At 43.6% G+C, this 71,172-nt stretch overlaps 5 protein-coding genes across 8 annotated transcripts in view; 1 reads left to right on the plus strand and 4 right to left on the minus strand.

The window, feature by feature from the left end:
• LOC118387113 (syntaxin-binding protein 6-like) overlaps positions 1 to 5,393 on the minus strand; it is a 6,978-nt gene extending 1,585 nt beyond the window's left edge. Inside the window, exons 1-7 of one of the 2 annotated variants that reach the window (XM_035775273.2) lie at positions 5,215 to 5,393; positions 4,408 to 4,567; positions 2,822 to 2,952; positions 2,136 to 2,460; positions 1,741 to 1,839; positions 955 to 1,124; positions 1 to 405 (exon numbers count right to left, since the gene is read on the minus strand). The exon at positions 1 to 405 is cut by the window's left edge and continues 1,585 nt beyond it. In XM_035775273.2, coding sequence (XP_035631166.1) covers positions 382 to 405; positions 955 to 1,124; positions 1,741 to 1,839; positions 2,136 to 2,460; positions 2,822 to 2,952; positions 4,408 to 4,561 — 903 coding nt within the window. In that variant the 5' untranslated portion in view covers positions 4,562 to 4,567; positions 5,215 to 5,393 and the 3' untranslated portion in view covers positions 1 to 381. Of the gene's footprint in view, positions 406 to 954; positions 1,128 to 1,740; positions 1,840 to 2,135; positions 2,461 to 2,821; positions 2,953 to 4,407; positions 4,568 to 5,214 lie in introns of both variants that reach the window. The other variant, XM_035775272.2, reaches the window with a different exon arrangement.
• A 2,454-nt stretch (positions 5,394 to 7,847) lies between these two features.
• LOC118387114 (phospholipase DDHD1-like) lies at positions 7,848 to 22,248 on the minus strand. 3 transcript variants are annotated; one of them, XM_052524059.1, is made up of 13 exons: positions 21,137 to 22,248; positions 20,736 to 20,939; positions 19,904 to 20,032; positions 19,156 to 19,303; positions 18,443 to 18,552; positions 17,627 to 17,733; positions 17,232 to 17,491; positions 16,991 to 17,069; positions 16,731 to 16,880; positions 16,402 to 16,466; positions 15,886 to 16,067; positions 11,261 to 11,503; positions 7,848 to 9,784 (listed from the first exon to the last, which is right to left on the minus strand). In XM_052524059.1, the coding sequence occupies exons 1-13, from the start codon at positions 21,927 to 21,929 to the stop codon at positions 9,600 to 9,602; spliced, it is 2,655 nt and encodes an 884-aa protein (XP_052380019.1). In that variant the 5' UTR covers positions 21,930 to 22,248; the 3' UTR covers positions 7,848 to 9,599. The 3 variants fall into 3 exon arrangements, with proteins under 3 accessions (XP_052380019.1, XP_052380020.1, XP_052380018.1); XM_052524060.1 differs by having other exon boundaries at positions 11,261 to 11,509; positions 20,757 to 20,939; positions 21,137 to 22,246; XM_052524058.1 differs by having other exon boundaries at positions 11,261 to 11,509; positions 21,137 to 22,246.
• A 24-nt stretch (positions 22,249 to 22,272) lies between these two features.
• LOC118387112 (cell growth regulator with RING finger domain protein 1-like) lies at positions 22,273 to 26,302 on the plus strand. Its single transcript, XM_035775271.2, has 6 exons — positions 22,273 to 22,513; positions 23,200 to 23,339; positions 24,342 to 24,522; positions 24,838 to 24,985; positions 25,210 to 25,317; positions 25,613 to 26,302. The coding sequence occupies exons 1-6, from the start codon at positions 22,284 to 22,286 to the stop codon at positions 25,940 to 25,942; spliced, it is 1,137 nt and encodes a 378-aa protein (XP_035631164.2). The 5' UTR covers positions 22,273 to 22,283; the 3' UTR covers positions 25,943 to 26,302.
• A 100-nt stretch (positions 26,303 to 26,402) lies between these two features.
• LOC118387110 (26S proteasome regulatory subunit 10B-like) lies at positions 26,403 to 30,744 on the minus strand. The gene is made up of 14 exons (XM_035775270.2): positions 30,578 to 30,744; positions 30,052 to 30,131; positions 29,899 to 29,938; positions 29,727 to 29,779; positions 29,542 to 29,609; positions 29,263 to 29,377; positions 29,066 to 29,153; positions 28,708 to 28,769; positions 28,487 to 28,610; positions 28,207 to 28,268; positions 27,770 to 27,890; positions 27,178 to 27,258; positions 27,004 to 27,075; positions 26,403 to 26,891 (listed from the first exon to the last, which is right to left on the minus strand). The coding sequence occupies exons 1-14, from the start codon at positions 30,660 to 30,662 to the stop codon at positions 26,773 to 26,775; spliced, it is 1,170 nt and encodes a 389-aa protein (XP_035631163.1). The 5' UTR covers positions 30,663 to 30,744; the 3' UTR covers positions 26,403 to 26,772.
• Positions 30,745 to 45,134: 14,390 nt separating this feature from the next.
• LOC118387115 (prostaglandin E2 receptor EP2 subtype-like) lies at positions 45,135 to 47,408 on the minus strand. The gene is made up of 2 exons (XM_035775277.2): positions 46,376 to 47,408; positions 45,135 to 45,869 (listed from the first exon to the last, which is right to left on the minus strand). The coding sequence occupies exons 1-2, from the start codon at positions 47,162 to 47,164 to the stop codon at positions 45,576 to 45,578; spliced, it is 1,083 nt and encodes a 360-aa protein (XP_035631170.1). The 5' UTR covers positions 47,165 to 47,408; the 3' UTR covers positions 45,135 to 45,575.
• Between the last annotated feature and the right edge of the window lie 23,764 nt (positions 47,409 to 71,172).

Genomic DNA, 71,172 nt, shown 5'->3' on the forward strand with positions numbered 1-71,172 from the left:
AGACAAGTTCACTCAAGCAGTGGGAGCATTGTGACAACGTGGCCATCCAGTAAACCAGCTAGCTATGCCATGAAACGACACCGTCATGTGATCCACAGGTCCCATTCTGGAGGTTAAAGGTCATTCTTAAACTCAGGAGGTCCATAACTGGGCCGTCCCTCCACTGCCCATCTGTAAAGGTTTCCATGTCCTTTTGAGCAAGTACCACAACCCTCCACTCCTCTCAGAACATAGGATTCTTCACAGAGGAATTGCAGCGTCCACTGGGTTTCAACTAAACTATGCCTACGCACAACATTAGTATAGAAGTTACTATCCATAGAATCAACAGGTGAAATGGGGCCACGGACTCCAGGAGCGGACCCACAGGAAGAGATGCCTCTAGTTTGAATACTTCAGCGCCAGCTAGAGGAGAAAGAAAGTCTCATTTTCACATTCTAGCTCATTTCCCCTGAAATAAAAAAGGTATTTTCTCTTTGATGGGCCACTTTAAAGCATTCTAGGGCCTAATAGTTTTAGATGACCAATGTCATCCAATTACATAAACATTGAATGAGTTAATTACCTGTGTATGTTCTCATCAATGAGAGTGTTACGCTGGTATACTTATAATGCCTCCTCTCCAAATGAAGAGTTTATTATGAGGATTGATTGGCTCACAATTACTGTAAAACCTAATGGTATGGGGGTGTTGGTAGCCCTCTGGCTCTCTCATTGGGTAGGTATTCTAGACAAGGTCAACTACACAGCATAGTGTGGAATGATACACACTTCATAATTATAATACATGTTAAGTTGCTCATACGTCACGAGCATGGCTGGACCAAACGCAGAGGCTGAAATCAAACTTTCGCCCAACTGTGTGTGGTGTGTTGCGTGTGTGTGGTGTGTTGCGTGTGTCTGTGGTGTGTTAGCGTGTCTGTGGTGTTGATATTTAACAGCGCAACGTCTCACCTTGTGGGCAGTGTCTGCAAACTGCTGGGCTTTGTGCATCAGGTCTACTGTCTTGTCCTCGGCACGGCCCAGTCTCTCCCCACGCTCCTGCAGGGCCTGGCTTGCCCTCTTGACTACACTAGCCATACTGTCCCCTGGGGGGCGCTGCCCACTGGGACTTGCTCTGTGACCTGCTGCACAACACACAGAGAAACAGAGAGACAGACAAAAACTGGTCATGACCACACACACCAAAGATAGGATACCTAGATAGGATACCTAGATGGGATACCAAACAGGTATAACATTATGTTACAACATCCAAGAGACAGAATCAAAATGTCGATCTAGCCATCTTTGCTTTCTTTTATTCTAAACTAATGTTTGTCGAGAGAGAGGTAACAATCTGTAGGGGGGGGCTGGATCATGCCACCCGGACAGGTATACTTAGGAGAGAGACAGCCCTACATTTTCTGTTGATCTGCATCTCTATTCCCTGCTACTGCCTGGCACCTCTCTCTGTGCCACACACACACACACACCACACACGTCAGTTGGTTCCATGAGGAGCCGCGTTTCTTCTCAGTCTCCCTACCCCGCAGACTCAAGGCTCGCCTTTGTTATTTTAGCAGGAGGTTCGGACACAAAGTCGCCAGTCAGCTAGCCGCAACCTCATAGAAGAGCCATTCTCTACTGTAGCGGAGAGAGGTGTTACAGAGGACAATTGACAAAACCATCCATCGCCTGAGAGAGGATTATAAAGGAGAATATAAAGGATAGAGCCATAGGCCTACCACTACACCTTACCTCCAGCCTGAGGACTGCTTTGTTTTGAAACCATCCCCTTCTTCATGCGGTTGAAGAAGACCTTGCAACGGTAGATGACCAGATTCACAGTGCAGGCATCTGTTAGAATGACACCCAATGAGACTGATAAAAGCTGTATCATAACCATGATCAATAGGGCAAATAGACAGTACAGAATCAAACAGGAAATTGGAGTCCATGCCATATCATGAGGATAAACCACTCCTACAGTCTCAGAATAATGCAAACTGATAGCTGGTCAATATTGCACCCTAACACTTCCCCTAGGTCAATGCACGTCGATCTGCAAACATGGAAGGGTTAGGACCAAGGGGAAGGGAGTGAATTGGGACTGACTTTTGACAGACTACGCTTTTCCTTTCACACCCCTTTACCTCCTGTGAGTTTGGACTGACAGTTGACAAATTCAGTCTGGCGGGGCCTGGGACCCACTGTGCTCTTCCGTCTAGCCTGGGCCCCTGGAACTCCTCTTTGGCCCCCTTGGGATCCTGGGCTAACCTGGGCCCCTGGACTAGCTCTCTGGTCCTTCTGCTGGTCTCCAGCTGGACTACCCAGGCCACCAGGGACCCGCTCCTTGCCCTCCCAGTAAGTCTGACAGGCGTGGTACATGATCTGGATGAAGATGCACTTCTCTGCCGCTGAGCTGGCCACCCATTGGTCAAAGGCATTGTCGAACACCAGGTCAAACTCTGGGCAGTCCTGTGGGAGATTACAGAAGGGTATACAGATGAGGGATACGATAGAGAAGTCACAAGACAGTAGAGGAGAATAGTGGACCAAACCAATCACCCAGAAACACATGGGTCAGAATCCTGGTGCTCCAATCCCAATTCAACCCTTTATCCATCAAGACCTGATTGGCTCTACTAGTCTAATTAGCCCCCAAACCGCACTGATTCTCATCCATTCTGCTTTGGGAAACTGAACATGGCAGAGGGGGCTAAGGAGAGAGGAATGAAATGGATGTGTTTGGGATACAGGGCTTCCAGAGAATCTAGGCAGTACAGGCTAAGATACACAGAAGAATATCACATCTATACCATCTCTATGATGACGTCACCTTGTTGGGGTCGATGCCATCGACCTGGCGGAGCTGCTCCACGCTCCACTGTGACCTCCTGGTGAAGGAGGCAGAGCCTCCAAACTGCTTGACCTTGGTGATGAGGAGCTGGGCTGGTCTCTTATTGGTCACTGGGGGATTAGGAGGGGTCATCGGTTAGAAATATGAAACCACAGTCATATAATGTAAAAAATATCAAAGTAAATCTACACAGTACTACAATGAAGACAGGATATAAAGAGATTTAGGATTCACTTTCCACTAATAAACGTGTTTGATTTTTTACAAACATTGGACACACACAGGACCAGTCACCATCACAGTTCAACAATTAGACCGCCAATGCCCATTCTTCTTCAGTGGATTCTCTTGTTCAAACGATATGAGGGGTTGTAATGGGGGAGACTGGCAGTGCCAGCTGAGGACACTAGTCACTCTTCCGTCAGTGGTGTAATTGGGACGGTGTGAAGAGTCCCTCGAGGGACACTGGGGCAGTGAATGCCCATGACTCTGGGTGACTTCATCACAGTAACAATAGCTACTATGGATGGAGAGTGAGTGACACTGAACATCTAAATAATATGCAAGTGATCCTGCTCAATTATAGGATCCATGTCCTCTGACAACGTCAGACTCAGTGGTATTAGATAGCCAGCATCACAATGTCCTGACTGCAACACAATGAATACCTCTGCATCGTTCCAGTCAGATAATTCCACCATGAGATGGTTAAACAACGTAGCCTTTTAATCCTGAACAAGAGAGTTGTTTATATACACAGCAGATCAACAAGTCCTGGATTTAAAATTAAAGTCATTATGGTCCCAGCTGAGAGAAATATGTTACAGGAGCCTACCTGACAGATGTATGTCATAGAGAAATATGTTACAGGAGCCTACCTGACAGATGTATGTCATAGAGAAATATGTTACAGGAGCCTACCTGACAGATGTATGTCATAGAGAAATATGTTACAGGAGCCTACCTGACAGATGTATGTCATAGAGAAATATGTTACAGGAGAGCCATAGAGAAATATGTTACAGGAGCCTACCTGACAGATGTATGTCATAGAGAAATATGTTACAGGAGCCTACCTGACAGATGTATGTCATAGAGAAATATGTTACAGGAGCCTACCTGACAGATGTATGTCATAGAGAAATATGTTACAGGAGCCTACCTGACAGATGTATGTCACAGAGAAATATGTTACAGGAGCCTAGCTGACAGATGTATGTCACAGAGAAATATGTTACAGGAGCCTACCTGACAGATGTATGTGATAGAGAAATATATTACAGGAGCCTACCTGACATATGTATGTCATAAAGAAATATGTTACAGGAGCCTACCTGACAGATGTATGTCACAGAGAAATATGTTACAGGAGCCTGCCTACCTGACAGATGTATGTCATAGAGAAATATGTTACAGGAGCCTACCTGACAGACAGATGTATGTCATAGAGAAATATGTTACAGGAGCCTACCTGACAGACAGATGTATGTCATAGAGAAATATGTTACAGGAGCCTACCTGACAGACATATGTATGTCATAGAGAAATATGTTACAGGAGCCTACCTGACAGACAGATGTATGTCATATATTCTCCCTTGCCTCCAGTGGGAAGAAAGGGAACCTTTTTCCTTTTTCTCCTCTTAACCTCCACAGCCACTAGTATCCTCTCATCCCGGGGGGCAAACACTTCCCTGTTGATAACTGACTGGATATTCATAGTGATCTGGGAGTAGGATAGCCAATAGACAAAACAGATTGATGAAGGAAAATATTGAGTATTTTACTCGTGAGTCACATGCTTAGTGTATAGTCTTCCAAATGAATAACATCGTATGTGAAAGGTTAGCTACAGATTGGTTAAATCACATTAGCTGGTGTAACAAAGATTTGTTTGTATTCAATTACTGGGAGTTACAGGGTACGTAGTGTTTAGTGTAGCGCAGAGATTTCTTCATGGAGCAAAACAAGAATTTATTAAAATAACATTTTCTACATTCAAAACCGACACCTGCAATGGGCCACTTACGAGACCCGTGTTTCCATAAATGAAGGACAAAGACAGTGTCGCCAAAGTGTTACACCAAGCAGTACCGATCCTGTATCTCCCAGTAATGGATACCAAAACTCTTCGGCTAAAACACATTATCTGGTGAAACAATCTGTATTGTAGCTAGTGAAAGGTAAACTGCACACCTGTTAAGAGTGGGAGACGCATTAAACTGATTAAAATGAATGTGTCATGGGTCCTCTTTATTCGTTTAAATTTGATTACATTTATCATCATCAACATCCCCAAATGCTTTATCGATTATTATTTAGTAACCCTCGACATACAACCAAGAGAGAATAAAGTTGTATGGTATACAATACCTTTTTTGTTGTTTTACTCCACCAAGATGCAGAAACAGCTAGGCTGATTACCAAACGACTCGATTGGCTTGTATAACTGTCAGGCTGCCACCTCTAATCAACCGCCACAAGGTTTACAATCCGAGTTAAATTTCTACTCTCGAGCATTGCGGAGAAGTTGACTCTGTCTGGAGACCATCCCATTTGAACAAGTTAGAAGTCACGTGGGGAAAATGATTCATTGGGTTGAATCTCATACAATAATTATTTTAATCTTGGTTTACCATCAGTTTTCATAGGCTTACTCTTTGCAGGTTGCTTTCTCAGGAATACATTAAACAGGAAATCAGCAGCAAAAACAATAGCAACGGCACCCTCACTCCTGGTTTGGTAAAAATATGATTGTGCTGGATAAATGTATTCACTCTCCAATCCATAGACAGCTATGCATGTAAGGATCCATCAAAAGTGTTGTTTTAACCATGTTTTGAGGCCTTATAGTGTTTGTTTCCATTTTTGGTTTCCAAACATTGGAGTAACACAAGCTTATATTTTAGTGTGACAGTTGAACTAAGCTCATGAGACATGTATAAGTTATATTCTTCAAGAATCCGTGGGTACATACCATTCCTTTAAAAGTCTAAAAAAGGATGTAGTTACCGCTGATTGCCTCTTTAAAAAGTTTAATTTGCCACGACACTATTTCCAAAGCTAACTGATATGGCTCGTCTTTATTTATTCAAAAGTAGGCCTAATGTTGAATGCACGGAGACCACAGACAGACAGCTGTAGAGATATAGTTTAATGTAAAACAAATGGTTTCCCAAAGTTAAGCACCACGTCATTCATTTGAAGAGGGAACGGGGAAAAAATGGTTTCCACTAGTTACCACAGCCCAAAAGTAGAAATTGGCTATCGTAAAAATGTATGAAAACAAAAATGTGCTTAATTTAAGGTTAGGTTTGGGCATAAGTTTAGCAGGGTGGTTAAGGTTCGGTTTTGAATCACATTTTAAGAAGATACATTTTTAGAAAAATGCGTTTTTTAAAACTTTGTGGCTGTGGTAACAAGTGGCGACCGTTAAAAAGAGTGAGCATGAGTGGATCAGACAGTGAGTGGAGAAGAGACATGACAGAAAAATAGTGTCCTCTGGTGGAAGGCAAAAGGGAATATGGCTGAAGGGTGGACGACCCACAACACAATCACAATTACATTTCCTTAGCACAGGAGGTTGGTGGCACCTTAATTGGGGAGGACGGGCTCGTGGTAATGGATGAAGGGGGACGGGCTCGTGGTAATGGATGAAGGGGGACGGGCTCGTGGTAATGGGTGAAGGGGGACGGGCTCCTGGTAATGGATGAAGGGGGACGGGCTCGTGGTAATGGGTGAAGGGGACGGGCGTGGTAATGGATGAAGGGGGACGGGCCGTGGTAATGGTGAAGGGGGATGGTAATGGATGAAGGGGACGGGCTCGTGGTAATGGTAAGGGGGACGGGCTCGTGGTAATGGATGAAGGGGACGGGCTCGTGGTAATGGATGAAGGGGACGGGCTCGTGGTAATGGATGAATATGGGGAGGGGGACGGGCTCGTGGTAATGGATGAAGGGGGACGGGCTCGTGGTAATGGGTGAAGGGGGACGGGCTCGTGGTAATGGATGAAGGGGGACGGGCTCGTGGTAATGGGTGAAGGGGACGGGCTCGTGGGGGACGGGCTCGTGGTAAATGGGTGTAATGGATGAAGGGGGACGGGCTCGTGGTAATGGGTGAAGGGGGACGGGCTCGTGGTAATGGGTGAAGGGGGACGGGCTCGTGGTAATGGGTGAAGGGGGACGGGCTCGTGGTAATGGGTGAAGGGGGACGGGCTCGTGGTAATGGGTGAAGGGGGATGGGCTCATGGTAATGGCTGTAGCAGAATTGGTGGAATGGTATCAAATGGTTTCCATGTATTAAGCCATTCCATTTGCTCCGTGCCATCCTTTATAAGCCGTCCCCTCAGCAGCCGCCACTGTTCCCTAGGTTACAGTACTTCATTTTGTCTTCAATTACAACTCTATGCGAAATTAAGAGAAGACATCGATGTCACTTACACGTTATGGCACATGAATGGGTCAATTGTATCCTAAGGACGATGAACCTATCATCTCTATGAGTGTAACAGTGACAACATCCCACTGGGCACACACTGGTTGAATCAATGTTATTTCAAAGAAATTACGTTGAACCAACGTGGAATAGACGTTGAATTGACGTCTGTGCCCAGTGGGACGACATGTAAACAAGGATATGCCGAATCAAGGAGAGAACCATGGGTAAGACTCACTAAGAGGTTTCTTAATACCCTTTCATACTACAGAACCAAACTATGCTGTGTTGTACTGGCCTGGTCTGGTTATGCATCCGCCATAGCTGTTAGAACCATGCTAGAAAGGACAATGTGAAAATAAAATATCTGTGCCAGCACAGTTTGATTTGGATCAGCCCTATAGTGGGAACCAGGTGTTAGAGCAAAGGCATGGGGATGACAGAGTAGAATACCAAGGAATCTGACAGTCTGATCTAACAAGGAAGGCCTTCAAACACATCTGAGGAGAAATGAAATAGCTAACATTCACAAGACAGTAAAAAGTCATCCTAACAGATACTGTGTTTTAAAAAAAAAACTCTGCTGAGTTTACACAAATCATATTAAAAAAAAACTCTGCTGAGTTTACACAAATCATATAAAAAAAAACTCCTGATGGCAAGCTTTATTCTGGCAGAGATCTGATGTAAGTGATGTCATTCGATGTTAGTGTAACTACTTTGCTAAAAGCTTTTAACAAATGAGCCTGCATGCTGTAATCCCTCACTAACAGCAATATATTTTTTTAAACCTTTATTTAACTAGGCAAGTCAGTTAATTAAGAACAAATTCTTATTTTCAATGACGGCCAAACTTGGACAAAGCTGGGCCAATTGTGCGGCACCCTATGGGACTCCCAATCACGGCCGGATGTGATTCAGCCTGGATTCAAACCAGGGACTGTAGTAGCCCAAGCAAAGCATATTTCTCCCTGTCTATGTACATACTGCATGCTGTTTTCATTTTTACCCACATCATTATTGATTCTAATAAAGTATATTGTATTAGTACAGTTTATTATCCTGTACTCTCCAATGCAACTCTCTTTAGTTACTTGGATGTAAATAAAACATGTTGCATGGGTCCTTCATGCCTGTGTTCCTCTTGTTTTACTGATATGCTGTCTGTTTGTTGCCTGACTAGAAAGTTACTGCGTTATGTGCAACATGTCAGCGTTAGTAATACAAACGGATATAGTAGTGCTCTGTTGGATCAAGACAATTCGCAGCAGAACTAAAACAATTCTGTGGTCTTCTGATGGATGGATCAGCCAAGAGACCGAACCTGCCATTAGGTTATGAGACATAAGCAAATAACTGTATTTGGCAACTTTGCTCAAGTTGTCTACTCAACATTAGCATCTTTCCATCATCCCTTATAGAAATGTTCAGTTAGTTAGTTATTGTAAACATGATACCTCAACATATCATCATCATAGCAGTACAGGTAGTCTATAGAGCTACATTCTATTTACTCTACCACATGCTCAGGTCCAATGACCTCATCCAAGCAGCATTAACCCTAGCCTGGTCAAACCAGACTGAACGGAAAAAACTATGTTTAACCAGGCTACTTCAAACATTCTGCAACAATCCACTTTGATCCACCTAACGGGTTGAAATCAAATGATGAAACCAAATGGGTTTCAATGTTCTGAGGGATGGATTTGGATGTAACACTCTCAACAGGCTAAACATCTAAATGAGTGTTGATGCTGGGAGTTGTGAGAGGAGAGGTTGGGCTAGAGGCATGGCTACAGTTTCAGGAGTCACACACACCCACTCAAAGCTGTGTCCGACACCAACACAGTCAATGTCAAGTCCAAGATAATGAACACTGACAGATGCTTGGTCCTAGAGGCATCATTTAGTCACAGGAAAGAGGAACAGTCTTCTTTGAGTTTGGTGTGTGCCTGGGGGGTAAAGTCTTCAATAAACCCACAGGGTGGGTATATGAGGAACAGTCACTATTAGGACCATAGGGTAAAGGGTACAGTCTTTGACGGGATGACCACAGGCTGTGAAGTGGTCTCTAATACACAGTTATGTCTCATCGGTCTGGTCGCAAATTTTTGTGTGTACACTGGGATACTATTATATGTGTTGAGGGAAAGGGAAAAATAGTGTGTGTGTCTCCGTCTGTGTGTGTGTGTGTGTGTGTGTGTGTGTGTGTGTGTGTGTGTGTGTGTGTGTGTGTGTGTGTGTGTGTGTGTGTGTGTGTGTGTGTGTGTGTGTGTGTGTGTGTGTGTGTGTGTGTGTGTGTGTGTGTGTGTTTTGGCTGTGGGTTAGGATAACTCTGGGTTATCCTCAGAGAGCTGAGTGGGATACCCCTGTCTATACATGAAGGTGAGAAGAAACAGTGCCACGTCGTGTGAACACCAATAGGCTGTGTGCGAGGTCACAGCCGACCAATAGCGGCTCTCCACCATGCCTTCTCGCAGCTCAAAGTCAATGCGCCTCTCCAACTCCACTGTAACACAAAGAAAGACAGAGTTAAAACAAACACTTGTAATACTAGCCATAGATACTGTAACCAAACAGAATTAGAAAAGAGAATAGGAAAAGGACATAGTTCATAGTAAAGTTCACTGCTGGTTTAAACACTTTATATACTAACACTTGATTTAGCTTGAGTTTGTTTGTACTTTTGGTTATGTTACAGGGCAGAGTTTCTACATTTCCTCATTATGATACAGGTTCGGTTATGTTACAGGGCAGAGTTTCTACATTTCCTCATTATGATACAGGTTTGGTTATGTTACAGGGCAGAGTTTCTACATTTCCTCATTATGATACAGGTTTGGTTATGTTACAGGGCAGAGTTTCTACATTTCCTCATTATGATACAGGTTTGGTTATGTTACAGGGCAGAGTTTCTACATTTCCTCATTATGATACAGGTTTGGTTATGTTACAGGGCAGAGTTTCTACATTTCCTCATTATGATACAGGTTTGGTTATGTTACAGGGCAGAGTTTCTACATTTCCTCATTATGATACAGGTTCGGTTATGTTACAGGGCAGAGTTTCTACATTTCCTCATTATGATACAGGTTTGGTTATGTTACAGGGCAGAGTTTCTACATTTCCTCATTATGATACAGGTTCGGTTATGTTACAGGGCAGAGTTTCTACATTTCCTCATTATCATACAGGTTCGGTTATGTTACAGGGCAGAGTTTCTACATTTCCTCATTATCATACAGGTTTGGTTATGTTACAGGGCAGAGTTTCTACATTTCCTCATTATGATACAGGTTTGGTTATGTTACAGGGCAGAGTTTCTACATTTCCTCATTATCATACAGGTCTGGTTATGTTACAGGGCAGAGTTTCTACATTTCCTCATTATGATACAGGTTTGGTTATGTTACAGGGCAGAGTTTCTACATTTCCTCATTATCATACAGGTTTGGTTATGTTACAGGGCAGAGTTTCTACATTTCCTCATTATGATACAGGTTTGGTTATGTTACAGGGCAGAGTTTCTACATTTCCTCATTATGATACAGGTTTGGTTATGTTACAGGGCAGAGTTTCTAGATGTCTTCATTCCAAGAAGGTTTTCCGGGCCACTGTGCTCTGGCTTCTTGGTTGTATTGCCAGGTTACTGTTAAAGCACTTTGGGGCTAATTGAGGTAAGACAGTAATTCTGCTCATAGATGATGCATGTACAGTATGAACTACACATTGACACATCCAGCCCGAAGCAGGACGTTTAAAAAATACTTAGTATTTGCCAAAGTATGTCTTTAAGGACTTTGGGCACTGACCAGCCAGGCTAATAGACTGCAATTTTTACCAGCCCAGGTCCAAAATCTGTGCCATGCGATAATTGAAAAGACAACATTTCATTAACCGTTGGGGTGGTTGGACACATTTTCTACTAGCCTGGTCTGAAAAGTACTAGCCACGGGCTAGCTTGATTTCCATCCCTGATACGTACATGTGGTGTTGTCCAGGATAGCTGAGGTGGACCGAGATATGGAGGACTCTATTTCCCTTGTCTCCTCTACTACAGGTAACTTCTCTAACTCCGTAGCCACACCCTCCTCTCCTGATATGGCATTATCCACCTCCAAGACCCCGCCCTCTGAATCGGAAGGCTCCTCCTCCACGTTGCCCACCTGACCACTTGAGCGTGAGAAGCGGGAGAAGAAGATCCCGCCAATGCCTTTCCCGAGACTGGCTGCACCTGCCGACATGGAGAACACAGCGAAACTCAAAGACAGACACACACACATACAAACACACGAACACACAATCACATTGAGCAGCACAGCACAGGACAACACATATCAATCAACTAATGTGTCCTCACAGATATAGGCAGGAAAACACAATAACATTTAAATTGTACATAGCACACCCACGCATTTACAAATAATTACCTTAGATTTGGTCCTACACTGCAAAGTGTTCTTTAAAAAAATATGATCTAATCCTGAATAAAGGAAATATAAGGAATCAGAGGTTCTCTAGTGTCAATCCCTGTGATAAGACTTAATTGCTCTCCCTTGATTTGTTGAGGCTGTGTTTTCTGGACAGTGATTCAGCTATGCAAGCTACTTCTGTTTCAGCAAGATCAAATTACATCTTTCCACAAAATGACATATATACAAAAGTATGTGGACACCTGCTCATCGAACATCTCATTCTGAACTCCTGGGCATTAATATGGAGTCGGTCCCCCCCTTGACTGCTATAAAAGCCTTGACTCTTCTAGGGAGGATTTTCACTAGATGTTGGAACATTTTTGTGGGGACTTGCTTCCATTCAGCCACAAGAGCATTAGTGAGGTCGGGCACTGATGTTGGGCGAATAGGCCTGGTTTGCAGTCGGCATTCCAATTCATCCCAAAGGTGTTCAATGGGGTTGAGGTGAGGGCTCTGTGCAGGCCAGTCAAGTTGTTCCACACCGATCGACAAACCATTTCTGTAAGGACCTCGCTTTGTGCACAGGGGCTTTGTCATGCTGAAAAGGAAAAGGCCTTACCCAAAATGTTGCCACAAAGTTGGAAGCACAGAAATGGTCTGGCATCCGCCAAACCTAGATTAGTCCGTCGGACTTCCAGATGGTAAAGCGTGATTCATCACTCCAGAGAACGGGTTTCCACTGCTCCAGAGTTCAATGGTGGCAGGCTTTGCACCCGAGGACAGACAATTTTTACGCACTACGCTCTTCAACACTCAGTGGGCCCGAGGCGGAGCCTTTGTTGCTCCTAGACATTTCCACTTCACAATGACAGCATTTACAGTTGACTGGGGCAGCTCGAGCAGGGCAGAAATTTGACGAACTGACTTGTTGGAAAGGTGGCATCCTATGACGGTGCCACGTTGAAAGTCACTGAGCTCTTCAGTAAGGCCATTCTACTGCCGATGTTTGTCTATGGAGATTGCATGGGTGTGTGCTCAATATAATACACCTGTCAGCAACGGGTGTGGCTGAAATAGCCAAATCCATTCATTTGAAGGTGTGTTCACATACTTTTGTGTATGTGGGTGGGTCTGTCCTTGACTGAACCCAAACAGCCCACTCTCTCCACTATGACCTAACAGCCCACTCTCTCCACTGCGACCTAACAGCCCACTCTCTCCACTATGACCTAACAGCCCACTCTCTCCACTATGACCAAACAGCCCACTCTCTCCACTGCGACCTAACAGCCCACTCTCTCCACTATGACCTAACAGCCCACTCTCTCCACTATGACCTAACAGCCCACTCTCTCCACTATCACCTAACAGCCCACTCTCTCCACTATCACATTTACATTTATATTTAAGTCGTTTAGCAGATGCTCTTATCCAGAGCGACTTACAAATTGGTGCATTCACCTAACAGCCCACTCTCTCCACTATCACCTAACAGCCCACTCTCTCCTAACAGCCCACTCTCTCCACTATCACCTAACAGCCCACTCTCTCCACTATGACCTAACAGCCCACTCTCTCCACTATGACCTAACAGCCCACTCTCTCCACTATGACCTAACAGCCCACTCTCTCCACTATCACCTAACAGCCCACTCTCTCCACTATCACCTAACAGCCCACTCTCTCCACTATGACCTAACAGCCCACTCTCTCCACTATGACCTAACAGCCCACTCTCTCCACTATGACCTAACAGCCCACTCTCTCCACTATCACCTAACAGCCCACTCTCTGACCTAACAGCCCACTCTCTCCACTATGACCTAACAGCCCACTCTCTCCACTATGACCTAACAGCCCACTCTCTCCACTATCACCTAACAGCCCACTCTCTCCACTGCGACCTAACAGCCCACTCTCTCCACTATGACCTAACAGCCCACTCTCTCCACTATGACCAAACAGCCCACTCTCCACTATCACCTAACAGCCCACTCTCTCCACTATGACCTAACAGCCCACTCTCTCCACTATGACCTAACAGCCCACTCTCTCCACTATCACCTAACAGCCCACTCTCTCCACTATCACATTTACATTTATATTTAAGTCTCTTAGCAGATGCTCTTATCCAGAGCGACCTAAAAGGTGCATTCACCTAACAGCCCACTCTCTCCACTATCACCTAACAGCCCACTCTCTCCTAACAGCCCACTCTCTCCACTATCACCTAACAGCCCACTCTCTCCACTATGACCTAACAGCCCAACAGACCTAACCACTCTCTCCACTATCACCTAACAGCCCACTCTCCACCACCTCTCTCCACTATCACTCTTCCACTAACAGCCCACTCTCTCCACTATCACCTAACAGCCCACTCTCTCCACTATGACCTAACAGCCCACTCTCTCCACTATCACCTAACAGCCCACCTAACAGCTCTCTCCACTATGACCTAACAGCCCACTCTCTCCACTATCACCTAACAGCCCACTCTCTCCACTATGACCTAACAGCCCACTATGACCTCTCTCTCCACTATCACCTAACAGCCCCTCTCTCCACTATAACAGCCCACTCTCCACGATGACCTAACAGCCCACTCTCTCCACTATCACCTAACAGCCCACTCTCTCCACTATCACCTAACAGCCCACTCTCTCCACTATGACCTAACAGCCCACTCTCTCCACTATGACCTAACAGCCCACTCTCTCCACTATCACCTAACAGCCCACTCTCTCCACTATCACCTAACAGCCCACTCTCTCCACTATCACCTAACAGCCCTCTCTCCTCTATCACCTAACAGCCCACTCTCTCCACTATCACCTAACAGCTCCACTCTCTCCACTCATAACACTATGACCTAACAGCCCACTCTCCACTATCAGCTAACACTCCACTATGACCTAACAGCCCACTCTCTCCACTATGACCTAACAGCCCACTCTCTCCACGATGACCTAACAGCCCACTCTCTCCACCATGACCTAACAGCCCACTCTCTCCACTATCACCTAACAGCCCACTCTCTCCACTATGACCTAACAGCCCACTCTCTCCACTATGACCTAACAGCCCACTCTCTCCACTATGACCTAACAGCCCACTCTCTCCACTATCACCTAACAGCCCACTCTCTCCACTATCACCTAACAGCCCACTCTCTCCACTACGACCTAACAGCCCACTCTCCACTCCACTCCACGACCTAACAGCCCACTCTCTCCACTATGACCTAACAGCCCACTCTCTCCACTATCACCTAACAGCCCACTCTCTCCACTATGACCTAACAGCCCACTATGACCTAACAGCCCACTATGACCTAACAGCCCACTCTCTCCACTATCACCTAACAGCCCACTCTCTCCACTATCACCTAACAGCCCACTCTCTCCACTATCACCTAACAGCCCACTCTCTCCACTATCACCTAACAGCCCAATCTCTCCACTATGACCTAACACTCTCTCCACTATCACCTAACAGCCCAGCCTAACAGCCCACTCTCTCCACTATCACCTAACAGCCCACTCTCTCCACTATGACCTAACAGCCCACTCTCTCCACTATGACCTAACAGCCCACTCACCTAACAGCCCACTCTCTCCACTATGACCTAACAGCCCACTCTCTCCACTATCACCTAACAGACCAATCTCTCCACTATGACCTAACAGCCCACTCTCTCCACTATTACCTAACAGCCCACTCTCTCCACTATCACCTAACAGCCCACTCTCTCCACTATGACCTAACAGCCCACTCTCTCCACTATCACCTAACAGCCTACTCTCTCCACTATCACCTAACAGCCCACTCTCTCCACTATGACCTAACAGCCCACTCTCTCCACTATCACCTAACAGACCAATCTCTCCACTATCACCTAACAGCCCACTCTCTCCACTATGACCTAACAGCCCACTCTCTCCACTATGACCTAACAGCCCACTCTCTCCACTATCACCTAACAGCCCACTCTCTCCACTATCACCTAACAGCCCACTCTCTCCACTATCACCTAACAAAAGAAGGCGATTTCAGGAGTCCAAAATAAAAAACAACAACGAGATAAACAAACAGTAAAGTCTAAATAGCAAGGAGATGTAAATAAAGAACCTGTCACAGAAAGTCCCTATGTCTCTCCCTTCCTCCCCCCACTCTCTCCCGCCCCCTCTCTCACCCATAATGCTGGCTTTCCCCAGATTTGTGATGGACTCTCCGTAGTGTCTTCGGGTCTGAGGGGGGGAGGTACAGGGGCTGGGGAGGCTCTCCGTGTCCGAGATGGATGCTCTCTCCTTCAGTGCAGGGTTGAGCAGCGTGGGACGGATCTGGTCGTACGGTGTCGGACTACATGTGTTATACCTGTACAACCCGGTCACAATATATACATGTCATTCACAAACATGGAAACTCCTGATTCATACAACACTGCTCCAGGGGTGCTGCTCTGTCACCGATTATTTGCTGTTCCCAATCTGTGTGTGTGTGTGTGTGTGTGTGTGTGTGTGTGTGTGTGTGTGTGTGTGTGTGTGTGTGTGTGTGTGTGTGTGTGTTTGTTTTTGTGTGTGTGTGTGTGTGTGTGTGTGTGTGTGTGTGTTTGTGTGTTTGTGTGTGTGTGTGTGTGTGTGTGTGTGTGTGTGTGTGTGTTGACTGTGAACTAGTGTATTCAAAATAACATATTAAATCCACTACTCACCAGTGTATTTGGACAGGTGAAATGTTACTGTAGTTCTTTAAGATCAGCGGCTCCAATCGGTAAGCCTGAAAATACAGCCATGGGCATCATTAAGCACATCCATCATGCCATCAGCAATCTCGATACTGGAACCCAGAACCAAATCTTGCTGCGCTAGCTAGCTAGCCGCTTGATGTGAATCTGGAAGCGGAAATGGCAGCTGAGCCTCTACCAAAGCTCTTCCCCTTCCCCTTTCCAATCCTTTATAGGTACAGTATACTACAGTTCACCATCAGTGACTGACTGCATAACTGAATGACTGTACTGTCTGGTTCAGTTGGTTGGCTCACCACAGGGTCGGTAGGATGAAAGACGTTGAAGAGACGTTGGCAGATGGATTTGGGTAAGATGTGATCCTGAGTCACGTTGTTCCCCGGTCGGATCCCTCGTAACGCCAAGAACACGGCAAGGGGAGAACCCATGCAGAAAAAGTTCTCCACCTAGAAGCAAATAAATGGCGCAGAGAACATCAGAGGATGACAAAGGGTTCATTCCCAGCTCAGGAGATCTGTCACAACAATGAGAAGGAATGGAATAAAGAATATGTCACCTTAAATTTCAAGGCTGAAGAAGAGCCTTCAGATGACGGGGATTGCAACCCAGCAAACTGATTTTCCAAATCTCGTAACCTTTTAGACATGAATGCAACACAACATTATCACACAACTATAAATTAACATAAACATTTAACTCTGGGGACAAATTACAGTGGTCGACTGGGTGACCACGGTGTCGTGTTCATCCGTTTGGTGCCTCATGAATATGACCCTGGCTAGTGAGTGTCTACCGACCTGAGTCGTGTGAGTCTCATCTCCTCTTGTAGTTGACGCCCCTGACAGCTTGGCCAGCGCTCTTGCATCTCCTCGGGGTCGGCCCATAGTTCTTCATGACGGAAGCGTACCGGATCCCAGCCTGTCATGATGTCGAAGGTTATGACACAACCCAGGGAGTGGGACACGATGGACACCTTGCCACTCTCCCCAAACTCAGGGTTCCGCATGCAGAAGAGGCTGTAGAGACGATTCAGCTCCTGAGTTAAACCCTTAGTGATCTACAGAGACAAACAGTGGGACCAATTAGATTTTGTGTGTGGCTAAGAGTGCTTTCTGTGAGGGACTGTTCAATGCAACACATGATAAGTGTGTGTTTGTGTATTTGTGTGTATTTGTGTGTGTGAGGATCTCACCTCGTCTCTGTACAGAGGGCTGGTGTAGTACATGATGTCCATGGCACTGCTGTTGAGCATATCCCTGAGTCCACGAACCTTGTCTGGAGTGATGGAGTCCACCGTGTCTACAACCATCTCACACACACACACACACACACACGCCCACACACACACCCGAAGTCATCAACAAAGAACACATTTCAACCCGTCTGGTGAAAAGCCCAGTTCAATACAGCATGTACAGTAAACAACTGTTGCATTGTTGTCATGCGTTACGGCTAAAGCACAAACAGACCAGTGGGTTCACAGGTTAAGTTGTTTGTCTTCATTACACAACAACAGCTGTTAATGCATTTACCTCTTAGAACAAATTGAAAGTGAGGTCTAAAGTAGATGTGGAAAAATATTACACAAGCACATACAATGTTACTCACATGATAAAAACAGACACCACACCCTGCAATCTATGCTACCACAGACAGCGTTTCCACCACACCCTGCAATCTATGCTACCACAGACAACGTTTCCACCACTTAGGAGTTCAATCTATGCTACCACAGACAACGTTTCCACCACTTAGGTGTTCATTTTTTTTTCATTTCACCTTTATTTAACCAGGTAGGCTAGTTGAGAACATGTTGTCATTTGCAACTGCGACCTGGCCAAGATAAAGCATAGCAGTGTGAACAGACAACACAGAGTTACACATGGAGTAAACAATTAACAAGTCAATAACACAGTAGAAAAATAAAATAAAAATCTATGCTACCACAGACAACGTTTTGACCACATAGGAGTTCAATAGGTCACAAAGTGGGTGTGGCCACACATACCTCCATCCAGGCACAGTTTGGACCTCCACTCCACAGGAAGGAACTCCACGTGTCCTGTGGAACGATCTGAGAAATGCTTCTCCTCCATCTTTCTAGCAGCCTCCCTCATCCTATAGACGAGTAATGGCACAGACACAGATCCACATTAAGAAAAAATACATCACCAAGAATATTTGGTAATATTTCCTATGAATACCCACTTTGTGAAGCATTATACATGCATTATTAATGCATCAAAATGAAAAACATACAGTTTGTGACTACCACATGAAGCAGGTTGACAGAATGCAAAAAGTGTGCAAAGCTGTCATCAAGGAAAAGGATGGCTACTTTGAAGAAGTCTAAAATAGATTTTGATTTGTTGAACACTTTTTCGGTTACTACATGATTCCATATGTGTTATTTCATAGTTTTGATGTCTTCACTATTATTCTACAATGTAGAAAATAGTCCAAATAAAGAAAAGCTTTGAATGAGTAGGTGTGTCCAAACTTTTGACTGGTGCTGTAGGTGATAATAATTGCTCATTAACAATGGTTCTGTGAGAACCTTAGATTTAATCCTCCAATGTTTGGTATACTTTCTCATACTCTGCTCACTTTCCCCATAATATGACTATATTATAAACATATTAGATTGTATAAAACCCGTTGACAGGGTCTGAGAGAGTTTTATACCATATCGTCACTGAGTTCCTTGTTCCTATAACTCACATGCTTGTGTTCCTGATGATGCGGCCCTGGTCCATCTTCTGGCCAATCCCGTGCACCACAAAGACGATGTGTGTTGTTTCGGGCGGGGTGTCCTCGGGCGCTGCCTCCTCCACATAGCCCCGATGGAGACGCGTCCCACTACTGCCAGCTGAGGAGGAATTAAACCAGCTATTTTACCATATACAAGAGTACAGGCTAACTCAGGGAAGGGCAGGAAGACCCGCAGGAGAAAACTAACTGACAACATTATACCCTGTATAATGAGTTGACAACTGAATGGTACAAAATATCACCCATTCTCTGCTCAATAATGAGTCACTCAATAAATTGCTGGATGTTTTTACATTTTCTGTTGTTGTCATCCTATCTATTTCATATGTTGTTGTTGTTGTTGTTGTTGTTGTTGTTGTTGTTGTTGTTGCGCATGGATGTCACTTTGTATTGAACGCCATAATTAGTATAAATAAAAACTTGAACTTGATTAGCCTACTGTAACTGTACAGTTATGTAGAGTACCAAAACAAAGTATTTCAGCAAATCCCACAAAAGACTGCTAGTTCTTAGTCAGGATCGTTATGAGATGATGAGACATTACAAGGGGTTCATACGTGCTTATGAAAAGTCTTACAATACATTATAACCATAATAGGATGCATCGTACCTGCAGCTTTTAAGTAAGGTGTTACACACCATATTGTAGGCAGTGAAACACAGAGGATTCCTAATTCATGTCAGTGGGGATACAAACCTTTGGAGAAGCCCAGTCTCTGGGTGACAGTGCGTGCGATCTTGGAGGTGGTGGCATCACTGTAGAGATACACCTCGTCCACACTGTGCCAGTCCACATGGCTTCGGCTCAGTTTCAAACTGTGGATTGCTGGAGGAAGACGAGGAGCAGTAATTAACACAGACCTATTGACTTCATTCCGTTCATGTGAATCTCCAGTGACGTTTGGAGAAGTCCCACTTGCACGCACTTAAACAGTAGTCGTGTTCAGTAGTTACTAAATGGAAGAAAATGGTCCCAAACAGATATGAACTTGTCCAATAAGAATTGCTTGATTTTCTTTTCTGCTTTAAAAAATGTTCCTAAGGCGTATCCTAATGAACATGACACAGCTGTCATGTATGTCGTCAATCTGCCATTTTTCCTTCCATTTTTACTATGACAGTTTGTATTCACGTTCAGGTGAACCTCTGAATGTCCACCTGGTTTCGACGGAGCTCGGCTAAAACGAGGTCAGCTGACCAGAGCTTTCTTTGTGACGCTGGCCTAAATGGTTAGACAGTACAGAAAGGCAGCCTACACACAGTACAGTGTCTCACTTACTGTAGTGCTGAACAGTAGCCAGTGTTGTCTGTCGTTAGGTACAGGGACAATGAAAGCACTTGGGAGAAGAATATATTTTGCGTAGCCATGTGCAATGTTCTAGCTATGTTTTCTTCTTTCTTTATTCAAAGTGTTTGTTTTTGGGTACAGAAGTGGGGTGTGTGTTCATTCATATCCTTCACATACACCCTTCATCGACACGGTCACAACCGACGCCCCCCACACGGCGGCATGCCCATGTCCCACTTGCCATTGAGTCCATCCACTTTACCATCCTTGTTGTCCACTGTGGTGGTCACCACTTCAATGGTGGCATCGTAGGTCTCCCTCGTCTGGTGCCCCCTGAAACGGGCAAGGTGCTCCAGCTCGATGAGATCACTCTCGTCTTCCTCAAGGGGAAGCCACGTGCCGTCGACGAACCACTGACCCCTCATCACGGCAATACTGTCCTGCTCTGTGGACATACAGAGGGATTACACTGTGGTTATGGTGATGTCGAAGCAACTCTATTGAATGGGCAGTATCAGTTGCTCAATCTGTGCTCTGACAGGTTTGGGACTGTTATGGCAGCCTTGTGATATAATCAGGATTAACATGACAAACAGTGAGGGAGAGAAGAATCGTATATAGTGATAAGAATAGGCTACTCACGGTTCCAGTAGACGGGGTAACATTCTTTGTCTTTGACGTCCACTTCATAGAGACCACCTCTGACGCAAACAGCCTCAACGTTTACACTTATGGAATCCAGGTCGAGTTCATCTTTCTCCCATTCTCTGTCCCCTCCAACCTCTGCGTCCCCTGTCGCCGTCTCTGCTTGAACAGCTCCCCCGTGTGCCACATCTTCCAGTTGGGGTTCGGAACCCGTGGCCGAATCACTGGCTTCCTCTTGTTCGGTGGTGGGACTCCGACATTTCACCTTGCAGGGATTTAGTTCACATAATTTGCGGTAAATTACTTCAATTTTCAAAGAGTCGTGTCCAACAAATGGCTTCCATGTTCTCTTGTCCTCTTTGTAGAACCATCGCACTTCCTCTGGTCCCAGCTCGGTGACGACCTCCCCGCGGTGCCTGGAACTGGTGGAGCGGTTACGTTTCTTTGTAGTCACATTCCCATCACTTTCGGTGTAGTTCAGGTCGTTTGTGATATCCAAATAGTCTGTCCCCGAGTCGGGGAGAGGGTGATAGCCCGAGTAAGCTTCCTCCACTAGGCCCAATAGCATGCTGTCCTGAGATAAACGGTGATCGCCTAGCAGCAGCGGAGGCAGGTGTATTTCCAAGCCGGACTGGACCGAGTCCATCTCCCCGTGTATATTTTCTCCCATCGGGTCCTCGTAGCAGGTCACAAACACATCATTGGCCATATCCCAGTCATTGCTGCTCATTGAATTATTATCCGAGCTCAGTTGACAGGAGGTCGACTTTATGTCCTTAAAATTGCTCATGACTTGATAAAAAAACAGCCTATTGTCCAAATAAACAATATAGTCTAGCCTACGTCCTCAACCTTATTTCTGTGCCTTTTGCTTACCTAATGGTTTGTCATAGATAGGTCCAGGACTAACGGTTTCAAAACCTTCTCCTTGCTTATTACCACAAATGCCACCATCTGTGCGCCGGTTCATCCACTCTCCCAGAACTGGGCTACCGAAATTGAGACTTTTTGAAATGATTGAAAGATAGATCTACTGGCAGGGACTCTGGGGAGGCTATCTGTTCACCTATTGTATTCGCCCTCCTATCTGCGGTTTGCTTACTACAGATGTTCGGCTAAGCGCTCCTCCCAAATGCGCGAAAAAATGCGCATGAGGTTATGTGCACAGGACACCGTAGTGACGGAAGTGCCTGCTATGGAGGATACGAATGTATTTTTTATCCACGGGTTTGATCATAAATCGGTTTATTTATCGTTAGCCAGATTAAAAATGGCAGCCGTGTTTCTAGTTATGTTGTATGAATATTCTCCTTTATTTTACATTAGTGTCATATCCTTATGTTTCGTTGTTACCGCCGCCATGGTCCTCGGCTGGTAGGTTTATCAAATTGCCTTGACAACAACATTAGGATATGGTTATTAAATGAAGGGCTTATTTTAGCCTACATATAACGTTGCTAGCTATCTGTCGTATCTGTGCCGACATGTAGAAGTCAGTCATGTTTATATTCTGTTCAGTAAAGTCAAATTCCTCCTCTCTTTCGCTGTAATAAAGATGGCAAAAGGCGTTGATCGTTTGACAGCACACCATTATTGCTACATTGACATCTCACGTGACAAAAATACAGTGACGCAATGTTCGGCACGCGAGAAAATGAAACATTGTGGCGTTGGATAAACATGGGACTCCGGAAAGTGGAACATGGTGACATTGCCTCTGAAGTGAACTGTAATGTTCACTTTTCTGCACTGTTGTCTACTTTATGTATTATAACATTAAAGTGGTTGGCAGAATTTAAAAATTAATTTATAATGTTCTACACAAATTGTCATACTTTTCACGAGGTTGGCTATTAGAGAGCGTTTTTTAATTATTATATATCATCCCCAGAAATGAGATGATATAAACTTTTATTTAAAAAAATGGTGTGCGTGCAATATCAATTTGTCAAGTTGTTATGTAGGCTACTTCGAAAATCTCGTCTGATCTCTTATACACACAACATAATGGAATATCTCCATTCAAATCTTCTGTGCTGTTCCACCTCGTCCCCCCATAGGTTTGGTTTCGATGTCCCAGTGATTCTTCGTAGCTCTGATGAGACTGAGTCAGTCTTGCCTGTCCCAGAGAAGAGGATGGTTCAGGTGACCAACCCCTTTGCCCTGGAGATGGGGACCTCTGGGGTGGCATCTGTGACTGGTAAGAGAGCATACAAGGACAGTTATAATGCAACACACAACACATCGGGCCAGATTCCTGGACCCAGATTAACCCTCCAGGTCCAAAAAGCTATTTCAATGTACATCCGGGGGAATCGGACCCATATAGTATAGTGTTATATTAGGTCCATGCCCCATACTATGTTATAGGTGTGCCGCCATCAATTATATATAAATGTAGATTTTATTGCATATTTTAAACTGGGTAGTTTGGGTCCTGGATGCTGATTGGATGAAACAAAAATACTTGTGTACTGTACTATTTCTGGTTGTAACAAGTTTATAATAGCAATAAGGCACCTCAGGGTTTTGTGATATATGGTCAATATACCACGGCTAAGGGCTGTTCTTAGGCACAACGCAACGGGGAGTGCTAGGACACAGCCCTTAGCCATGGTACATTGGCCATATATCACAAACCCCTGAGGAGCCTTACTGCTATTATAAACTGGTTACCAACGTAATTAGAGCAGTAAAAATAAATGTTTTGTTATACCCATGGTATACGGTGTGATATACCACGGCTTTCAGCCATCAGAATTTAGGGATCGAACCACCCAGTTTATATTAAAGCAATAAGGTGTGGGGGTGTGTGGTATATGGCCCAAGAACAGCGTTGCATCGTGCCTAAGAACAGCCCTGAGCCTTGGTATATTGACCATATATCACAAAACCCTGAGGTGCCTTATTGCTATTATAAACTGGTTACCAACGTAATTAGAGAAGAAAAAATAAATGTTTTGTAATACTTTGGTATACGGTCTGATATACCACGGCTGTCAGCCAATCAGCATTCAGGGCTCGAACCGCCTAATTGTGGTATATGACCAATATACCATGGCTAAGGGCTGTATCCAGACACTCTGTGTTGCGTCAGTCTTAAGAACATCCCTTAGCCGTGGTATATTGGCCATATACCACACCCCATCGGACCTTAATCATTCAATCAACAATGAATCATTCATTATTTTCCTCCTTTCAGGGGGTGTGTCCCTGCGTCCATGCTGCCTGGAGCCCTGTGTGCTGAGCTGTTACTGGGGTTGTGGTGTCCATGCCCTCCAGGGGGCGCTACAGACCCACCAACATGGCCTCAGTAGGCTCAGCACACCACAACAGTTCCAGGAAGCCCTGCACTTCCAGTACCACCACTGCCAAAGTTTCCAGTATCCTTCACAGGGGCTATAATCTGATCATCTGTGTCATTGTTGCTTCCCTAGTTTAGTATTATTAGTACATTTTGTACATGTGATGGTCCGATTTTATATTCAGGTTCTAGAAGATATTAATTTCTCATGTTATGTTTATCCTTTATGATACATCGCAAGTTTCATTGATGTATTATGATATATCATGATATTTAATCATTGTGATATTTAGATGTTACACTAAGATTGAGGATGGATGGAATACATGCAAGGCAAATTCATGTCTTTCAGTTCAGTTTCATCATGTATTTCACCCCTTAACCAAAGCCTCAGTATCAGTGGAGAGAACAGAGAGGAGCACTACAGCGAGATGCCAGCTGAACTGAGGATCACCGATTTTGGTCATTTGCCACGGGAACGTTATCCCCTGGTGGCTCTCCTCACACTGGCTGAGCCTGAAGCCAGGGACACATACAACATTGTAAGTATGACTGTCATGGTAACACTTGAACACGGGTAAGCTGGAAGTAGAAGCCTAAATGTTGTTGTCCATTAGTTGACTCCAGTTAGGAGAGGGGTGGAAGGGTTAGGGGAACATAATGAAGGAAAATAAATGAAAACAATAAACACCCCGGTAGCAGGTGTGCTCAGAAAGTTTAACGGTACCTTCTCTGCGTGGGTGTTGTCCTCCTCTCTCTGGTTCAGGCCGCCAGTGTCACCGTAGTCCATGTTCCAGATGACAAATACAGCCTGTCGGCACGGATCCTGTTTCATTACCTCCTCACGGCACAAGGGAACATGTATGAGTTAAAGGTATAGATTTGTTTCTTTATTCATCCAGTCCCATTGAAACAGGAATATGTGTTTCTATGAAATGGGCAAGGGCTCAGTGAGATTACAGTAGCCTGTCATTACCTTCTTCTGATATTTCATTGTGTTCCATTATCCATACTAGCTTTCCACTTAGAATGCAGGCCAATACATTGCTTTCTTCTTAGTGGTATACTATTGTAGATATTGAAATACATTTTTGGCTGTTAAGAGCAAGTCTGATGCTGGCAGTTGACATTCTCATAAATGCAATGGTAACTGTTGTTTCCTCCTCCAGTCACTCTTTATGTCAGCTGAGAGCATGGGGTTGTCAGGGGCGACTGACCCCGCCCCTAGCACAGAGATACCACCAGAACGACAGGAAAGAGAGCATGGAGAGGAAGAGAAGACACCAGGAATGGAAGATGAAGAGTGGTCACAGGAGGGAAAAGCCAAAGACTGTGTTGTGTGTCAAAATGCACCTGTTAACCGTGTTCTGCTACCCTGCAGGCACGCCTGTGTGTGTGACGGCTGTGTCCATCACTTCCAACACTGCCCCATTTGCAGAGCTTTCGTATTGGAGTCGTTTGCCCTGTTCCACAATTCCCCTATGGGGGAGGAAGAATGAACTGTGATGTAGCAGGTCAATGTCATTAGAGTAGCTGTATGTATGGTGGCCAGGATGTGCATGAGCATTATCACTATAGGTACTGGTCCAATACAGATATAATAGTACCGTTTCATGGGAATCAGTGTCTATCATAGAATGGATGTGATATGGTTTTACGCCAAAGTCATCTATTGGACATTTCAAACTGTTGTAGGGCTGTGAGCATATACATTTTATCACGTTGATAGTTGTGTTGTAAACTATTCCTTGATCGGTTTGTAAACAATGTATGTAGATATGGAAAACCTACTATTTGTTTTTATGTGTAATGTATAGATGTATTTTATTTATTATCAATATACCATACATTAAGTTGTTTCTCTTCTCCTGAGCATTGATCGGACATTTTTGGGAAATTGGCAAAGAAGCCAAACCCGACATCACAGCTTTATCGAGGTAAAAAACAGAATAACAGTGATCAGTATGATAAAGTTTTTAATATGGCATACTCCTTTTGTATGCTTTTACAGACACAGCCGCTTCAATGGCAACAGTATTTATTGTCTCGTTAATATAATCCTAAATACTGGGCAGAAATGTAACACTACGAGAGGGTAGAGACAATGTATGCTGGTCCCATATCTGTAGCTGTTCTGAGGTCACTTCTTGGCAACTCTATAGAAATGGTTAACAACAGATCCCGAATCCACTTTTCCCCCCCAAGAAACTTTTCTGCATCATACAACTTGGCAACAAAAAAATGGCAAGAAAAAAAATGGTTTTACTGGTGAGAACACCCCAACAGCAAAACTCCCCACGTTCACATATAGAAATAAAGATATAGGAATTTATATGGGCTTGTAGTCCAGCTTGGATTCAAGCTTCTTCGAATCAGCCACCTTGCGAACCGCCTTCATGAAATCCTCTTGAGTGACGTACTCGTGATCGGTACGGATCGCAAACATACCTGGTAGACCGAAAGAGACCCGACTTAGGCAGATCAAAATGCGGTTGGATTCAAGAAAAATCACTTTTTGTCAAGCTAAACTGATAATGTACGAGTTAGTCATGACAGGTACCTGCTTCAGTGCAGACATTTCTCAAATCGGCTCCGTTGAAGCCATCCGAAAGCTTCACGATCGCTTCGTAATCTGAGAAGAAAAAAAGCCAACATTTGTTCAAAGGAAACCGTACCAGAAGTCTAAAACATGACTTAAACCTAGTATGTCCCAGCTGTGTTCAAATCAACACACCTATCTCTCCGTGTTTGGTGATGGGGCCGGAGTGGATCTTCAGGATGTCCAAACGGGCCTGTTCATTGGGCAGCTCAACATCTGTTGGAACAGTAGAAATAACCACGTCACTCTTTTCATACCACAGAGATTTACATGTGTTCCTACCTGGGTGTAAAAAGAAGGAAGTGGAGGGAGATCATTGTGACCCTATGTCCCAAAGGGGATAAGGTACTGTATGGCTCAGTTGGTTCAGCATGGCCAATCATCATCATCAAATGTATTTATATATTTATTTGATTTATATATAGCCCATACATCAGCTGATAATTCAAAGTGCTGTACAGAAACCCAGCCTAAAACCCCAAACAGCAAGCAATGCAGGTGTAGAAGCACGGTGGCTAGGAAAAACTCCCTAGAAAGGCCAAAACCTAGGAAGAAACCTAGAGAGGAACCAGGCTATGTCAGGATTGTGGGTTCGCGTCCCGGCGGCACCCATGTGAAAAATTTATGAAGCATGACTTAGTCTACTTAACGGCATATATTATAATATGATGAGTAAGTATGAAGCACACTGGGTAAATAACACACAGAGAGATGAGGAAGAACCTACGGATCTTTCGGTCCAGTCTGCCGGGACGCAGCAGCGCGGGGTCCAGGGTGTCAGGCCGGTTGGTGGCCATGATCATCTTGACTCTGTGCAGGGTGTCAAAGCCGTCCATTTGGTTCAGCAGCTGGGTGCACACAGAGATAAGACGGTGAAAATCCAATTCAGCGAGGATTATCTGCCATGGATCCTAATAATGTTAAACACCTTACAGTAATACCCTTCGCTTATTGAAATGCCAGTCAAGCTTACTGCAAGCTACACATCATTGAGTTGTCTTATCTTCAACATCCCCACAATATATACTGTACAGACCAAGCCACAGAACCAGGTCTTTCCCCAAATAAATGTTTTATTGAACCATCATTGTTATAGAAAGCAACGTTTGTTGAACAATATCAATTCTATGTAACATATCTAAGTGTTATGGTCGCTCAATTTACCTCCATCAGAGTCCTCTGGATCTCTCTGTCAGCTGACGTGCCCTCTGAGAACCTTCGGCCACCTTGGAGAGAAAAACAAGTATTTCACTTACAACACATTCCCAGTTCCCAGACACTGCTGAGCAAAGGGAGAAGGAATAGATATGGCATCAGGGTTCAGAATGCTTAGCCTGGTCCCAGAACTGTTTGTGCTGTATAGCCAACTGGTTGACAATGACCATAGCAGTTGGCTATACAGTGCAAACTGATCAGGGGCCAGGCTACAGCTCAGGATGCTCACCGATGGCGTCTATCTCATCCATAAAGATGATGCAGGGCTGGTGGTCCCTGGCATAGTTGAACATCTCCCTGATGAGCCTGGCGCTCTCTCCAATGTACTTATCCACAATGGAGCTGGACACAACCTGCCACAGGGGGACAGTGTCAGCCAAGTTCTTCAAAGAATGGTGAAGAGAGTCAGAAAGGCCAGTGGAGTTATACAAAGTGTAGCCTACAAGTCACCTTGAGGAAGTTACAGTCCATCTGACTGGCCACCGCTCTGGCCAGAAGAGTCTTTCCGGTGCCTAATCAAAAGTGCATAAAGAAAATCTATGAATAAACCCTCAGGACCTCAGTGACGTAACTTATTTGCATTATTCAGGGTGAATCTCAAAAGTCTTTCTGTGATTCACCGCACCCTTTATTCCTTGACCTCCTTCTCAAAACACATTGGAGGAGAAGGTGCGAGGGGCGGGACCTTAGATCTTCTCATCCAATGTGTTTTGAGAGGTAGGTGAAGGAATCAGAGACATGAGAAATCAAGGAAACACTTGAGATTCAGCCTCGGTCTAGAGTGAAATCCTGCTAGATAGTGACTTACCTGGAGGTCCGTAGAGCAGGCAGCCCTTTGGAGGGATAATCCCCACCCTCAGGAATAGCTCAGGGTTGGTCAGGGGCAGCTCAATCACCTGGAACACAGGGGGAAGGTCATATAGAAAACCTGACTGGCTCAGGAAAAACACGTACCCCCATTTTCTAAGAATATCATAAGTATACTGTAGGATGTAGTATAAGTACCTCTCTCAGTTCACGGATCTGCTCGGCCAAGCCCCCGATCTCTGAGTAAGAGATGCTGCCTGGGTCTTCATGGGACATGTTGTACACCAAGGGGTCCACCTCTCTGGGCAGATATCTGAGGTGGGGAAGGGACATGTTAACTGCCATCACCAGCAACATTTAAGGCTGACATACTTTTTACTTGGAACATTTTGTTTCAATAGACTGAATTGACAGTTGCTCACACGCTGTGTGTGTGTGTGTTGTGGTTTTGAGCATGCGTGCGTGTACAGTGCCTACCTCATAATGGTGAGGGTGGTCATGTCCAGGGCCACTCTTGTGCCTGGTTTGAGCTGCGATTTATCCAGCTGTGTGAAAATGACAGATAGATGAGCTCCATTACAATCATGGAGAGGTGATACTGACACTCACTGAAAGTAAATAAATGCTGATGATACAAGGGTACGTCATGGCTCAAGACTTACTTGTCTGCGGCAGCCAACAACATAGCGAGGGCCATTGGTTGCCTTGACAATGACTGAAGACAGGAAGAGGATGAACATGACATAATATGTAATGCCGAAAGGTCAGACGTATATGACCTAGGTAGATATATATATATATGAGTCGTAGGACGATTGCAATGGTACAACTTACATTTCTCCTCTGTCAGCTGTTTGAGCACTTCACCGACAATCTGCATAAGTATTACAAGAAGTTGCAGTTAAAATCCGTTCTTTATGATACGGAGACAATTTTAGTACACTATTGCCGATCAATAAATCATGGTGTGTGAATTCACAATTTTACCTGACCAACACTTTGTAAGGCCTTCAGGTCATTTTCAGATTTTTCATATTGTTTTGTCTGTTCCTTGAGCTGTTCCCTCACTGAAAACACAGGATACAAGTATGAAACCAAGCTATGTAACGTTAGCAAGCTAGTTAACTTTAGCTAGAAGGTAGGGCTGTGCTCTGTTAGCTAACTAGTTCGTTAACGTTAGCTGATCCTTTGTTATTGTTTTAATGTTCAAGATACATTTGAACTACTATTGTTTTCTAGCGGTCTTGGCAAATAGCTGGTTAAATAGCTTGCTAAGCACAGCGAATACACTTCAATAAACGGTTAACTGCAGCTGTTTTGGTAGCTAGCATTTTGCTAACGCGTTAGCCGGTTGTCAAGACCATTCATTTCTATGACCGACTCTACTGCATGACAATGCGAGTTAGCCCACAACCGATTAGCTAACTGGTCATGTTGGTTATTTTAGTTCGATAACCCCTTTTATGTGTATTATTCTGAAATATTGACAAAGACAAGCAAATATATGACTTACACTCTTTTAAACGTCCATCAATCTCTTTATGTTCAAGTAATCTTTTTCTGTAATCTTGAAGTCCCTTTTCTCTGGTGTCAGCCATTTTGCCTCTATGAATTATGGGAATTGTAAACTACTTCTTCTTCTTCTTCTTCTTCTACTTCTTCTTCTACTTCTGTGGATTTTATATGGCGGTTGGCAACCAACTTTATGGTGCATTACCGCCTCCAACTGGACTGGAGTGTGAACCAGAGACTGGCCTTCTGTGTCCCAGTCTCAGCCTTGTGATGACACTTTCCTGGCCTTCTCTCTCAGCCTGAGGACCTCCCTGCACCCACCTTTTCCTGGATCTTATACAGTTGTCTTCCCTTACTCTCCCTGTTCCACAACTCTTATACAGTTGTCCACCCTTACTCTCCCTGTTCCACAACTCTTATACAGTTGTCTTCGCTTACTCTCCCTGTTCCACAACTCTTATACAGTTGTCCACCCTTACTCTCCCTGTTCCACAACTCTTATACAGTTGTCTTCCCTTACTCTCCCTGTTCCACAACTCTTATACAGTTGTCTTCCCTTACTCTCCCTGTTCCACAACTCTTATACAGTTGTCTTCCCTTACTCTCCCTGTTCCACAACTCTTATACAGTTGTCTTCCCTTACTTTCCCTGTTCCACAACTCTTATACAGTTGTCTTCCCTTACTTTCCCTGTTCCACAACTCTTATACAGTTGTCTTCCCTTACTCTCCCTGTTCCACAACTCTTATACAGTTGTCTTCCCTTACTCTCCCTGTTCCACAACTCTTATACAGTTGTCTTCCCTTACTCTCCCTGTTCCACAACTCTTATACAGTTGTCTTCCCTTACTTTCCCTGTTCCACAACTCTTATACAGTTGTCCACCCTTACTCTCCCTGTTCCACAACTCTTATACAGTTGTCTTCCCTTACTCTCCCTGTTCCACAACTCTTATACAGTTGTCTTCCCTTACTTTCCCTGTTCCACAACTCTTATACAGTTGTCTTCCCTTACTCTCCCTGTTCCACAACTCTTGTTACTTATTTTTAACCACTGTTCTTATTAATTCCTTGGCTTCTGTTTTACTGATGGACAATTCCATCTCAACATTAGGACGTTTAAGAGTCTGCTTGGCAATAATATCCACTTCCTCATTCCCCTCTACTCCCACATGAGCTGGTACCCAGAGGAACATCACCAATATCCCCATCTGTTTCACCCTATACAAGCACTGCAAAACCTCATACAATAGATCCTGTCTGCTCTGTGACACAAATGAATGTAAGCTGTACAAATGAATCAGTGCAGCACGTAAGTCAGAGCAGATGACTACCCTGGCTGGCCTCACCTCCTCCACACACACTGCAGCCAATAGTATGGCCAAGAACTCCATTGTGTAAACAGATAAATGATCCGTTGCTCTTTTTGTCACTGCCACCTTAAACTCAGGAACACTAAAAGCTGCTCATGTCCTCTCTATTTAGGGGTCCTATTCATTATTATTTTTATTTATTTATTTCACATTTATTTAACCAGCTAGGTTAGTTGAGAACAAGTTCTCATTTGCAACTGCGACCTGGATAAAGATAAAGATAAAGTAAAGGAGATTGACACATACAACAACACAGAGTTACACATGGAATAAACAAACATACAATCAATAATACATTAGAAAAGTCTATTCACAGCATGTGCAAATGAGGTAGGATAAGGGAGGTAAAGGCAATAAATAGGCCATGATGGTGAAGTAATTACAATATAGCAATTAGACACTGGAATGGTAGAATGTGCAGAAGATCAATGTGCAAGTAGAGATACTGGGGTGCAAAGGAGCAAGATAAATAAATAAATAAATAAATACAGTATGGGGATGAGGTAGATTGGATGGGCTATTTACAGATGGGCTATGTACAGGTGCAGTGATCTGTGAGCTACTCTGACAGCTGGTGCAAGTGAGGGAGGTAAGAGTCTCCAGCTTTAGTGATTTTTGCAGAACGTTCCAGTCATCGGCAGCAGAGAACTGGAAGGAAAGGTGGCCAAAGGAAGAATTGGCTTTGGGAGTGACCGGTGAGATATACCTGCTGGAGCGCGTGCTATGGGTGGGTGCTGCTATGGTGACCAGTGAGATGAGATAAGGTGGGGCTTTACCTAGCAGAGACTTGTAGATGACCTGGAGCCAGTGGGTTTGGCGTCGAATATGAAGCGAGGGCCAGCCAACAACAGCATACAGGTCGCAGTGGTGTGTAGTATATGGGCATTTGGTGACAAACATTTTTGAGTAGAGTGTTGGAGACTATTGTGTAAATGACATCACCGAAATCGAGGATCAGTAGGATTGTCAGTTTTACGAGGGTATGTTTGGCAGCATGAGTGAAGGATGCTTTGTTGTGAAATAGGAAGCAGATTCTAGATTTCATTTTGGATTGGAGATGTTTAATGTGAGTCTGGATGGAGAGTTTACTGTCTAACCAGACACCTAGGTATTTGTAGTTGTCCACATATTCTAAGTCAGAACCGTTCAGAGTTGTGATGCTGGATGGAAGGGCAGGTGCGGGCAGCGATCGGTTGAAGAGCATGCATTTAGTTTTACTAGCATTTCGAGAGCAGTTGGAGGCCATGGATTGAGAGTTGTATGACATTGAAGCTCGTCTAGAGGTTAGATAACACAGTGTCCAAAGAAGGGCCAGAGGTATACAGAATGGTGCCGTCTGCGTAGAGGTGGATCAAAGAATCACCAGCAACAAGAGCGACATCATTGATGTATACAGAGAAGAGAATCGGCCCGAGAATTGAACCCTGTGGCACTCCCATAGACGCTGCCAGAGGTCCGGACAACAGGCCCTCCGATTTGACACACTGAACTCTATCAGAGAAGTAGTTGGTGAACCAGGCGAGGCAATAATTTGAGAAACCAAGGCTTTTGAGTCTGCCAATAAGAATGTTGTGATTGACAGAGTCGAAAGACTTAGCCAGGTCGATGAAAACAGCTGCACAGTAATGTCTCTTATCGATGGCGGTTATGATATTGTTTAGTATCTTGAGTGTGGCTGAGGTGACCAGCTCTGAAACCAGATTGCATAGCAGAGAAGGTACGGTGGGATTTGAAATGGTTGGTCATTTTTTAAATTTGTTTTCGAAGAACTTAGAAAGGCAGGGTAGAATAGATATAGGTCTGCAGCAGTTTGGGTCTAGAGTGTCTCCCCCTTTGAAGAGGGGGATGACTGCGGCAGCTTTCAAATCTTTGGGAATGTCATGTGATACGGAAGAGAGGTTGAACAGGCTAGTAATAGAAGTTGCAACAATTTCGGCAGATCATTTTAGAAAGAGAGGGTCCAGATTGTCTAGCCCGGCTGATTTGTAGGGGTCCAGATTTTGCAGCTCTTTCAGAACATCAGCTATCTGGATTTGGGGAGGCTTGGGCGAGTTGCTGTGGGGGGTGGAGGGCTGTTGATCGGGGTAGGGGTAGACAGGTGGAAAGCATGGCCAGACGTCGATTTATCGGTGGTGACAGTGTTTCCTAGCCTCAGTGGAGTGGGAAGCTGGGAGGAGGTGCTCTTATTCTCCATGGACTTTACAGTGTCCCAGAACGTTTTTGAGTTTGTGCTACAGGATACAAATTTCTGCTTGAAAAAGCTAGCCTTAGCTTTCCTAACTGCCTGAGTATATTGGTTCCTAACTTCCCTGAAAAGTTGCATATCACAGGGGCTGTCCGATGCTAATGCAGAACGCCACAGGATGTTTTTGTGCTCGGCGTACACATCACAGACAAACTGAATTGGTCCACCCACACAGACCGCATTGTGAAGAAGGCGCAGCAGCGCCTCTTCAACCTTAGGAGGCTGAAGAAATTTGGCTTGTCACCAAAAGCACTCACAAACTTCTACAGATGCACAATCGAGAGAGTCCTGTCGGGCTGTATCACCGCCTGGTACGGCAACTGCTCCGCCCACAACCGTAAGGCTCTCCAAAGGGTAGTGAGGTCTGCACAACGCATCACCGGGGGCAAACTACCTGCCCTCCAGGACACCTACACCACCCGATGTCACAGGAAGGCCATAAAGATCATCAAGGACAACAACCACCCGAGCCACTGCCTGTTCACACCGCTATCATTCAGAAGGCGAGGTCAGTACAGGTGCATCAAAGCTGGGACCGAGAGACTGAAAAACAGCTTCTATCTCAAGGCCATCAGACTGTTAAACAGCCACCACTAATATTGAGTGGCTGCTGCCAACACAATGACTCAACTCCAGCCACTTTAATAATGGGAATTGATGGGAAATGATGTAAAATATATCACTAGCCACTTTAAACAATGCTACCTAATATAATGTTTACATACCCTACATTATTCATCTCATATGTATACGTATATAGTACTCTATATCATCTACTGCATCTTTATGTAATACATGTATCACTAGCCACTTTAACTATGCCACTTTGTTTACATACTCATCTCATATGTATATACTGCACTCAATACCATCTACTGTATCTTGCCTATGCCGCTCTGTACCATCACTCATTCATATATCTTTATGTACATGTGACCTTATGTCCTTGTAGATTTACCCAATATGTCATGGCTAGCTGTTGTCTTCTTAACCCGGCATCTCTCCCAACACTACCTGCATCGCTGCCACCGGGAGGTCCTGAGTGCTCCACAACATATTCTTAGGGCTTGGGACTGGATAACATCTAGCTTTATGATCCATATGCTATACTTCCATAATCCATTGATGACATTAACAGCGCTATATATAACATTTTTAACACCTCTCCATTCCTGACAAGCAAAGCATCACATCCAATATTTTCCTTGCTTTGACAACTACTCTGTTAAAATGCTCCGCCCATGTCATTCGAGTGTCAAACCAGACCCCCAGGAACCTAAACCCCTCCCACCCTCTCCAGATTCCTTCCATACCGCTTCAGGTATATTTCCTCCCCAACCTTCCTTCTAGAAAAAAATACAGTCTGTGTTTTCTCAACCGTAAACTGTAAGCCCCACCTGAGGGACCACTGCTCTACTTCCCTAATCGCTTCTTGAACTCTTCTGGCTGTATAGGCAATATTTCTCCCTCTCTTCCACAGCACTCCATCATCCGCAAACAATGACCTCCCAATATCAGGTCTCACCTGAGAGAATACATCATCAATCATAATGGAGAACAGCAAAGGACTAATGACACTTCACTGGGGGATGCCATTATCCACCTCATAGCTTTCTAACATAGAGCTCCCCACCCTCACTTGTATTGATGGCCCAAAAATAAAATCCTTTATCCAGTTAGAAACCCTTCCTCCAACCCGCATGTTATCCAGCTTGATAAGTAGGCCTTCGTTCCACATCATATCATAAGCCATCTTTACATCAAAGAAAACGGCTACCACCATCTCCTTATTTGCCTGTGCCTTCCGTTTGACTGACTCAAGGCACAGTACAGGAACCATCTTTCCTAAACCCACTTTAATCTGGTGACATTAGTCCTCTACTCTCCAGAAAGTAAGTCAGCCTTTCCATTATCATTACTTCCATACGTTTACATACGTGAGATGTCAACGCTATCACCCTATAGCTTGAAGGACTAGTAGGGTCTTTCCCTGGTTTCTGTATTGGCACAACTACCGCCTGCTTCAACTTCCAGGCAGTTTCCCTTTCTGCCTCACCTTATTATAAAGGCCCAACCATTTGTCCAGCACCTTCCTGGGCTAGAGCTCAGCCCTACCTGGGCTGACATCTCTGCCTTCTCCACATCTCTCACTGCAACAATCCCCCCACTTTTCAGCACAGGGAGATCCCAATCTCTTCTGACCCCACTCATCCCCCATACCTCTCCCACAGGAGTGGTCCTGCCTATATTTCCACAGAACCAGTGCCAATACTCCCTCTTAGCTGTCCTAATGATCCTCCTTACTACTGCTTGTGCTTGTTTATACTGAATCAGGTGCTGGTAATTATGGGACCTTATCAACATTCTGAAAGCTCTGTTTCTAGTCTTCACTGCTTCTCTACACCCTTCACTCCACCAAGGGACTGCATTACTCTTTCTCCCCCTGTCACGACTTCCACTGAAGGTAGCTCCTCTCCCTGTTTGGGTGGTGCTCGGCGGTCGTCGTCACCGGTCTACTAGCTGCCACCGATTCCTTTTGCTTTTCTGTTGGTTTTGTCTTGATTGTTTTCACCTGTATGTTATTTGTTGTTACGTAATTAGAAGCTATTTAAACTCCCAGGTCCCGCCTGCTTTTGTGCGGGCTTATCCTTTATGTCAGTGGTGTATTATTGTTTTGCTCTTACGTGTTTGCTGTCCGTTATTTTCCCTGGTTGGGGGACTTATCGGTTTATTGGTAATTTTGCCTGGTTGTTGGCTGGACCCAGCTGAATAAAACGTATTCATTGGAAGCCCTGCTCTCTGCACCTGACTCCACACCCACCACGCCTAGTGATCCGTGACACCCCCATCTACCCATAGTAATCACCTGTTTTGAGGCCCCTACTATTGCTCCTCTTATTCCGTCATTGACGGGTGCAATATCTGAATGAAGATCTACCTGAGACAGCTCCTGCTCACCCAACTCTTGAAGCTGACACAACTCCACTTTTCCAAATATCCATTTCTTACTGATTCTTCCTCCCTCATGATAGGATGATAGTGATCACTACCTACTGTACAGTACAGTCGTGGCCAAAAGTTTTGAGAATAACACAAATATTAATTTCTACAAAGTTTGCTGCTTCAGTGTCTATATATTTTTGTCAGATGTTACTATGGAATACTGAAGTATAATTACAAGCATTTCATAAGTGTCAAAGGCTTTCATTGACAATTACATGAAGTTGATGCAAAGAGTCAATATTTGCAGTGTTGACCCTTCTTTTTCAAGACCTTTGCAATCCGCCCTGGCATGCTGTCAATTCACTTCTAGGCCACATCCTGACTGATGGCAGCCCATTCTTGCATAATCAATGCTTGAAGTTTGTAAGAATTTGTGGGGTTTTGTGCTTCCTGTAGATTCCTCCAAAACCTCCCAACTACATCTGCCTTCCATTGAATTTGAGATCCAGAGCAGATTCATTTCCAGTTACTGGGTCAATCCTGATTCCCCTGCCGTCATTAAGACTCACAAGCCCTTTCTCGGGAATTGTAAACTTCAGAGAGGATGTGTTTAATTTCTGTGCCATTGTGCGATTTGTCAACTTTGCCACATGGTGCTGTGTCTCATCATTCTTCTCATTATTATGAGGACCAACGGATGCTCGAAAGCAGTGTTTAATAATATTTTGCCCTTCTTTCAAATCACAAAAACACATTATACTAACTCAGTATGAATCTGGTAATGTTTGGCTTGTGTGACTTTCCCATGAAGAGTCACAGATGAATAATACAAATATTTTACAACACTCTTCTAGTCTGGATATAATCTTAGCACATTTGACAGAGCACATCATTTTGTTATGAGCAAGCAGAGGTTTTTCATAGCATGATGAATCCTTGAACTTCCTGAAAAGAGAATGGGTGTGGGTGCAGACTGATTGTGAGTTGGTGGTTTAGACTATCAGTTTGATTGAAGCACTTCTCATGTGTTCTTTGTGAGCATAGTAGGCAACGGCTAAAGTGAGTAAGCAAAGCTATAGAACAGCTGTGTGTATCTTATATAACCCTACCACCAACGCTTGCGCCCACAAACACAGGAAAAGTTCAAACAATGACAAAAGACGGTCATAAAATATATATTTTGCCTATTCATTCAGCCTTTTAATATTTTTTTCACCATCACTTTGTTTCACTTCCATAGCATCTCTTTTTTTGTCCATGTGTGTAATAGGGTAGGGAGCCAAAAGCAGGCCTGTTTGAATCATTCTAACATGTAAACACTTAACTTAATGGATTATTTCAGAAGGACGCCTTACGCAAGACCACTCAGGCCTTGCTATCATCATGCACTATGTCTTATTCCTGTCACTAACTAGCCTGAGAATAGAAGACACCCAGTGTCGTCATCCTGACAAGACAGGACACAGCTGGAAGTCCATCTGCATTTCCTGTATTCACAGAAATGACTGGATGTTTGTTGAAGGGTATAAGAAAAGTCACAGTGTGACGTCAGTGGAACAGCAGAGTTGTGTAGGATGTTCTTGGGGTGGCAGGTAGCCTAGTGGTTAGAGCATTGGGCCAGTAACTGGAAGGTTGCTGGATTGAATCCCCGAGCTGACATGGTAAAAATCTGTTGTTCTCCCCCTGAACAAGGCACTGTTCCCTGGTAGGCCATCATTGTAAATAAGAATTGGTTCTTAACTATAATTTTTAAAAATTCAACTTAGTGGAGGGTACCTACTTACCAGGTAGGTAGTATGGTATGAGATTGAGTTGTAGAAGCTGTGTAGGGGAGATTGCGGGGACAAAACACCATTTTTGATTGGTGGAACATTTTCTATGATATCAAATGTAAATGTCAAAAAATGGTCATTGTAATAGGAGTTTACAGTTGAATAAAAAGGAAAGCAGTCATAAGTCAATCAAGTTGTAAAAGGGAGACCATCCAGCACAGAAGCAGAGAACACGTCAAACCGGCCTTCTCTGAGCAGTTGTGAACTGATTAGATTATCAAACAGTGTCCACACAATGTCATCAATACAGAGCAACAGTGAATAATCAGTGTGTCCTCAGCCCTTGTACCTGGACCTTCAGTAATCTCTCTCATCCATAACGTTCAGCATCAAGTCTAGTGAAACTCTACACATTGTGTTGATCACTCTAAACTAAATATGAGCTTACATTTCCTTATTATGGGTCAGGAGAAAAAATAAGAAACACGCACACTGCTATTGATAGTATCACTGCTCTTTAATAAGCTTTACGTATTGACCTCAAGGCCTTCGTCAGAGCTTTATTTTATTCAACTATTAAGGGCTTGTAAGTAAGCATTTCACATTTGTATTCGGCGCATGTGACAAATAAAGTTTGATTTGATTTGTTACCATGCACCTGCAATGTCAAAACAACAGATGTGATTTAGATAGTGATTCTACAGTATGTGGTATTGTTGTCCAGTGTTCCAGGGGAGTACTGTCTAGCTCAACCATGAGGGCTACTTCTGGTCTCAGCTGGGACCACTGCATTTACCTCAAGGTTACACGAGGGGCTGATTTGCCCCCCAAGACATTTCACAAGATAAACACATTGGAAGTATAGACAAAGAGTTATTAAAAACAGTGTTTTTTTCTTTGCTTGTTTTTCCCTTTTCTATGTAGGAATACAGTAGAGATGTATACGGTATAGTGCTCAGTGTCATCTGATATAGGTGATACTTTCTGCTGTCGAATAGATCAGAACTCTAGGATGTGGTATAGGCCTACTGATAAACGGGACCTTTTACTATGATGAGATCCTGTTGTTTTGCCCGAGCAAACAACCTCTGGGCTGTCACACTGCATTAGTGCTCTACAGGGGAGGTTTCAATGGAAAACGCAGCAAGCAGCAGTTTATGGGAATTTCTTTGTTTTAAAAGCTTATAGATTATACTGAGTAATCAGAGGCGTCATGCCCATAGGGGGCACAGGGACACATGCCCCCTCAGATTTGTCCTGTTAAAATCTTTTTGAAAAAAATAAACAAAATTCTCTGTAATACTACTAGCCACTTAGCAATTTTATGAAGTTGTCTTTAGCTGGCCCAGATAGGTTCCCAATCTCCTAACCTCATATCTAGCTACCAATAAGCCCTTTCAGGCTATCAATCAAGTTAGATCAGCTTGCTAGTCTAACTATTTTAACCCACATGTCTGCTGGAAAGTTTGTATACTTTTCGAAAAGCAAGCAATAACTAAATGTACTGAATAAGACACATTCCTTTCAATCTTTTACACAGATTTTAGCAGAGATGCAGAGAAGCATATTTAGTTTCTTAAAAAAAACACCTGTCAAGAGGATACAGATAAATAAAGAGGAATGCTGAGATATGCAGAAGAATGTGCATCTTTTTTTATACGTAGGATTTAGCACAATGATTATGGTTTCAGATTGCAGGAAAAAGCTGTTTCAGGTGTTTGAAAAAGGCAAAATTCTCAAACTTAACCCCCTTCGCCCCCACCCCCATCCTCCGGCATCCTAACTTACTTTGTGCCCCCTCAGATTTTGGGGATGCATGACGCCCCTGTAAGTAATGGTACCCCATAGTCATCTGGTCTCCAAATGTAGATACAGTGCCTTGCGAAAGTATTCGGCCCCCTTGAACTTTGCGACCTTTTGCCACATTTCAGGCTTCAAACATAAAGATATAAAACTGTATTTTTTTGTGAAGAATCAACAACAAGTGGGACACAATCATGAAGTGGAACGACATTTATTGGATATTTCAAACCTTTTAACAAATCAAAAACTGAAAAATTGGGCGTGCAAAATTATTCAGCCCCTTTACTTTCAGTGCAGCAAACTCTCTCCAGAAGTTCAGTGAGGATCTCTGAATGATCCAATGTTGACCTAAATGACTAATGATGATAAATACAATCCACCTGTGTGTAATCAAGTCTCTGTATAAATGCACCTGCACTGTGATAGTCTCAGAGGTCCGTTAAAAGCGCAGAGAGCATCATGAAGAACAAGGAACACACCAGGCAGGTCCGAGATACTGTTGTGAAGAAGTTTAAAGCTGGATTTGGATACAAAAATATTTCCCAAGCTTTAAACATCCCAAGGAGCACTATGCAAGAGATAATATTGAAATGGAAGGAGTGTCAGACCACTGCAAATCTACCAAGACCTGGCCGTCCCTCTAAACTTTCAGCTCATACAAGGAGAAGACTGATCAGAGATGCAGCCAAGAGGCCCATGATCACTCTGGATGAACTGCAGAGATCTACAGCTGAGGTGGGAGACTCTGTCCATATGACAACAATCAGTCGTATATTGCGCAAATCTGGCCTTTATGGAAGAGTGGCAAGAAGAAAGACATTTCTTAAAGATATCCATAAAAAGTGTTGTTTAAGGTTTGCCACAAGCCACCTGGGAGACACACCAATCATGTGGAAGAAGGTGCTCTGGTCAGATGAATGCAAACAATGCAAAACGTTATGTTTCGCGTAAAAGCAACACAGCTCATCACCCTGAGCACACCATCCCCACTGTCAAACATGGTGGTGGCAGCATCATGGTTTGGGCCTGCTTTTCTTCAGCAGGGACAGGGAAGATGGTTCAAATTGATGGGAAATGGATGGAGCAAAAATACAGGACCATTCTGGAAGAAAACCTGATGGAGTCTGCAAAAGACCTGAGACTGGAACGGAGATTTCAACAAGACAATGATCCAAAACATAAAGCAAAATCTACAATGGAATGGTTCAAAAATAAACATATCCAGGTGTTAGAATGGCCAAGTCAAAGTCCAGACCTGAATCCAATCGAGAATCTGTGGAAAGAACTGAAAACTGCTGTTCACAAATGCTCTCCATCCAACCTCACTGAGCTCGAGCTGTTTTGCAAGGAGGAATGGGAAAAAATTTCAGTCTCTCGATGTGCAAAACTGATAGAGACATACCCCAAGTGACTTATAGCTGTAATCACAGCAAAAGGTGGCGCTACAAAGTATTAACTTAAGGGGGCTGAATAATTTTGCACGCCCAATTTTTCAGTTTTTGATTTGTTAAAAAGGTTTGAAATATCCAATAAATATCGTTCCACTTCATGATTGTGTCCCACTTGTTGTTGATTCTTCACAAAAAAATACAGTTTTATATCTTTATGTTTGAAGCCTGAAATGTGGCAAAAGGTCGCAAAGTTCAAGGGGGCCGAATACTTTCGCAAGGCACTGTAATGAGCGGCATCCATCTGGCAGCACTCTTTCATAAAATTTTAGCCAGCAGCATACCACCCTGTATTCCACTGCTGGCTTCCCTCTGAAGCTAAACAGGGTTGGTCCTGGTCGGTCCCTGAATGGGAGACCAGATGCTGCTGGATGTGGTATTGGAGGCACTTTTTCCTCTGGTCAAAATAACTATCCCAGTGCCTCAGGGCAGTGATTGGGGATATTGCCCAGTGTAAGGTGTTGTCTTTCAGATGGGATGTTAAATGGGTGCCCTGACTCTCTATGGTCATTGAAGATCCCATAGCACTTATTGTAAGAGTAGGGGTGTTAACCCCGGTGTCCTGGCTAAATTAACAATCACACCATCATGGCCACCTCATCATCCCCATCAGCTTCCAATTGGCTCATTCATCCCCCCTCCTCTCTCTGTAAATATTCCCCAGGTTGTTGCTGTAAATGAGAATATGTTCTCAGTCTACTTACCTGGTAAAATAAGTGTTACATTTGAAAAAGAATGCAATTTGAATGAGGACAGACAGTGAAGCAAGCACCACAGCAGCTTCAGCTTCAGCAACCCCCCTGCAAATCAAACATGTGTTGTTAATTCTCTACAGAGATTTGGTCTCTGGATGCTGTTAACATTCTCAACTAGGAAGCATAAAAAACTTTCCTGTGGGAAATATCTCGTGGGGCCGTGGACATGGCACTTGATCAACTTAAAAATACACATGTCAACTTAAAAACACACTCCTACAGTATATTAGCCCTAGGTCAAATCTTTAGGCTAAATCTCAGGGACCGTATTTATAGTCTCCCAGTCAAAGAGCTGTATTATCCATATTATCTTCATTTTACCACTGTTACTCTTTGTGAATAAGGGCCCTTAACTGTGATCCGACGTACAATACCATGTAGTGTGTTGTATTTTGCATGTACAGTAATGTTTTGGGCTGTTGTTGTTTGTTCATACTATTGGTTGTCTGTTCCTTGTTATCTTCATAAGATGTGTGACATTCTGTGAGCTGTCCAATCTAACTGATTTGAACATAAAATGAAACCTCAGATCCCTTCGAAAATAAACATCTGACTTCCTGTTTGTGTTTCGAAATCCTATGTCCTTGTTGTCACTTTGAAATGAAGTTTTTGTGTACATGCGGTCTGTGTTTGGTAGTGTAAGTGCGATCTGTGTCCAATTCTATGTTTATCTATGTTGTATCAGTCCAACCAGAAACCATCTGGTTGTGAGATGACCGTGCATCCTACCCTGTAAGTGTACTGTTAGTATATAGTACAATATACTGTTGCACTTGGAGACATTATTTACTTTTTTCTTCATTCTGTAGTTCAATAAAGGACCATTTGGAGAGAGATTCAGTACAATACTTATGGAGCATTGGAGCTAGGCCACAGTATATTAGCTCAATTTCTCCCTCACTTCAATTGTTGACTGAAATTCACACTAACAAATTGAAACGGTAAACTCACACACAGTGGCACACAAATAAAAACAGTTTAAAAATGTCCACTTTTACAAAGAGCAGCTTTACCATTTACTGACCTAGCAAAGATGTGCCAAAGTGTCAGCTCAATGCAATAGTCAAACTATCCAAGGTAAGTGTTTCCTTCCTAGATTCGTAAGGGACTGAAAGTCCTGCAGTAAACACACTTTTCTGCGAGTGGAGATCTTTTCTGAAGGACATGGGGACATACCATCAATGATAGGAACGGAGCATAAAGTAAATACAGAAGCATTGCTTTATGGGAAACAGAGTGCATCTGATGAAACTAATCTGAATACAGTGAGCGTGTTCCAAATGGCACCCAATTTACAACACATTTCCCTATCGGCCCTGGTCAAAAGTAGTGCACTATAAAGGGATTAGGATGCTCACACCGTCTCCCTCTGACTTCCTGCCTTAAGGGCAACGACACTTTTGTTTAATAAACAACACAGCTATTTCAGTCTTAAACAGTCACTCAACCAGATCTCTGCCAATGGAAGCCCTGCTGGCCTTTTACTTAATTAACGATCAACATAGATGCAGGGCTTCAGACTGACTGAAAATGAATAGAACCACGGAAGGGTAGGCACCACTTTTGAAGAAAATAACATGAATCGTTTTCTAAAAAAAGCCATGTCAGGAAATGAAAAGAGAAATACAGGAACACTTGAGTGGCCGTATAGCAGCAGTACTTAGGATGACATACTGTACACAGCACAACGATGAGGACACACAAGTAAAAACCAGTCTGTTCTGTGTGCATTATGAATAAGACAAGCCAACGCCTTTGTTTGGAATGGAAAGTTACTGGTATGAGTAAGAACTTCAAGCTGAAACCCATCTTATCGTCACACATCACAGCTAAATCAAGGATTGAGTATCTGTTGAGGAGTGGATTAATGCAAAGGGACAGATTAAAAATTCCAATAAATGTTAAGAATGGCACAGTGGTCACCAAATGTCTAAACATGTTTTACCGTACTGAACAGGCAGCTATGTTTACCTTCTCAGGATTGGGACTGTAGTTTTCAGCCTTAACAGTTGGTCTGTCGGCTTTTTTCGAGTCCCATGTAGGTGACCTGGCCGTCTTGTCTATGTAATCTTATTCATTATGATCTAATTCCTCCTTTGCTGTGAGACATCATATGAATACGGGCTCCGACGACAGCTGGGTTTGGGTTCTGATACTGAAACATTTAATGTAAACATTCAATATAATACAAGGACATTATATTTGGTTTTCCAATCATAAAATGGTTTAAGATTAGATTATGTTTATTGACTTTTATTAATACAGTAAATACTGGACCCTTTCGTCCAGGAGGAGTTCGGTCAAATTAACATTTCAGTCCTATACATTTCTGATCATAAAGTTTGTATATAAATATAATGAAGCAATGAAATAAGTAGACACATCAAAATGCTAAGTCCGGTTCCAAATCCCAAATCCATATTGTGTGGGTATAACATGTCAGCAGCACCACAGCCTTCCACATCTCTGATATCTTCCTCAATCTATTCCAGCCTCCTGTCATGAGGTGAATAAGTGAAAATGCTGCACCTCACTAAATGTTTATTTGCAAGTACATACTGTGTAAGGGGGTCCCTTCAACCAGTGCATGTCTAGTCTGTCAAGTCACTTCCTGTGTCCACTTAGGCTCCTGCTCATTGGCCCCTGATTCCATATGCATGAAATTATGTCTTGTCCACTCTCTGCACTTCCTCATTCTGGAGCTCCATGGGTGGGTTTGGCAGTGAGAGTTTTGGCCCAACGGGGAAAGCCTTTTCCCGTGGGAATGTGGGGGCCTCAGGGGGCCTCTGGGGCTTACACAGTGTCAGCTTCCTCCAGAGGAAGCGCAGCACCGAGGGGCTGAGGATGATGAAGAGCCAGGGGTCGATGATGGAGTTGAAGGACAGCAGGCGGAGAGCAGCGAGATCAGTGCCATAGCTCTCATTTGACCTGCCCATGAAGTTGATGAACACACGGAGCTATGGGACACACACACACAGACAGACACACACACAAAGAGAAAATGCATCATAGTCAGTTATTCAGAATTTCAATATCAACAAAATATGGTTATCAAGTAAGACAGTATCCTTATGATCTATTAAAGGCAAGGAAGTATTGGTTGCAGCTAGTAGGCTTGAGCAATAACAGGTGCAAGAACACTGCAATAAGTACATGGAAATATAATACATAAATAATCACAATATGTCAATGCTCCTTGTAAGCCTTTCATTATTGACATGTTAAATGTTTAAATTGGGTTGTTGTTGTTTATGATGATGTAACAGGACATGGCTTGGGACATGGTTATGTTAAAGAGCACCATTTTGAACTGTAATATATGTGAAGAAGAGATGCTTGGGTTGAGAGAAGGGAGGACACACACACACACACACACACACACACACACACACACACTGCACATTAGACAGTGTCTCAATATTTTTAACACTTTGACCTGCAACATCGAAACGAATGCTCTTACCACTAAAGGAAACGAACAGATGACAAAGGTCACCGTTATGAACACCAAAAGCAGAAGATGCTCCACTTCCTCCGTCATAGAGAGGGATCTTTGGTAGAACCGTATCCGTCGCGTTAAAACACGCGCTTTGCACCTCCTATACATCATAATTAAGTGGTAGACGACAGATAAGTTACAGATCACTGTGGTAGAAATCATGATGAGAGTCAATGACGCATACACACCGACGTATACTTTTGGTTTGGTTTCTAATGGGACCATGTCAAAGAAGCACCAAGTCCCCGGGCAATATTGAACGTATTTTCCAAAGCCCACGAAAGGTGCTAGGCAGAAAAGGATGCAGATCAGGTAGATGAGTGTAATGGTGATGTATCCGCAGCGTTTTCTCAAGTGCCGTTCGTAAAAATACGGGTGTCCAAAGGAGAGGTAGCGCTCCAAAGCCATGGCACACAGAATGGCCAAAGTGGCGAGGCTGAAAAAAGTCATGCTGAACCCAAAATAGTTGCATACTGCTCCGTTTTCACCCATACCCATCAAGGTCCTGTTTTGTGTATAGGAGGCTAGTACGAGAGGACTGACGGAGAAGGTACCCAGTAGGTCCGTAATCACCAGCGCGGTCACCAGCACCTGGAAAAGGGATGGACTTTGCCTCCGGCGCCGCATCTCCAAAAGGACCAAGGCGATTACATTTCCGAGAACTCCCGCCGAGAACATTGCCGCAGACATGTATAGATTTCCGGACGAGACATTGTCTCTGTCACCGCAGGTTAATTTAGCTTTGTAATCCATAAAAAAAGTAGTAACCTACTCCACTAAGTGGTAAGCGCATGGCCTGATCAATGTGACTTTTATGTTATACTGTTACACAGATCAGTTCACACAAAAGAACAACGTCCGCATCCAACTGACATAAGAAAAGCGTCTCATCTCGTGTCAACAAAAACGCGGATTTCTTTTCAGTCCCACCCACACACGCAACCATGTGGTTCACTGTGCTGAGAGTGTAGTGTGAGCACACACTGTGCGCGTTCCCCTGCCCAGGCGTTGCTGACGCATTTCAGATCTTACAACGCATGGATAGGTAGGCCTATTTTAAGTATAAACTAATGCCGCGTTCAAAACAACTGGGAGCTCGGAACTCAGAATTCGCAATTCTTCGACTTCCGACTTCGGAGTTCCCAGTTGTTTTGACGGCGGCATATGACTACTGTTAGCCTGCGCAGGTGGAGAAGTGCGCACCACCCACTATTCATTTATTTTTTGAAGATTGTATTACTTACCCTCGGATTTAATTTGTTTTCAGTTTTTGTTTAGGCCTGCTGTTATATGTCTGCCTGATAAATGCCACTTTAATGTGTAGCCTTCTTTTGTATAGGCCTACAGGTCGAGAGTGGTGGCTGATGGCAGGGGCTCCTAGTAAAACATGGAAATAATGTATGGAACTGTATCCAACATCAAACACATAATTTCCATGTGTTTCATACCATTGCACGTATCCCATTCTAGCCATTACTATGAGCCGACATCCCCTCACCAGTCTCCTCTTCTTTCAGGGATGTGCTTGTCGTGACTTCTGATGAATAAAGATATTGTACAAATATATTGTGGAAAATAAGGAATAAAATCATGTATTTTATTTATTTTTATTTACAGAAAGCCTCACTGGGACACTTTGGACTAACTCCTTGAGATCCACAACTAGTGACTTCTCAGGCCTTCAAAGGCTTACCTTAATGAATTGGACCTGGAGTTCCTATCAGCCTAAAATGATTTGTTTTCATATGTATAAAGCTGTTCTTTCTTTTTAAACAGAGCTGTCTTTATTAAGAGCTGTCATTTTATTGTGAGGAACTGTAGTTTTATCAGATATTTATTCTGTTTTGTGAGTGATATTTCTTGTTGAAGATAAAGTAAAAGAAAAGGTAGAAAATATTGTAGAAGATAAGGTAGAAGATATTGTAGGAGATAATGTAGAATATAAGGTAGAAGATATTGTAGGAGATAAGGTAGAAGATATTGTAGGAGATAAGGTAGAAGATATTGTAGGAGATAAGGTAGAATATAAGGTAGAAGATATTGTAGGAGATAAGGTAGAATATAAGGTAGAAGATATTGTAGGAGATAAGGTAGAATATAAGGTAGAAGATATTGTAGGAGATAAGGTAGAATATAAGGTAGAAGATATTGTAGGAGATAAGGTAGAATATAAGGTAGAAGATATTGTAGGAGATAATGTAGAATATAAGGTAGAAGATAGTGTAGGAGATAAGGTAGAATATAAGGTAGAATATATTGTAGAATATATTGTAGGAAATAAGGTAGAGGATATTGTAGGAGATAAGGTAGAAGATAAGGTAGAAGATATTGTAGGAGCTAAGGTATAATATATTGTAGAAGATAAGGTAGAAGATAAGGTAGAATATATTATAGGAGCTAAGGTAGAAGATATTGTAGAAGATAAGGTAGAGTATATTGTAGGAGAAAAGGTAGAATATAAGTTAGAATATATTGTAGGAGATAAGGTAGAATATATTGTAGAAGATAAGGTAGAAGTTATTGTAGGAGATAAGGTAGAAGATAAGATAGAAGATAAGATATAATATATTGTAGAATATATTGTAGGAGATAAGGTAGAAGATAAGGTAGAAGATATTGTAGAAGATACTGTAGGGGATTAAGGTAGAAGATATTGTAGGAGATAAGGTAGAAGATATTGTAGGAGATATGGTAGGAGATAAGGTAGGAGATAAGGTAGAAGATATTGTAGGAGATAAGGTAGAAGATATTGTAGGAGATATGGTAGGAGATAAGGTATGCACATGTTACTGTAAGTCTCTTTGAATAAAAGTGTCTAGTAAATAACATATATTATTCTGATTATTAAAATAATAATGAAATATCAGACAGAGGAGTACCTGCCTAGATAAATGTCTCACCTGTATGGAATGAATCGCAGTTATCCCATCTTACTGTGTACCCCAGGTAAGACTGTCAACCACAGACCATATCAGCTCTATATCTATGCTGTCAACCACAGACCATATCAGCTCTATATCTATGCTGTCAACCACAGACCATATCAGCTCTATATCTATGCTGTCAACCACAGACCATATCAGCTCTATATCTATGCTGTCAACCACAGACCATATCAGCTCTATATCTATGCTGTCAACCACAGACCATATCAGCTCTATATCTATGCTGTCAACCACAGACCATATCAGCTCTATATCTATGCTGTCAACCACAGACCATATCAGCTCTATATCTATGCTGTCAACCACAGACCATATCAGCTCTATATCTATGCTGTCAACCACAGACCATATCAGCTCTATATCTATGCTGTCAACCACAGACCATATCAGCTCTATATCTATGCTGTCAACCACAGACCATATCAGCTCTATATCTATGCTGTCAACCACAGACCATATCAGCTCTATATCTATGCTGTCAACCACAGACCATATCAGCTCTATATCTATGCTGTCAACCACAGACCATATCAGCTCTATATCTATGCTGTCAACCACAGACCATATCAGCTCTATATCTATGCTGTCAACCACAGACCATATCAGCTCTATATCTATGCTGTCAACCACAGACCATATCAGCTCTATATCTATGCTGTCAACCACAGACCATATCAGCTCTATATCTATGCTGTCAACCACAGACCATATCAGCTCTATATCTATGCTGTCAACCACAGACCATATCAGCTCTATATCTATGCTGTCAACCACAGACCATATCAGCTCTATATCTATGCTGTCAACCACAGACCATATCAGCTCTATATCTATGCTGTCAACCACAGACCATATCAGCTCTATATCTATGCTGTCAACCACAGACCATATCAGCTCTATATCTATGCTGTCAACCACAGACCATATCAGCTCTATATCTATGCTGTCAACCACAGACCATATCAGCTCTATATCTATGCTGTCAACCACAGACCATATCAGCTCTATATCTATGCTGTCAACGGTCAACCAATCCATACAAGTGAATTGATCTGGGGCCGCATGTATCAAGTGCTAATCTAAGATCAGTTCTAAGACACTTTATGAATACAGGTCCAGATAGTTAAAATATATCTGAGGCCTGTTTTTAGGGACTAAATCTATGATGTATGAATCATTTATCCTAAGGGCAGAATTCAGCTCAGCAGTTGACTGTTTTTCTAGACTCTCTCCACTAGATGGCGATCTTAGTAGGGTCTACTGTCTACTTTGAGAAACGCTAATGGCTGTTCATCTTGAGTTTACACAAGACAACAAACAGTAAAAACATAAAAAATACCTTGGATAACTGAGATAAGAAAGGTTATACTTAATTGGATATTGATATAGCCTCCAAAATGGACTTGCAGTGCTACAGGGTTATATTAAATGTGTTTTGTGTGTGAGGGTATCACTATGGATCAGGGATTGAACCCTCTTTGACCTTAGTCATGGTCATTGGATATCTTTATTTGTATTTATTCTTTATTTATTTAGGCAGGGAGTTCCATTGAGACCAAGGCCTCTGTTGGAAGATGATGTAAAACGTTACAGTATATTCATACCTCTTCCCTCAGTTGGTGTGATGAACCAATGGGACATGTTGACTACCTGACTGAGACTATGAGGCATACAATAAACATGGAAGCATTTCATAACTACCTTTCATTCAGATCTCTCTCTAAGTGCTTTCTCACTCGCCCAGAAACAGAAGACACATAATTCCAAGAAATTAAAGAACCACAGTGGGAGAGGATGGAGGGAGGGGAAGGTAGAAAAGCAAGCGATAACTACGTTTTTTTACATTCACTTTGGCTTACTGTAAAACATCACTGTAGTGTGCCTCACCTGGCTTACTGTAAAACATCACTGTAGTGTGCCTCACCTGGCTTACTGTAAAAAGCAGGACAAAGTATTGATTACTGTACTTACTTTGGCAGTAATTTCAGAACCTTGTGGTCATTTTCAAAACTAGACACAAAACTCAAAGCGGTCATCACTTGTAACTGTCACGCCCTGGCCATAGAGAGGCTTCTTATTCTCTATTTTGGTTAGGCTACGGTGTGACTAGGGTGGGCATTCTATGTCCTTTTTTCTATGTTTTGTATTTCTATGTCTTGGCCGGGTGTGGTTCTCAATCAGAGGAAGCTGTCTATCGTTGTCTCTGATTGAGAACCATACTTAGGTACCCTTTTCCCCCTCCTGTTTTGTGGGAAGTTAACTTTGTTCAGGGCACATGGCCCAAAGCTTCACGTTTTGGTCTTTGTTTTGTCGGCGTCATTTTTAATAAAAAGAAAATGTACGCTTACCATGCTGCACCTTGGTCCAGTCCTTCAGCCAGCCGTGACATGTAACACAGGCTGTTAAATGTTCAAAACATTGCATTGTGCATTCACATCTTTAAAGAAACCTTGCACTTGCAGAATCATTGGTTCAAATAACTAATTTATCATGAAATACCATAGGAACATTAATTTAGGTCCCACACACACAAGATACCGATAGTTTCCCTGTGTAGTTGTTCGTACAATCATTAAATATTGTAGTTCAAAATATGTGATACATGTTTCATTATGGTACTATACGTAAATACATCACTGTAAAAGGACTAGTAGAGAGAATACTACAGACACAGTGGAATCATTGAACAAAATCTGAAATGTATTTTGAAATACAATAAAATCACAACATAGGTTTCTTTGAATCGAAGCAGAAATGATTAGCAATCAAAAAATAATACAACCGCAAAAGGACAACTGTAGTGTGCCTCACCTGGCTTACTGTAAAACATCACTGTAGTGTGCCTCACCTGGCTTACTGTAAAACATCACTGTAGTGTGCCTCACCTGGCTTACTGTAAAACATCACTGTAGTGTGCCTCACCTGGCTTACTGTAAAATATCACTGTAGTGTGCCTCACCTGGCTTACTGTAAACATCACTGTAGTGTGCCTCACCTGGCTTACTGTAAAATATCACTGTAGTGTGCCTCACCTGGCTTACTGTAAACATCACTGTAGTGTGCCTCACCTGGCTTACTGTAAAAAGCAGGACACAGTATTGATTACTGTACTTCTATATTTCCATCAACGCTGTCTTGTGGGTTTGGCCACAGGTTCTCATCCACATCACAATGGATGTTTTCATTAGCCAAACATCTTGGGAAGAATCTTCGGGCATCCAGGCCTGACACTGGTCTGCCGTGATGTCATTGCATGCGTCATCCATGGCCTGGAGAAAGGTGGCTTGTTCGTGAGGGCGCCTATCATATACCTTCCACCTCCATGTGGAGATAAAATCGTCAATCGGGGTAAGGAAAGGAGAGTATTGGGGTAAGTACAGGGTAGAAAATTGTGGATGGGCCTGAAACCATGCTTGCACCATTTGAGTATGGTGGAACCTGACATTATCCCACACAATGACATAGGTCACGCCATCAGCTCTACAGACCTGATTTAGCTCATAAAGGAAGGTTACAAGGAGAGCTGCATTATATGACCCAATACGAGGTCTGCGTCCCACCACACCATCTTCTGATATAGCCACACACATGGTGATGTTGGCCCCACGTTGTCCAGGTACTTGGATGGTTGCACGCTGGTCAATGAAATTCCGACCTCTCCTCCTCGTTTTAGCCAGGTTGAAGCCTGCCTCATCCAAAAAGAGGAATTTGCCATGGTTTTCGTCAGCATCCAGCTCCATCACCCTCTAAAAATACATTTTGGAAAGAGAATGACTGATTACAATGATGTAGAATTTTGGGCAATTTTTCACAACAGGCATCTTGAAACTAAACATACCTGAACATACCTGAACATACTCAGTCCTCAGTTGCTTCACTCTGTTCTCATTTCTTTCAAAAGGCACACGGTATAGCTGTTTTAGAGACACCTGGTGCCTTTTCAGCATGCGTGCAATAGTTGACAAGCTTTTATGGCTTCCACATTGTTGAACATGTCGTCATTGTCCAAGTTGTGCTGCCGAATTTCTGTATGGCGAATGTAATTTCTGGCCCGAACCAAATTGACCACAGCCCGCTCTTTGCTCTTGCTGCTGCTGTCTTGGTCTGTGGCCTTGTCAAATCAAATCAAATTTATTTAGAAAGCCCTTCTTACATCAGCTGATATCTCAAAGTGCTGTACAGCCTAAAACCCCAAACAGCAAGCAATGCAGTTGGAGAAGCATGTCCTCTACCACTTTCCCCCACACCTCTCAAACGAGGCCCACGACCACCTCTCAGAAGGATTGTTTGTCCCCTGCCATTCCTTTGACCACCACGTCTTCCTCGTCTTCCTCCTCCCACTGCTTGACCTCTATTGTGACCTGGATCACCTGCAGGTTCCACGTTATCACTATGTTGTAGGTGGATACCAATCATTTCACTATTTACTCCTACCACAATGTGAAATCAATCATCAGTAACGAGTTGGCAGTATTGGAAAAGCAATTACAAGGGCCTGCATACATACACTCACCGGCCACTTTATTAGGTACCCCTGCGTGTTAACGCTAATAGCCTGCTCCTTCGAACAGCGAAACGTGTGGCTGCCTGCAACTCAATATATAGAGTATATAGAGTAGAGAGCTTAAGATGTTGTTCAACCAAACATTAGAACAGGCAAGATGTGTAATCTAAGCAACTTTGACCGTGGTATGATTGTTGGTGTCACACATGCTGCCCTCCTGGGATTTTTACAGAGAACGGTGCAATACACATAACACATTCAGTGAGGGTCAGTTCTGTGGGCAAAAACATCTTGGTAGGTGAGAGAGGTCAGAGGAGAATGTCCAGACTCATTCAAGTTAACAGAAAGGCCACACATGATCAAATATCAGCCAATTAAAACAGTGGTGTGCAGAATGGCATCTCTTAACATACAACACCGTGAATAATTCAGGCTGTTGTTGAGGCAAAAGGGGGTCCTACCTAGTACTAGATAGGTGTACCTAATAAAGTGGCCGGTGAGTGTACAGTAATGTCAAATCTGAAAACATGGTCTGGAAAAGTGGTACATGGGACCATAGAAACAGTGTCTGATAAAGAATGATGATGAAATATCCATAGATAATGTAATCCAATTGGTTCATGTTCCACGGTAATTGGTGTCAATGGATCTCGTTATCCTGAAACGTTTATGATCTAAACACGGAATATTGTTCGCCAGTTTCCATAAAACTATACATAAAGAGTAATGCAACAGTTACTTATCATTTTGATCATTTGTACCAATTGATAGTTAGATCATTGTAATGAAATGAATAGACAGTCATCTCAGATGTAATGTCTGAATTGCATTTTGGTAATACTTTAAGTTTTGTCATTTTGAACAGGTGATTTTAGTTCAATGAACAAATGATCTTAGCTTTATGTGTACTGCAGCCAAGCAATTGGAAAAAGTGTTAGAATTTTGAAAAATGTGCATTTTGATCATTGGTTGTGAATTTTGTGTCGAGAGTTCTGAAAAATGACATTAAGGTTCCGAAATGTGTGCCAAAGTGATTGTAAAAAACTGTAAATATACTGAATAAGACTCACATTCCTTTCCATTCCAAGAGGTATGCTTAGATATGCAGAAAGATATACACAGAATCAAAAATATACATAGAATTCAGCATAATGATTATGGCTCTAGATTGCAGGAAAAAGCTGTTTCAGGTGTTTGAAAAATACAAAATTCTCCTTCACACACACCGTGGCCTTAAACAGTCTCTCTGTCTCTCTTTTCCGCTTGCATATACAAACACATGTGACCAGGTTTGAGGTTTTCAATGGGGGGGTGTTGGATTACCTGTGAGTGTAACTGGGGACAACTGAGTGGGAACACGAACAAGTAGCATATACTGTATTGCATAGTAAAAATCTTAGTAAAAAGTACAAATCTTAGTAAAAAGTACAAATCTTAGTAAAAAGTAAAAATCTTTGGAGCATTTAAATAAAAATTGGCCAAAAACGCAAACTCAGCTCCATCCTTCATTGAATGAGACGGCTCAGTAATCACAAAAACCTCTCATATTGCCAGCTACTTTAATTTGTTTTTCATTGGCAAGATTAGCAAATGTAGGCATGACATGGCAACAACAAATTCTGAACATCCATATCCATGCATAACAGACCAAATTCTGAACATCCATATCCATGCATAACAGACCAAATTCTGAACATCCATATCCATGCATAACAGACCAAATTCTGAACATCCATATCCATGCATAACAGACCAAATTCTGAACATCCATATCCATGCATAACAGACCAAATTCTGAACATCCATATCCATGCATAACAGACCAAATTCTGAACATCCATATCCTTGCATAACAGACCAAATTCTGAACATCCATATCCATGCATAACAGACCAAATTCTGAACATCCATATCCATGCATAACAGACCAAATTCTGAACATCCATATCCATGCATAACAGACCAAATTCTGAACATCCATATCCATGCATAACAGACCAAATTCTGAACATCCATATCCATGCATAACAGACCAAATTCTGAACATCCATATCCATGCATAACAGACCAAATTCTGAACATCCATATCCATGCATAACAGACCAAATTCTGAACATCCATATCCATGCATAACAGACCAAATTCTGAACATCCATATCCATGCATAACAGACCAAATTCTGAACATCCATATCCATGCATAACAGACCAAATTCTGAACATCCATATCCATGCATAACAGACCAAACATCCATATCCATGCATAACAGACCAAATTCTGAACATCCATATCCATGCATAACAGACCAAATTCTGAACATCCATATCCATGCATAACAGACCAAATTCTGAACATCCATATCCATGCATAACAGACCAAATTCTGAACATCCATATCCATGCATAACAGACCAAATTCTGAACATCCATATCCATGCATAACAGACCAAATTCTGAACATCCATATCCATGCATAACAGACCAAATTCTGAACATCCATATCCATGCATAACAGACCAAATTCTGAACATCCATATCCATGCATAACAGACCAAATTCTGAACATCCATATCCATGCATAACAGACCAAATTCTGAACATCCATATCCATGCATAACAGACCAAATTCTGAACATCCATATCCATGCATAACAGACCAAATTCTGAACATCCATATCCATGCATAACAGACCAAATTATCCTGAACATCCATATCCATGCATAACAGACCAAATTCTGAATCCATATCCATGCATAACAGACCAAATTCTGAACATCCATATCCATGCATAACAGACCAAATTCTGAACATCCATATCCATGCATAACAGACCTAATTCTGAACATCCATATCCATGCATAACAGACCTAAGAACATCCATATCCATGCATAACAGACCTAATTCTGAACATCCATATCCATGCATAACAGACCAAATTCTGAACATCCATATCCATGCATAACAGACCTAATTCTGAACATCCATATCCATGCATAACAGACCAAATTCTGAACATCCATATCCATGCATAACAGACCATTCTGAACATCCATATCCAGCATAACAGACCTAATTCTGAACATCCATATCCATGCATAACAGACCAAATTCTGAACATCCATATCCATGCATAACAGACCAAATTCTGAACATCCATATCCTTGCATAACAGACCAAATTCTGAACATCCATATCCATGCATAACAGACCAAATTCTGAACATCCATATCCATGCATAACAGACCAAATTCTGAACATCCATATCCATGCATAACAGACCAAATTCTGAACATCCATATCCATGCATAACAGACCAAATTCTGAACATCCATATCCATGCATAACAGACCAAATTCTGAACATCCATATCCATGCATAACAGACCTAATTCTGAACATCCATATCCATGCATAACAGACCTAATTCTGAACATCCATATCCATGCATAACAGACCTAATTCTGAACATCCATATCCATGCATAACAGACCAAATTCTGAACATCCATATCCATGCATAACAGACCTAATTCTGAACATCCATATCCATGCATAACAGACCTAATTCTGAACATCCATATCCATGCATAACAGACCTAATTCTGAACATCCATATCCATGCATAACAGACCAAATTCTGAACATCCATATCCATGCATAACAGACCAAATTCTGAACATCCATATCCATGCATAACAGACCTAATTCTGAACATCCATATCCATGCATAACAGACCTAATTCTGAACATCCATATCCATGCATAACAGACCTAATTCTGAACATCCATATCCATGCATAACAGACCTAATTCTGAAAGACAAGGATTGACATTTTGAATTCCATGAAGTGAGTGGAAGAGGTGATTTTTTTTTTTTTTTTGAGGGGGGTCTATCAATAATGATAAACCACCTCGTACTGACAACTTGGCTGGAAAATGTCTGACGATTGTAGTGGACTATATTGACACTCTTATTTGTCAAATCTTCAATCTTAGCCTACAATGCTATTTCACAGTAAACAAATTAACAACTGATGTTCAGCATGCTTCTAGGGAAGAACACTCAACAAGCACAGCACTTACACAAATGACTGATGATTGGCTGAAATAAAATGAATAATTAGAAGACTGTAACAGCTGTTTTGTTAGATGTAAGTGCAGCTTAAGACATTATCGATAATATTCGACTACTGAAAAAAACGTAGGTGTTCTGGCTTCACGTCCTCTGCTATATCATAGATTGAGAGTTACTATCTAAGAGAACACAGAGGGTGTTCTTTAATGGAAGCCTCTCTAACGTAAACCAGGTAGAGTTTGGCAAGTGAAACCACTGCAACCCTTAACAAAGTGCTGCAGTCAGTCTTAGAATGGGTGACTAGTAATAAGCTAGTCATAAATATACTGAGTGTTCAAAACATGCTCTTTCCATGACACAGACTGACCAGGTGAATCCAGGTGAAAGCTATGATCCCTTATTGATGGCACCTATTAAATCTACTTCAATCAGTGAAGATGAAGGGGCGTAGACAGGTTAAAGAAGGATTTTTAAGCCTTGAAATAATTGAGACATGGATTGTGTGTGTGTGCCATTCAGAGGTTGTGTGTGCATGTGTGCCATTCAGAGGTTGTGTGTGTGTGTGTGCCATTCAGAGGTTGTGTGTGTGTGTGCCATTCAGAGGTTGTGTGTGCATGTGTGGCATTCAGAGGTTGTGTGTGTGTGTGTGTGCCATTCAGAGGTTGTGTGTGTGTGTGTGCCATTCAGAGGTTGTGTGTGCATGTGTGGCATTCAGAGGTTGTGTGTGTGTGTGTGTGCCATTCAGAGGTTGTGTGTGTGTGTGTGCCATTCAGAGGTTGTGTGTGCATGTGTGCCATTCAGAGGTTGTGTGTGTGTGTGTGCCATTCAGAGGTTGTGTGTGCATGTGTGCCATTCAGAGGTTGTGTGTGTGTGTGCCATTCAGAGGTTGTGTGTGCATGTGTGCCATTCAGAGGTTGTGTGTACATGTGTGCCATTCAGAGGTTGTGTGTGTGTGTGTGCCATTCAGAGGTTGTGTGTGCATGTGTGCCATTCAGAAGTTGTGTGTGTGTGTGCCATTCAGAGGTTGTGTGTGTGTGTGTGCCATTCAGAGGTTGTGTGTGCATGTGTGCCATTCAGAGGTTGTGTGTGAATGTGTGCCATTCAGAGGTTGTGTGTGTGTGTGTGCCATTCAGAGGTTGTGTGTGTGTGTGTGCCATTCAGAGGTTGTGTGTGTGTGTGTGCCATTCAGAGTGTGTGTGTGTGTGTGCCATTCAGAGGTTGTGTGTGCATGTGTGCCATTCAGAGGTTGTGTGTATGTGTGCCATTCAGAGGTTGTGTGTGTGTGTGTGCCATTCAGAGGTTGTGTGTGTGTGTGCCATTCAGAGGTTGTGTGTGTGTGTGCCATTCAGAGGTTGTGTGTGTGTGTGCCATTCAGAGGTTGTGTGTTTGTGTGCCATTCAGAGGTTGTGTGTGTGTGTGCCATTCAGAGGTTGTGTGTGTGTGTGCCATTCAGAGGTTGTGTGTGTGTGTGCCATTCAGAGGTTGTGTGTGTGTGTGCCATTCAGAGGTTGTGTGTATGTGTGCCATTCAGAGGTTGTGTGTGTGTGTGCCATTCAGAGGTTGTGTGTGTGTGTGCCATTCAGAGGTTGTGTGTGTGTGTGTGTGTGTGCCATTCAGAGGTTGTGTGTGTGTGTGCCATTCAGAGGTTGTGTGTGTGTGTGTGTGTGCCATTCAGAGGTTGTGTGTGTGTGTGCCATTCAGAGGTTGTGTGTGTGTGTGTGTCACGGCAAATTGAGGCTGTTCTGAGGGAGGAAGTGATGGTGCAACTCAATATTAGTCAGGTGTTCCTAATGTTTTATATACTCAGTGTATAGAAAAAACTAAAAGTATTGTATTTGGGACAAATCATTCACTACACGCCTAAACTTCATTTAAATCTTATACTGAATAATGTGGTATTGAGCAAGTTGAGATGACTAAACTGCTTGGTGTAACCCTGGATTGTAAACTGACATGGTCAAAACATACTGATACCACAGTAGCTAAGATGGGGAGAAGTCTGTCCATAATAAAGCGTTACTCTGCTATCTTGACATCACAATCAACTCAACAAGTCCTACAGGTCCTAGTTTCATCACACCTGGACTACTGCCCAGCATTATGGTCAAGAGCCATAAAGAAGAACACAGTCAAATTCCAGTTGTCCCAGAACAGAGCAGCACGGCTGGCCCTTAAATGTACACGGAGAGCTAACATCAATAACATGCATATCAATCTCTCCTGGCTCAAAGTAGAGGACAGATTGACTGCATCACTACTTGTCTTTGTGAGAAGCATTGACATGTTGAAAGCACCAGATTGTAATAATGCATTTGATGATGTATTGTGTTATTTATGATGTAGGCTGTTTGTTGTGTTTTGCTGTGATGTAATTGTTTTAATACTGTTTGGACCCCAGGAAAAGTAGCTGCTGCCTTGGCATGGTGATCCTAACAAATACTAAATACTATTATTTACCCAAGATAACCTGGTGCACCCTCCTCCTCCATACTAGGTCATCCAACTGAGTGTGTGTGTGTGTGTGTGTGTGTGTGTGTGTGTGTGTGTGTGTGTGTGTGTGTGTGTGTGTGTGTGTGTGTGTGTGTGTGTGTGTGTGTGTGTGTGTGTGTGTGTGTGTGTGTGTGTGTGTGTGTACGAGAGGCATGTTGTTCCATTGCAGTAACTACATGTGGTTATGTAATTACGCTGTGCTATGCTAAGTAGGGGAGAGAATAACCCACAAACCGTGTCTGTGAATGGAAAACTAGGGCTTTTCCTGGCCAAAATGACTGGTATTTACATATTTTATGCTAAGTATGCTTCCAGTTCCAGTATTAGTAGGTCTCAGTCTCTTTACATGACAATGCTGAATATAGGACTATGTTAAGCTTTACGAAGGTATGAACATGAATTTGAATCTGGGAAAAAAAACAGAATTTGTTTTCTGGCAGAACAGTATTCCTCTGATGTATTTTCTGTTTGCTTTCTTACTTAAGAGGGCACTGGGGTAGTCTGTATGTCTATCCATCCAGCCCACCTCTACTTTCTTACTTAAGAGGGTACTGGGGTAGTCTGTATGTCTATCCATCCAGCCCACCTCTACTTTCTTACTTAAGAGGGCACTGGGGTAGTCTGTATGTCTATCCATCCAGCCCACCTCTACTTTCTTACTTAAGAGGGCACTGGGGTAGTCTGTATGTCTATCCATCCAGCCCACCTCTACTTTCTTACTTAAGAGGGCACTGGGGTAGTCTGTATGTCCATCCATCCAGCCCACCTCTACTTTCTTACTTAAGAGGGCACTGGGGTAGTCTGTATGTCTATCCATCCAGCCCACCTCTACTTTCTTACTTAAGAGGGCACTGGGGTAGTCTGTATGTCCATCCATCCAGCCCACCTCTACTTTCTTACTTAAGAGGGCACTGGGGTAGTCTGTATGTCCATCCATCCAGCCCACCTCTACTTTCTTACTTAAGAGGGCACTGGGGTAGTCTGTATGTCCATCTATCCAGCCCACCTCTACTTTCTTTACTTTCTTACTTAAGAGGGCACTGGGGTAGTCTGTATGTCTATCCATCCCACCTCTACTTTCTTACTTAAGAGGGCACTGGGGTAGTCTGTATGTCCATCCATCCAGCCCACCTCTACTTTCTTACTTAAGAGGGCACTGGGGTAGTCTGTATGTCCATCCATCCAGCCACCTCTACTTTCTTACTTAAGAGGGCACTGGGGTAGTCTGTATGTCTATCCATCCCACCTCTACTTTCTTACTTAAGAGGGCACTGGGGTAGTCTGTATGTCTATCCATCCAGCCCACCTCTACTTTCTTACTTAAGAGGGCACTGGGGTAGTCTGTATGTCCAGCCATCCAGCCCACCCCTACTTTCTTACTTAAGAGGGCACTGGGGTAGTCTGTATGTCCATCCATCCAGCCCACCTCTACTTTCTTACTTAAGAGGGCACTGGGGTAGTCTGTATGTCTATCCATCCAGCCCACCTCTACTTTCTTACTTAAGAGGGCACTGGGGTAGTCTGTATGTCTATCCATCCAGCCCACACTGGGGTAGTCTACTTTCTTACTTAAGAGGGCACTGGGGTAGTCTGTATGTCCATCCATCCAGCCCACCTCTACTTTCTTACTTAAGAGGGCACTGGGGTAGTCTGTATGTCTATCCATCCCATCTCTACTTTCTTACTTAAGAGGGCACTGGGGTAGTCTGTATGTCTATCCATCCAGCCCACCTCTACTTTCTTACTTAAGAGGGCACTGGGGTAGTCTGTATGTCCAGCCATCCAGCCCAACCCTACTTTCTTACTTAAGAGGGCACTGGGGTAGTCTGTATGTCCATCCATCCAGCCCACCTCTACTTTCTTACTTAAGAGGGCACTGGGGTAGTCTGTATGTCTATCCATCCAGCCCACCTCTACTTTCTTACTTAAGAGGACACTGGGGTAGTCTGTATGTCTATCCATCCAGCCCACCTCTACTTTCTTACTTAAGAGGGCACTGGGGTAGTCTGTATGTCCATCCATCCAGCCCACCTCTACTTTCTTACTTAAGAGGGCACTGGGGTAGTCTGTATGTCCATCCATCCAGCCCAACCCTACTTTCTTACTTAAGAGGGCACTGGGGTAGTCTGTATGTCTATCCATCCAGCCCACCTCTACTTTCTTACTTAAGAGGGCACTGGGGTAGTCTGTATGTCCATCCATCCAGCCCACCTCTACTTTCTTACTTAAGAGGGCACTGGGGTAGTCTGTATGTCCATCCATCCAGCCCAACCCTACTTTCTTACTTAAGAGGGCACTGGGGTAGTCTGTATGTCTATCCATCCAGCCCACATCTACTTTCTTACTTAAGAGGGCACTGGGGTAGTCTGTATGTCTATCCATCCAGCCCACCTCTACTTTCTTACTTAAGAGGGCACTGGGGTAGTCTGTATGTCTATCCATCCAGCCCACCTCTGCTATCTCCCTACCCCAAAATAGATATGCAAGTAAACATATCTATCCTACAGTGTTGCATACAATTATAGAATTTCTCAAGTCTGGCATCAGTGAGGGGGTAGGGATTTGGGAACGCTATCGGACCACAGGCTGGGTTCCTGTAAATGAGAAGCCTGATGATATCCTAAAACAAACATGTTGGCTTTGCTAAAGACATGACGGCTGCCAAGGCACAGTGAGGTCCAGCCACTGACCGCGAGACCAGACCTCCCAGTCTCTCAGTCTCTCTCTCTCCTTCCACTACCTCCCCCCAGACCTGAGAGGGAAAGAGAGATAGATAGAGAGAAATATATATATATATTTACATTTATATATATATAGAGAGAGAGAGAGAGAGAGAGAGAGAGAGAGAGAGAGAGAGAGAGAGAGAGAATGAGTGAGAGAGTGAGAGAGAAACAGAGAGAGAGAGAGAGAATGAGAGAGAGAGAATGAGTGAGAGAGAGCGAGACAGGGGGGCTGCCTTTACCCAGGGTGCTCTGCAGTGGTAGTGTGTGATGACCACAGGAGAGGAGAATTCCACTCCGACCGCAAACGGTTCAGAAAGTTCAGCCAAGGTTGCTCAACAGAGCGGTCACTCTCTGGGGCAGGGTTTGGCTTGAACCCTTGCCCAGTCACGGTCACAGAGGTGAAACACTAAGTGACCGCTGGCTGGTCATGTGACCAGGGTAATCACTGAACGGTTCTTTTCCATTGTGCTCTTCATCACTTTTAACCTTATAAGTTCTGGATAAGAATGGGCAAATCAAATCAAATCATAGAACATTGTTTTATGCTGACCCAACACATGCATGAACACTGACCAAGTGTAGCAGCTTTGCTTAAGGAGCCTAGCTACTCCTCCTGGAACAGGTGGACCTCCACACCATCACATTATATATTTATTTCACTTTTATTGAAGCAGCGTGATGAGACATAAATGAACACATCAATACACAAGTACACAATGCATATCTACCTATATACACATTAATTACACTATGAATATCTACATATATACACATCAATTACACTATGCATATCTACATATATACACTTCAATTACACTGTGCATATCTACATATATACACTTCAATTACACTGTGCATATCTACATATATACACATCAATTACACTGTGCATATCTACATATATACATATCAATTACACTATGCATATCTACAAATATATACATCAATTACACTATGCATATCTACATATATACACATAAATTACACTGTGCATATCAACATATATACACATCAATTACACTGTGCATATCTACATATATACACATCAATTCCACTTTGCATATCTACATATATACACATCAATTACACTGTGCATATCTACATATATACACATCAATTACACTGTGCATATCTACATATATACACATCAATTACACTGTGCATATCTACATATATACACATCAATTACACTGTGCATATCTACATATATACACATCAATTACACTGTGCATATCTACATATATACACATCAATTACACTGTGCATATCTACATATATACACATCAATTACACTGTGCATATCTACATATATACACATCAATTACACTGTGCATATCTACATATATATACAGATCAATTACACTGTGCATATCTACCTATATACACATCAATTACACTGTGCATATCTACATATATACACATCAATTACACTGTGCATATCTACATATATACACATCAATTACACTGTGCATATCTACATATATACACATCAATTACACTGTGCATATCTACATATATATACACATCAATTACACTGTGCATATCTACATATATACACATCAATTACACTGTGCATATCTACAAATATACACATCAATTACACTGTGCATATCTACATATATACACATTATTACACTGTGCATATCTACATATATATACACGTCAATTACACTATGCATACATACATACACTGCTCAAAAAAATAAAGGGAACACTTAAACAACACAATGTAAACTCCAAGTCAATCACACTTCTGTGAAATCAAACTGTCCACTTAGGAAGCAACACTGATTGACAATACATTTCACATGCTGTTGTGCAAATGGAATAGACAACAGGTGTAAATTATAGGCAATTAGCAAGACACCCCCAATAAAGGAGTGGTTCTGCAGGTGGTGACCACAGACCACTTCTCAGTTCCTATGCTTCCTGGCTGATGTTTTGGTCACTTTTGAATGCTGGCGGTGCTTTCACTCTAGCGGTAGCATGCGACGGAGTCTACAACCCACACAAGTGGCTCAGGTAGTGCAGCTCATCCAGGATGGTACATCAATGCGAGCTGTGGCAAGAATGTTTGCTGTGTCTGTCAGTGTAGTGTCCAGAGCATGGAGGCTCTACCAGGAGACAGGCCAGTACATCAGGAGACGTGGAGGAGGCCGGAGGAGGGAAACAACCCAGCAGCAGGACCGCTACCTCCGCCTTTGTGCAAGGAGGAGCAGGAGGAGCACTGCCAGAGCCCTGCAAAATGACCTCCAGCAGGCCACAAATGTGCATGTGTCTGCTCAAAGGGTCAGACACAGACTCCATGAGGGTGGTATGAGGGCCCGACATCCACAGGTGGGGGTTGTGCTTACAGCCCAACACCGTGCAGGACGTTTGACATTTAACAGAGAACACCAAGATTGGCAAATTCGCCACTGGCGCCCTGTGCTCTTCACAGATGAAAGCAGGTTCACACTGAGCACATCTGACAGACGTGACAGAGTCTGGAGACGCCGTGGAGAATGTTCTGCTGCCTGCAACATCCTCCAGCATGACCGGTTTGGCGGTGGGTCAGTCATGGTGTGGAGTAGCATTTCTTTGGGGCACCGCACAGCCCTCCATGCGCTTGCCAGAGGTAGCCTGACTGCCATTAGGTACCGAGATGAGATCCTCAGACCCCTTGTGAGACCATATGCTGGTGCGGTTGGCCCTGGGTTCCTCCTAAATGCAAGCAATGCTAGTCCTCATGTGGCTGGAGTGTGTCAGCAGTTCCTGCAAGAGGAAGGCATTGATGCTATGGACTGGCCCGCCCGTTCCCCAGACCTGAATCCAATTGAGCACATCTGGGACATCATGTCTCGCTCCATCCACCAACGCCACATTGCACCACAGACTGTCCAGGAGTTGGCGGATGCTTTAGTCCAGGTCTGGGAGGAGATCCCTCAGGAGACCATCTGCCACCTCATCAGGAGCATGCCCAGGCGTTGTAGGGAGGTCATACAGGCATGTGGAGGCCACACACACTACTGAGCCTCATTTTGACTTGTTTTAAGGACATTACATCAAAGTTGGATCAGCCTGTAGTGTGGCTTTCCACTTTAATTTTGAGTGTTACTCCAAATCCAGACCTCCATGGGTTGATAAATTTGATTTCCATTGATAATTTTTGTGTGGTTTTGTTATCAGCACATTCAACTATGTAAAGAAAAAAGTATTTAATAAGAATATTTCATTCATTCATCTAGGATGTGTTATTTTAGTGTTCCCTTTATTTTTTTGAGCAGTGTATATACATATCAATTACACAAAACACAAGAAGCAAAATACAAACACATTCGTTAGTAAATAAGGCCCTGTAACAACGAGAACAGGGGCCTCCAACCCTGTTCCTGGAGAGCTACCCTCCTGTAGGTTTTAATTCCAACCCTGTTCCTGGAGAGCTACCCTCCTATAGGTTTTAACTCCGACCCTGTTCCTAGAGAGCTACCCTCATGTAGGTGTTCTCTCCAACCCTGTTCCTGGAGAGCTACCCTCCTGTAGGTGTTCTCTCCAACCCTGTTCCTGGAGAGCTACCCTCCTCTAGGTGTTCTCTCCAACCCTGTTCCTGGAGAGCTACCCTCCTGTAGGTGCTCTCTCCAACCCTGTTCCTGGAGAGCTACCCTCCTGTAGGTGCTCTCTCCAACCCTGTTCCTGGAGAGCTACCCTCCTCTAGGTGTTCTCTCCAACCCTGTTCCTGGAGAGCTACCCTCCTGTAGGTGCTCTCTCCAACCCTGTTCCTGGAGAGCTACCCTCCTGTAGGTGTTCTCTCCAACACTGTTCCTGGAGAGCTACCCTCCTCTAGGTGTTCTCTCCAACCCTATTCCCTGGAGAGCTACCCTCCTGTAGGTGCTCTCTCCAACCCTGTTCCTGGAGAGCTACCCTCAACCCTGTTCCTGAGAGGTAGGTGTTCTCTCCAACCCTGTTCCTGGAGAGCTACCCTCCTGTCGGTGTTCTCTCCAACCTTGTTCCTGGAGAGCTTCCTGGTGTTCTCTCCAGTTCCTGGAGAGCCCTCCTGTCGGTGTTCTCTCCAACCTTGTTCCTGGAGAGCTACCCTCCTGTAGGTGCTCTCTCCAACCCTGTTCCTGGAGAGCTACCCTCCTGTAGGTGTTCTCTCCAACCTTGTTCCTGGAGAGCTACACTCCTCTAGGTGTTCTCTCCAACCCTATTCCCTGGAGAGCTACCCTCCTGTAGGTGCTCTCTCCAACCCTGTTCCTAGAGAGCTACCCTCCTGTAGGTGTTCTCTCCAACCCTGTTCCTGGAGAGCTACCCTCCTGTAGGTGTTCTCTCCAACCCTGTTCCTGTAGAGCTACCCTCCTGTAGGTTTTCTCTCCAAGCCTGTTCCTGGATAGCTACCCTCCTGTAGGTTTTCCCTCCATCCCTGTTCCTGGATAGCTACCCTCCTGTCGGTGTTCTCTTCAACCCTGTTCCTGGAGGATTACCATCCTGTAGGTTTTCCCTCCAACCCTAATCGAACGAACCCGATTCTAATAATTATCTGGTTAATAAGCTGAATCTGGTTAGTAACGACTGTGGTTTGAGCGAAAACCTATAGAAGGGTAGCTCTCCAGGAACAGGGTTGGACAGGCCTGCCCCTCGAGGCACCAATTCCACCAACTTTAAGAACCTTTGGAGATCATCCCACAAGAGAGGAGAAAAAAAAACTAAAAGCAGATTTACCAGGGTTAGCCATCCCTGAGTCCATGTCTGGTAACTGGGTGGGTTAGTGACAGGATCTCCGGGGTTAGCCATCCCTGAGTCCATGTCTGGTAACTGGGTGGGTTAGTGACGGGATCTCCAGGGTTAGCCATCCCTGAGTCCATGTCTGGTAACTGGGTGGGTTAGTGACGGGATCTCCGGGGTTAGCCATCCCTGAGTCCATGTCTGGTAACTGGGTGGGTTAGTGACGGGATCTCCAGGGTTAGCCATCCCTGAGTCCATGTCTGGTAACTGGGTGGGTTAGTGACGGGATCTCTGGGGTTAGCCATCCCTGAGTCCATGTCTGGTAACTGGGTGGGTTAGTGACGGGATCTCCGGGGTTAGCCATCCCTGAGTCCATGTCTGGTAACTGGGTGGGGTGAGTTAGTGACGGGATCTCCGGGGTTAGCCATCCCTGAGTCCATGTCTGGTAACTTATACATCTGGAGGTTAGCAATGAGGTTAGGTATGGCAGAAGTTGATGCAAGAGGGCTTTATAGAAAACAAATCACAATCTATGAGACTTCAAGGAGGGCCAACCTACTTTCTGATACAAAATGCAATGATGTGTCCCTATCACCCGTAATAAAGAGCAATGCGCTATGATAAATGGCATCCAATGGCTTTCACCACGCTTAATGTGTTGTGAAATCTGTTGTGAATGTATTGTAATGTTTTTAAAATTGTATAACTGCCTTAACTTTGCTGGACCCCAGGAAGAGTAGCTGCTCCCTTGACAGGAACTAATGGGGATCCATAATAAATACAAATATAGTGGCAGCTGCATTCATATAGAGGACAGCCCATGGGTCAGTACTTGTCTTGGAGACACCGAGAGAGAAAGAGAGGGAGAGAGGGAGAGAAAGAGAGAGAAACACAAACACAAACACAAACAGACCCCACAGTGCCCCAGGACAGCAAAACAATTAGACCTAACCAAATCATGAGAAAACAAAAATATTATTCTTAACAATGTGTCAAGTAATTAACAAAAAAACAGAGCAAACTAGAATGCTATTTGTCCCTAAACAGAGAGTATACAGTGACAGAATACCTGACCACTGTGATTGACCCAAAATGAAGGAAATCTTTGACTATGTACAGTGAGCCTTGCTATTGAGAAAGGCAGCCGTAGGCTCTCAAGAGCAGACAGGATATGTGCACACTGCCCACAAAATGAGGTGGAAACTGAGCTGCACTTCCTAAACTCCTGCCAAATGTATGACCATATTAGAGACGCATATTTCCCTCAGATTACACAGACCCGCAAAGAATTCCAAAACAAACCCAATTTTGATAATCTCCCTATTTGGGAGATGTGTGAAAATGTGCGAAAATAAGACAATGGAAAACAGTGAGGAACAAACACAACCCATGTAAATACAACCCATATTTATGTTTATTTATTTGCCCTTTTGTATGTTAAACTATTTGCACATAATATAACATTTAAAATGTATTTAATCTTTTGGAACTTTTGTGAATGTAATGTTTACTGTAATTATGTGTATTGTTTTTTTCACTTTTGTTTATTATCTATTTAAATTAAATTGAACATGGAATTGAGAGAAAGAGAGTGGGGGGCAGAGGGAGATGGGGGGGTGAGAGAGAGAGAGGGGGGAGAGAGAGAGAGACAGTGGAGGGAGAGAGATAGGGGGGAGAGACAGGGGTGTGTGAGAGAGAGAGAGTGGGGGGCAGAGGGAGATGGGGGTGAGAGAGGGGGGAGAGAGAGAGAGGGGGGGAGAGAGAGAGACAGGGGAGGGAGAGAGAGAGAGGGGAGAGAGGAGGGGAGAGAGAGAGTGGGGGGCAGAGGGAGATGGAGGGGTGAGAGAGAGAGAGGGGGGAGAGAGAGAGAGACAGGGGTGGGAGAGAGAGAGGGGAGAGAGGAGGGGAGAGAGAGAGAGGGGAGAGAGGAGGGGAGAGAGAGAGACAGGGGTGGGAGAGAGAGAGAGGGGAGAGAGGAGGGGAGAGAGAGAGGGGAGAGAGGAGGGGAGAGAGAGAGGCAGGGGTGGGAAAGAGAGAGAGGGAGAGGGGGAGAGAGAGACAGGGGAGGGAGAGAGAGAGGGGAGAGAGGAGGGGAGAGAGAGGGGAGAGAGAGGAGGGGAGAGAGAGAGACAGGGGGGAGAGAGAGAGGGGAGAGAGAGGGGAGAGAGAGAGGGGAGAGAGAGAGACAGGGGTGGGAGAGAGAGAGAGGGGAGAGGGGGAGAGAGAGAGACAGGGGAGGGAGAGAGAGAGACAGGGGAGGGAGAGAGAGAGAGGGGAGAGAGAGAGAGAGAGGCGAGAGCGGGGGGAGAGAGAGAGGGGAGAGAGGGGGGAGAGAGAGAGACAGGGGTGTGTGAGAGAGAGAGACTCATGTTTATGTATTGTGAGAGGGTAGAGAACTGCCAGAGTCTGGGAATGTGAACATAAACAGTGTGTACATGGGTTTGTGTGTCTGACAGTGGGAAAGTATCTCAGTCAGGAGCCCTCACAATGACCCTGCAGCCATAGTATTCACATGTCACCCATCCACCCTGTTACAAAAGGCAGGAGGAGAGGCTCCTATACCACTATTCATCTCCTGTACCCTGCAGTGCCCCTCCTCTCCTCCTCTCCTCCTTCCTCAATTCCCCTCCTCTCCTCCTCTCCTCTCTCCTGCCCTCCACTCTTCCCCTCCTCTCCTTTCCAGTCATCACCTCCTCTTCTCCTCTCCTCTCCTCTCCTCTCCTCTCCTCTCCTCTCCTCTCCTCTCCTCTCCTCTCCTCTCCCCCCTCCTCCTCCTCTGCCTTCCACCCTCCAACCCTCTACAGCCTACATAACATGGAGGACAGGAAAGGAAGAGGAGGACAAGAGGAGGAGGGGGGAGAATCGGACAGCATGTTGAAGAGTAATGGGAACACTAGGCTTGAGGGTCAATCCAGCCACACAAGTTGTACAACCAACCTGTCCACCCTCCTCTCCTCATCTCCTCCTCTCCTCTCCACCCTCTTCTCCAACCTCCTCTCATCTCATCTCCTTATCTCCTCCTCTCTGGTATCTGAGAACACTAGGCCTTAAGAGTTAATCCAGCCACACAAGTTATACAACACACCTGTTTCCTGTTTCCCAACTCAACCAGATATTATGGTTAAGTCTCAAAAGGCATCCTATTCCCTATATAGTGCACTGCCTTTGGGAGAGGGTTCATAGGGCTCCTGTTGATACCTGGAGTGTTGACACTTAATACTGTAAACGCTAAGAAATGTAACACTGAGAGTGTTTGTCTATTTACTTTGGTCCTAATGTGGACACTCCTCAGTGACATTGTGTTTGAACTCTAATAAAATCTCT

This window comes from Oncorhynchus keta, chromosome 8 (genome assembly GCF_023373465.1).
Source record: "Oncorhynchus keta strain PuntledgeMale-10-30-2019 chromosome 8, Oket_V2, whole genome shotgun sequence".
NCBI classification, from domain to species: Eukaryota; Metazoa; Chordata; class Actinopteri; order Salmoniformes; family Salmonidae; genus Oncorhynchus; species Oncorhynchus keta.

What these genes read in the sequence shown, in the direction of transcription:
- LOC118387114 (XM_052524058.1), bottom strand. Translation starts at nt 21,929, where the DNA reads ATGAGCAATTTTAAGGACATAAAGTCGACCTCCTGTCAACTGAGCTCG. An exon ending in ATCATCAGGAACACAAGCAT is followed by an intron (nt 18,553 to 19,155) that starts GTGAGTTATAGG and finishes ACTCGTCTATAG; the next exon opens with GATGAGGGAGGCTGCTAGAA. An exon ending in ATGAGACTCACACGACTCAG is followed by an intron (nt 17,070 to 17,231) that starts GTCGGTAGACAC and finishes CATGTCTAAAAG; the next exon opens with GTTACGAGATTTGGAAAATC.
- LOC118387112 (XM_035775271.2), top strand. Translation starts at nt 22,284, where the DNA reads ATGCGCATGAGGTTATGTGCACAGGACACCGTAGTGACGGAAGTGCCT. An exon ending in GCCGCCATGGTCCTCGGCTG is followed by an intron (nt 22,514 to 23,199) that starts GTAGGTTTATCA and finishes GTCCCCCCATAG; the next exon opens with GTTTGGTTTCGATGTCCCAG. An exon ending in CACCACTGCCAAAGTTTCCA is followed by an intron (nt 24,523 to 24,837) that starts GTATCCTTCACA and finishes CCAAAGCCTCAG; the next exon opens with TATCAGTGGAGAGAACAGAG.
- LOC118387110 (XM_035775270.2), bottom strand. Translation starts at nt 30,662, where the DNA reads ATGGCTGACACCAGAGAAAAGGGACTTCAAGATTACAGAAAAAGATTA. An exon ending in CAGACTGGACCGAAAGATCC is followed by an intron (nt 27,259 to 27,769) that starts GTAGGTTCTTCC and finishes CTGTTCCAACAG; the next exon opens with ATGTTGAGCTGCCCAATGAA. An exon ending in AAATGTCTGCACTGAAGCAG is followed by an intron (nt 26,892 to 27,003) that starts GTACCTGTCATG and finishes TCGGTCTACCAG; the next exon opens with GTATGTTTGCGATCCGTACC.
- LOC118387115 (XM_035775277.2), bottom strand. Translation starts at nt 47,164, where the DNA reads ATGGATTACAAAGCTAAATTAACCTGCGGTGACAGAGACAATGTCTCG. An exon ending in TCTGTTCGTTTCCTTTAGTG is followed by an intron (nt 45,870 to 46,375) that starts GTAAGAGCATTC and finishes TGTGTCCCATAG; the next exon opens with CTCCGTGTGTTCATCAACTT.